At 44.9% G+C, this 72089-nt stretch overlaps 1 long non-coding RNA gene across 1 annotated transcript; it reads left to right on the forward strand.

Annotated features, from left to right (window-relative positions):
• Positions 1 to 16978: 16978 nt before the first annotated feature.
• LOC129710293 (uncharacterized) lies at positions 16979 to 45837 on the forward strand. Its single transcript, XR_008725655.1, has 2 exons — positions 16979 to 19001; positions 45765 to 45837. It is a non-coding gene; the product is annotated as an uncharacterized LOC129710293 (long non-coding RNA).
• The last annotated feature ends 26252 nt before the right edge of the window (positions 45838 to 72089 follow it).

The raw sequence follows: 72089 nt of genomic DNA on the forward strand, positions 1-72089 counted from the left end.
GATACCCTCCCCCTTTCTTCCCCTGCATCTCCCCCTCCCCAACGCAACCCGTTCCCCCAACGCAATATTCCACCACTCACCCATAGTCCCCAATTGCGGAGGCGTGGCTCATTTTCCCTCATCCCCCAGCACTCCCTCCCCCTCTTCTTCACCCTCCCCCTTCTTTCCCTCTCCTCCTCTCCTCCCCTCACCCTCTCCCTCCCTCACCTCTCCCCCCGATCCATTCCCCGACCCTCAATCACTCCCTTCCTCCTTCTATAACTCCTCCCCCCTCCCTACCCCCCTCCTCTCCCTCTATCTGTTTCAATAACATTAAACAGCAATCCTGCCACTGCAACTTCAAGTCATTTTTCGCAAAGTGGGAGGTAGACAAAAATGCTGGAGAAAAACTCAGCGGGTGAGGCAGCATCTATGGGAAGAAGAATGGAAGAGGCAGACTGACGGTAGACTGTGGGAGAGCTGGGAAGGGGAGGGGAAGGAGGGAGAAAGCAAGGACTACCTGAAATTGGAGAAGTCAATGTTCATACTGCTGGGGTGTAAACTGCCGAAGCGAAATATGAGGTGCTGCTCCTCCAATTTGCGATGGGACTCACTCTGGCCATGGAGGAGGCCCAGGACAGAAAAGTCGGATTCAGAATGAAAGGGGGAGTTGAAGTGCTGAGCCACCGGGAGATCAGGTTGGTTAGTGCGAACCGAGCGTAGGTGTTGGACAAAGTGATCGCCAAACCTACGCTTGGTCTCACCGATGTAGAGCAGCTGACACCTAGAGCAGCGGATGCAATAGATGAGGTTGGAGGAGATGCAGGTGAACCTCTGCCTCACCTGGAAACATGGCTTGGGTCCGTGAATGGAGTCAAGGGGGGAGGTAAAGCAACGTGCAGCATTTCCTGCTGTTGCAAGGGAAAGTACCAGGGAAGGGGTGGGAAGGACGAATTGACCAAGGAGTTACGGAAGGAGTGGTCCCTGCAAAAAGCAGAAAGGGGAGGAGATGGGAAGATGTGGCCAGTGATGGGCTCCCGTTGGAGGTGGCGGAAATGTCGGAGGATATTCTGTTTTATGTGATGGCTGGTGGTGTGGAAGGTGAGGACAAGGGGGACTCTGTCCTTGTTACGAGTGCGGGGATGGGGGGTGAGAGCGGAGCTATGGGACATAGAGGAGACCCTGGTGAGAGCCTCATCTATAGTTGAAGAGGGGAACCCGCGTTCCCTAAAGAATGAGGACATCTCCAATGCCCTGGTTTGGAACCTGGTTTGGTTTCTTAAAGTGGGGTTTTGTAAAGTTGAAAATGTGAATAACTAGTAAAATATAACATCAATCTGAACGCAACTTGATACACCAGACCACAGGACAATTGTGAGTAAGGTGGTCCAAAAATTGTAGTGCTATTGTGTACCGTTTTGTTATAGTTCCGGGATCAAATGGGCAGGCACACACACACACACACACACACACACACACACACACACACACACACACACACACACACACACACACACACACACACACACACACACACACACACACACACACACACACACACACACACACACACACACACACACACACACACACACAGAAACACACTAGACCACACACACACAATATTCCACAATTATTCCACACACACACTCCCCTGCCTCCCTCAATTGCACCTCCCCTGCCTGCTGCAGCAGTGAAAAGTTCAGTGTTCCTGTCTTGCAACTTTGTTTCGAGTAGAAAACAAACAAGATGAGAGTTTTAGTAATATATAGATAGATAGATAAATAGATGTTTGTACCACATGTACATTGGAAACTACCTATGTAAATGTTTCACCTCAGCTTGGTTGTAACGCTAATGCATCAAAAGGCTTCAGTGCAGCACAGAATCATTCTCACCAGAAGAGATATTGTAGTTAAAATATTTCTGCCAAAATTCCCAAACTGACCCTGAGTCCTTGCAACACTTTAGTTTTTGCTCAAGCTTCCATCACCTGCAGTTTTATTTTAAGAGATGCAGCATGAAAACAGGCCCTTTGACCCACTGAGTCCCTGCTGACCATCGAGTCAACGGTCACCAGTCTCTTGAGTCTCAAATAGCTTCAGTTAATGATGTTTGATCTAACTTTTACATGTAACGAGGGACAGATTCTAAATTCTTGGTTTAGTGGTAATGGATGCCCTGATGAATGGTGTACAATTATTTCACTGCAGCCCATCTGAAACCAGTAGGAATTGATCGATACATAACCACTATAAAGTTCTCTGTCACTTAATCAAGAAGATAGCTAAAGACATAAAATACATTAACCCACGCATTAGGATCTCAGAAATAAAGATGCTGCTAAATTGGAAATGATTACAAATTTGATAAGTCTTGGCCATTTGTTTCATAATATAAAGCAATTATGTGCACTTTTATTGCCCACACTAAAATTGGCCATGCAATGATCTAATTAGTGTTTGTTATTTGCATATATAATTGAAAATTAATCCTTAATTGTTTTGTGGACTGGAAATGCAGCTTTTTACCTGTTATTAAATTGCATTGTGTGGTTTGTTGACCAATAAATATGGCTATTCTCTTTTCATTATTTTTTGGATCTCTCCACAATGTACACCCCACCGACTTTCAACTGAGGGTGGGGGGGGGGGGGGGGGGGGGGGGGGGGGGGGGGTGGGGGGTGTACAAGCCTCTTGTTTACCACAATTCACTGCAACAAGTTACTCCAGTTGCACTCGCACCCACCTCCTGCTTCAGCTTGTGACTACATGAAGAAATTGAAAGAACAATGTTGTGCTTCGACATGAAAGAAAGAAGAACTAGCATGAATAAAGTTTACTCATGATGATGGCAGAACTGAGAGTCAAGGAGACTCGCACCGTAGACACAATGTCTACCCTCATTCCTGCTTCCAGTTACAAGCCTGCTGGTTGACGGATGGGTGGCACGGTGGCGCAGTGGTAGAGCTGTTGTCTTACAGCGCCAGAGACCCAGGTTCGATCCTGACTATGAAACAGAGTTTGTACGTTCTCCCTGTGACATGCGTTTTCTCCGGGTGCTCCGGTTTCTTCCCACACTCTAGACGGTGCAGTGTTTTAAAGTGGAAACACCAACAGTGCAATATCACCACAGAGGTATCAGTCCAGAGTTTAGGGTCAAGTCAATGGAGTAGGTTTGGCTTATAGTTTTTCATTTAGTTTAGAGATACAGTGCGTAAACAGGCCCTTCGGCCCACCGAGTCCTCGCCGACCAGCAACCCCCACAAACTAACGTTATCCTGCAGACTTGAGATAATTTACAATGATACCAAGCCAATTAATCTACAAACTTGTATGTCTTCAGAATGTGGAAGGAAACTGGAGATCCCAGGGAAACCCCATGCAGGTCACGGGGAGAATGTACAAATTCCGTACAGACAGCACGCATAGTCGGGATTGAACCCGGGGCTGAGGTGCTGTGAGGCAGCAACTCTACCGCTGCGCCACCGTGCGTTAAGAAGGCCTGGTTCTTCTGTCACAGTACCACCAACTAAGCTGTATCTGCCCCCCTCTAGATATAGTTACATCAAATGCAGAGTGAAAATCAAGTTGCTGGATGCTGGATGGTACAGGGAGCTAAACACACAACTTCTCAGGATTGGCAGCTGAGTTCAAAATCACATTAGGCTGATGGGTTTAAAATTGGCTTTAGGGTTTTCTGTGAAATGAGCTTGGACAGTTTCAATCTAATTCTTTTCAAATATACAAAGTGCGTCCAATATCTGTCAGAGAGGCGAGTGTGGGAAATAGATGTCCAACAGAAGGTCTTTATTCCGAGTCAAGAACTGTCTTAATGTGTGTCTTTGCTCGCAGTAACTGACCTTCGTCCTGTGTTTTATTCAACACTGTTGTTTGTCCTTAAACTGAAGCTTTATTAATAAGTATAGAAATATTCATATATTTCAAGACAAATTGAAATTGCCAGATCTCTTCACGTTCCGCTCTTCAGTATCCTGTGTCTTACTACATTTGTATGAAGAATCTTATTAGACGCACATCAATTATTCATGGTTTCATTGTTCCAGATGCCAGCCTTATTTTGCATATTTGTCACTTTTCAGAAAACGTAATCCTAAATGTTTACTCGGATAAAGACAGCATTCACACTTCGAGGCCGAATAAGCTAAGGTACAAATATATTATTTAATTTGAAAATCAGAACTGTTCGAAAATCTTGATCCATACAATTTGATTGTAATAAATCTGTCACGTTGCCACAGCTGTGAAATATATTCATTATTTCTGTCAGAGTTACACAAGAACATGAAGTATATTCACTCACTGTCTCTCTCCCGCTGTCTTTCCCTCCCTCTTTCTCTGCCATATACTGAAACACATACATAAACTCACATACATACAAAACACACACACACATCCACATCCACCCACACGCACACCCCACACATATGTGCGTGGACACACGTACACACATAAAGCCCACACATCCACACACTGCTCTGCATTCAACACCATTGTGCCAGAGCTACTACACTCCAAAATCTCCCAGTTGACTGTGCCTGAACCCCTCTGTCAGTGGATCACCAACTTCCTGACAGACAGGAAGCAGCATGTAAATATCTATATATCAAGGAGGTGCTGCCTCAAAATGGTAGCTAATATCATCATAGACCCACACCGCCCTAGCCACACTCCCAATTTGCTCCTACCATCAGGAAGAAGGTACAGGAGCCTGAAAAATGTGACCTCCAGATTCAAGAATAGTTTCTTTTTGGTGACAATTGTGAACACTGTGCAATACTAACCTCAGCAACTGCAGCCTATTATGGTCTGTGTCTTTGGTTGCACTACAACCTTTGGTTTTGTACTATTATGGTTACCTAATATTACTGATTATGAATTTATTGTACTATCGATTATTTTATATTTACTTGTGTTTTTTTTGTGTATATAAGCTGCAGCAAGTAAGAATTTCACTGCTGGTACGAATGAATCTGGCGCTCAGATAAAATTCTGTGCAGCACATCGAAGCAGTATATTATCAGGTACATGGATCCTGAGTATTTTAAAGCTCCCTTTATTAAAATTAGTTTAAACATTTTTAAAAATAAGGAAATCATTTACTGACAGTAAAGTTGGAATTACATCAATATATTAGCTAACCAGATCACATTTGTTGATTAATTAATTATGTACTTAGTGGACTTAGGCTTTCTGATATGATGAAAGGTAAATGAATGCTGAAAGAATGGCAACACAAACTCTGGCAACACACTGGAGCAGATTGGTAACTAAAGCAACAAAGAATCCCCCTTCCCTTTGTTTCATAAATACACTGGGGGGAACCAAGGTGGTCTGGTTGACTGAAATATGAGAACAAACACTGTGTGGGATTGAAGCTGATCTTTTTATGATACAATATAATTGAGTTGTGACGTTTGGCTTGGTACCAGAAATCTGATTATTGAAACCTTCACAAATAGAATTACCATCCTTGCTCTATTAGCACCTAAATCCATGTTATTTGAAGTGGATGAAAGCATTGTTAAGCCTGTTTGCTTTAGAATTATGCAGGGCATAATGGACCCGGGTTTTCCTTATTGGGGTAATATGATGAAAAGAAAAGGTTTAGAATTAGACAGTGCATCTGTGCAAATAATTGAAAGCGTAAGAGATCACATTGTGAAGAAAGACTGGATAGACTCGGCTTGTACTCGCTAGATTTTAGAAGATTGAGGGGGGATCTCATTGAAACTTAAGGGGTTGGACAGGCTAGATGCAGGAAGAATGTTCCCGATGTTGGGGAAGTCCAGAACGAGGGGTCACACAGTTTAAGGATAAGGGGGAAATCTTTTAGGACCGAGATGAGACAAACATTTTTCACACAGAGAGTGGTGAATCTGTGGAATTCTCTGCCACAGAAGATAGTTGAGGCCAGTTCAATGACTATATTTAAGAGGGAGTTAGATGTGGCCCTTGTGGCTAAAGGGATCAGGGGGTAAGGAGAGAAGGCAGGTACAGGATACTGAGTTGGATGATCAGCCAATGATCATATTGAATGGCGGTGCAGGCTCAAAGGACCAAATGGCCTACTCCTGCACCTATTTTCTATGTTTATATGATCTATGCTTCCTATTCAGATGGTCATGATGGAGCATACTGGGATAAGTTAGTAGTTTGGTGCTGACATACCAACTGAATTGGAAACATTTCCAATGTGTTGATTTAAAGAGGACGTCACTTTTAATATGACATACAGTAACTGTTCATAGGGATAGGGCTTATTGTAGATGCCACCTGTTGTGCCCCAAACCTTTCCATTATGTCAAATGCTCCTTGATAATTGATCTGCAGTGTGTAGGAAGGAACTGCAGAGGCTGCTTTAAACCAAATATAGACACAAAAAGCTGGAGTAACTCAGCGGGTCAGACAGCATCTCTGGAGAAAAGGAATAGGTAACATTTTGGGTCAACATCCTTGGTGGTCTGAACAAGGGTCTCGACCCAAAACGTCACCTATTTCTTTTCTCCAGAGGTGCTGTCTGACCCGCTGAGTTACTCCAGCTTTTTGTGCCTAACTAACCCACTGATTGATTCGGAAGGTAAGATGATCACCCACCGTAGTGTGAATGAGCATTGAGGTGACAGCAATCAGATAATAATCGCTGGGCCGAGCCAAACTGAATGTGATTGCACTGAGCAAAAGCACAGAGTTTAAAGGCTTTTGGTTAAATCCATCCAGCAACCTATCTATCAAGATGACATAAGAAAACAGTTAAGGTTGAAGAAAGTCTTTGATCAAGAGTGCAGGCACATGAAACTGCAGATGCTGATGTAGAAAGTGCTGGAGTAACTCAGCGGATCTGGCAGCATCTCTGGGGAACATAGATAGGTGACGTTTTGGGTCGGGGCACAATGAGGATGTTGGGAGAAGTCAAAATTGAAGAAGGGTCCTGACTCAAAAGGTCGCCTTCCCTGTTCTCCAGTGATGCTGCCTGACCGCTGAGTTACTCCAGCACTTGGTGTATTTATATGATTCAAGTGTGTTTCATTTTCATATGTACCGGCAATGGAACAATGACATTTGCTGCAGCTTAACAGGCCCATAAACACAATGACACTCAGATAAATATTCTGGTTAGTTTAATGCCCCTATCATTTAGTTACCAGTTAGACTAACATTGGTAGTGGGGAAACTGCTAGAGTCAGTTATTAAAGACTCTAGCACATTTGGAAAGTGGTGAAATCATTGGACAAAGTCAGCATGGATTTACGAAAGGTAAATCATGTCTGACGAATCTTATAGAATTTTTCGAGGATGTAACTAGTAGCGTGGATAGGGGAGAACCAGTGGATGTGGTGTATCTGGACTTCCAGAAGGCTTTTGACAAGGTCCCGCATAAGAGATTAGTATACAAACTTAAAGCACATGGCATTGGGGGTTCAGTATTGATGTGGATAGAGAACTGGCTGGCAAACAGGAAGCAAAGAGTAGGAGTAAACGGGTCCTTTTCACAATGGCAGGCAGTGACTAGTGGGGTACCGCAAGGCTCAGTGCTGGGACCCCAGCCATTTACAATATATATTAATGATCTGGATGAGGGAATTGAAGGCAATATCTCCAAGTTTGCAGATGACACTAAGCTGGGGGGCAGTGTTAGCTGTGAGGAGGATGCTAGGAGACTGCAAGGTGACTTGGATAGGCTGGGTGAGTGGGTAAATGTTTTGGCAGATGCAGTATAATGTGGATAAAAATGTGAGGTTATCCATTTTGGTGGCAAAAAACGGGAAAGCAGACTATTATCTAAATGGTGGCCGATTGGGAAAGGGGGAGATGCAGCGAGACCTGGGTGTCATGGTACACCAGTCATTGAAGGTAGGCATGCAGGTGCAGCAGGCAGTAAAGAAAGCGAATGGTGTGTTAGCTTTCATTGCAAAAGGATTTGAGTATAGGAGCAGGGAAGTTCTACTGCAGTTGTACAGGGTCTTGGTGAGACCACACCTGGAGTATTGCGTACAGTTTTGGTCTCCAAATCTGAGGAAGGACATTATTGCCATAGAGGGAGTGCAGAGAAGGTTCACCAGACTGATTCCTGGGATGTCAGGACTGTCTTATGAAGAAAGACTGGATTGACTTGGTTTATACTCTCTGGAATTTAGGAGATTGAGAGGGGATCTTATAGAAACTTACAAAATTCTTAAGGGGTTGGACAGGCTAGATGCAGGAAGATTGTTCCTGATGTTAGGGAAGTCCAGGACAAGGGGTCACAGCTTAAGGATAAGGGGGAAATCCTTTAAAACCGAGATGAGAAGAACTTTTTTCACACAGACAGTGGTGAATCTCTGGAACTCTCTGTCACAGAGGGTAGTTGAGGCCAGTTCATTGGCTATATTTAAGAGGGAGTTAGATGTGCCCTTGTGGCTAAGGGGATCAGGGGGTATGGAGAGAAGGCAGGTACGGGATACTGAGTTGGATGATCAGCCATGATCATATTGAATGGCGGTGCAGGCTCGAAGGGCCGAAGGGCCTACTCCTGCACCTAATTTCTATGTTTCTATGTTTCTATTTCCTGATTCAGATTATGATTTATCATCTCTTTGACAATTAAAGACTGGCTTTACTTCGAGAAAACCTAATCTGAGAAACATCCCTCTCTCTTCTGCTTGTCTCCAACCTTACTAATACTGCTAGGTGTTCCCATGAACATTGCGGTGTTATTATCCTGACCTAAAAGATGGCTTTTCGTTTCACTTCTCCTTTCCTCTCCTTGTCTGACATCCACACAGTCACAGACAGGGAGAATGCACAAACTCCGTACAGGCAGCACCCATCGAACCCGGATCTCTGGCACTGTAGGGCAGCATCTCTGCCGCTGCGCCACAGTGCTGCCCCCTCTTCTTCTTACAATCTTGAGCTTGCCGTTATCTGATCTTTACTTTGCCTATTTTCTGTTAATTTTAACCTTGATGGTGGCCTCATTCGCATTCAGCTCTTCACCGTGGCTGTGTAAGAGTAAGTAAACAGATAAAGGTGCATCGACATCTATACAACTGCATAATGAATGCCAATGTCTTGTCCTGCATGGTGCTGCTGTAAACCATGTCTTTACCAAGGTAATGTCAAGTTTCGTACACTGAGGAATTGATTGTTCCTTTGCTGTCACGTCCTTTGTGAGCTATGCCAGATCAATATCTGCCTGTTCTCTGATTAAAGAGATTAAGGTGGTGACATTTTATTTCCAAACATGCCCTGTTCTTTGTTATTTGATCCTCAATGTAATTAATACAAGAGAAAGGCGGCACTGAGGCGCAGCTGGTCGAGCCGCTGCCTCACAGCTCCAGAGGCCCAGGTTTGATCCTGACCTTGGGTGCTGTCTGCGCGGAGTTGGCACGTTCCCCCGGTGACTGCGTGGGTTTCCTCTGGGTGCTTCGGTTTCTTTCCACATCCCAAAGACATGTTGGGTTTGCCGGTTAGTTGGCCACTGTAAACCCCCCCTAGTGTGTTGGGAGTGGATGAGAAAGTGGGATAGCAGAACTAGTGTGAATGGGTGATTGGTGGTCAGCATAGACTTGGTGGGCCGAAGGGCCTAGTTTTATGCTGTATCTCTGAAAAAAGGAAAGAAGCACTTTCGACACTTGAAAAGAGAGAAGTAAGAAAATGTTACAATCCAATTTCACAGAGGTGGGAAGCACAAGTTAACCATAACCATTCCCCTTAAGTTTCATATATGAAAACACAAGAAACTGGAAGAACTGCACCTCATATTCCACATTGGTAGCTGACTACCACACTGAGTAAACACTGAATTCTCCAATTTCAGTAATACGCTCCTACCCACTCACTCTCTTTCTCTCTCTCTCTCCCCTGCCCCCATACACCCTGGTGTGCACCATTTTCTCCCACCATGCAGTCACCCTGTTCCTTTCCCCTCCTCCATACACTTATCTCCCGTCCCTGAGTCCCATATTTCCCATTTATTTCCCCCCCTCCCTTCCTCCATCCCCTTCCACCCTTCCATATCCTTCCCTCCTGCTTTACATGTCACTCCTTCTCTTCTCGCCTTATCTGACATACTTTCCTCTCCTTTTTAGCTCTCGCCTCTGTCAGTCACTCCACCCACCTGCCAATCACCCACTCCCCTCCCCTGTATCCACCCAGCACTTGATCACTTTGCCCCCTCTCCAGCCTCCTTTTTCCAGCCTTCTCACTCCCCCCCACCCCCCCTCCCCCCGCCCCTTCTACTGCATCAGTCTGAAGAAAAGTCCCGACCAGAAACGTTGCCTGTTCATCTCCCTCCACAGATGCTGCCTGACCTCCTGAGCCCCTCCAGCATTTCGCTTTTGATAGGCTGTAGTGGGGGTCTGAAGAAGGCTCGACCCGAAACGTCACCTATTCCTTTTCTCCAGAGATGCTGCCCGACCCGCTGAGTTACTCCAGCATTCTGTGTCTATGTGGGGTTAACACTTTGGCCATGCTTACACTGAGATCAGGATGATCATTTCTGACTGAAGCCGATGATTGCCAATCTGAGGTAAACCGATTTTTTTTTTTTTTTTGTTAACAAATTGTAATCACTACTTTAATTATTTGCTCCCCACAGTTTGTCAGCAAATCGTCCATATCCTGGAGATCGCTGACATGAATGTGCTGCTGTAATAACGTGCTGTCAAGCATTCATATCCTCCCTCTGCATGGTGCATTGCTATCACATGTCAACACAGTGCTCCACACTCACTGATGAGCTGCACTTCATTCTCGTAACCCAGTCCCCGTGGCAGGTTTACATTCATACAAAACCATCGCTGAAATGTTGTGGCACGCTGACAGTCTCATTTCGATGGCTGCATAAAAGGAACGCCTTCCATGTCACTGCATGTGAGAGGCGTAGATAGGGCAGACAAACCAAACCTTTTTACCGCGGTGGAATTGTCAGAGACTGGAGCTTTAAGGTGAGAGGGGCAAAGTTTAATGGAGGTGTTGACTTTAGTTTATTGTCACGTGTACCGAGGTACAGTGTGGTCATGGTATCACAGCGGTAGAGTTGATGCCTTGCAGCGAATGCAGCGCTGGAGACCCAGGTTCGATCCCGACTACGGGTGCTGTCTGTACAGAGTTTGAACGTTCTCCCCGTGATCTGCATGGGTTTTCTCCGAGATCTTTGCCTTCCTCCCACACTCCAAAGACGTGCAGGTTTGTAGATTAATTGGCTTGGTAAATGTACCTAGTGGGTGTAGGATAGTGTTAATGTGCGGGGATCGCTGGTCGGTGCGGACCCGGTGGGCCGAAGGGTCTGTTTCTGCTCTGTATCTCTAAACTAAACTAAACTACAGTGAAAAGCTATTGTTGCGTGCTAACCAGATGTGCTGCTATCCCATCTTTAATAACTGACTCTAGCATTTTTGCCACTACCGATGTTAGACTAACTGGTCTGTAATTCCCCGTTTTCTCTCTCCCTCCCTTTTTAAAAAGCGGGGTTACATTAGCTACCCTCCAATCCTCAACAAGATTGTGTGGACAGACACAAATTGCTGGAGTAACTCAGTGGGATAGTCATGATTAACCGGGATGTGCGGTGAAGGTTTTATACACAGAGGGTGGTGGGTGCCCTGAATGCATTGCCAGGGGTGGTGGTGGTGGAGGCAGATATGAAAGTGGTATTTAAGAGACTTTTATATAGGTAGGTGGATATGTAGGGAGTGCAGGCACATGGATCACGTGCAGGCAGAGGAGATTAGTTTATTTTGCCATCACGTTTAGCATAGACATTGTGGGCTGAAGGGCCTGACCTGTGCTGTACTGTTCTATCTAGCATGTTGATAGGTGTGGGCAAGTTTGGCCGAAGGGTCTGTTTTCACGCTACATGACCCTATGACTCTGTACAAAGGAGGACAAAGGCATTCCCGATTCGAGGGGTTAAACTGTTCCTTGGTGACATTTTATAGTTCAGTGTGACAAGATTATGCAAAGTCCTTCAACAAATGCTGGAGCACGCCTGGCCTTTGCCAACAACAGACTTTAATTGATTTGGATTCCCTGCTACATATTCAGAAGGGATGGAGTATTTACATGAGACAGGCAGAAGCATGTTGAGGTCATGAAAGTATTCCCCAAGTCACCTTGACCTCATCATTCAGGGCTGATAAAGTAATGACCATGCAATGCTGACAGTATTTGAGGCAATTATGGAATAACATTGAGCCTCTCATTTAAAGCAAGTTCACTTCAGACACAAAGCAGAATGTCATGTATGAGATGCGACCGGACAGAAGACCATGAACACACTAACATCATCTCAGGTCGAGTTTGCAGCAAAGGACCAGACTTCGGCACAGAAACAAACATCACTTTCCAGCAGAACTGTACAGGGATCTAACTTGGACATCATTATTTTAAATGTGTTGAAATGATTAGGGGCGGCACAGTGGCTGAGCACTGGAGATGCTGCCCTATAGCGCCAGAGACCTGGTTCGATCCTGACTACGGGTGCTGTCTGTATGGAGTTTGTACGTTCCCCCCCGTGACCTCCGTGGATTTTCTCCGGGTGCTCCGGTTTCATCCCACACTCCAAAGACGTACAGATTTGTAGGTTAATTGGATTCGGTAAATTGTAAAATTGTCCCTAGTGTGTGTAGGTTGGTGTAGGGGTGATTGCTGGTTGGCGTGGACTCGTCGGGCCGAAGGGCCTATTTCCGCGGTGTATCTCGAAAGTCTAAAGTAAAGTCTAAAGATCTTTGGAACATGTGGTGGCTAAAATGTTGAGTTTGCTCAATTTGTTATGGATAGACACAAATGACAGTTCGTACTGAGTCAAGTAGTCTTAGTTTAGTTTAGATTAGAGATACAGCATGGAAACAAGACCTTCGGCCCACTGATTTCCCACCGGCCAGTGATCCCCGCACATCAACATACACTAGGGATAATTGACATTTATACCTTGCCAATTCATCTGTACACCAGTATGTCTTTGGAATGTGTGGGAGGAAACCGAAGATTTCGGAGAAAACCTTACAAACTTTCCCCTCTCGCCCCTTCCAACTTATAACCTCCCATTTACATTACACTCCTCCTCGTCTCTCCTTAAATGACACCCTTATGTCCCCTCTTCACTTTTAGCTTTTGTCACAATCTCTACCCCTGAAAATCAGCCCCACCCCCCTCACCTACATGCACCTACTACTTGCCAGGCTTTGCCCCATCCTCCCCTCTCTTTTCCACCTTTCTCCCCACATGCTTCATCAGTCTAAAGAAGGGTCCAGACCCACAATGTCACATGTCCATTCCTTGCTCCCATTGAGATCCTCCAGCTTTGTGGACAAAGGATGACATATTTTGTCCATGATTTGACCGTGGGCCTGCCAAGTGAAATACCAGTCATTACTGAAGGGAAGTTCTGGGGATGGAGAGAGAGAATGTTGGGAGATTGGGATTTTAACGTAAACCATGCAACAGCAAGCCAACGGAATTAGTGCAACAAAGGGTTTGCAACCCACCGAGACCCAGTTACTTTCCACTGAAGTCATTGTCATTGAACACAATGGGCAGGTGTTGTGCAAAGCTAGCTTTCCATTTTCTAATGTATGTAGTGTTGAGACGTACTCCGTTAAGAATTGTACCATGTAACTAATTGCCCTTTGCTGTAAAGTAGAACTTGCTAGAAAGACTGGAGCCACAAGGAGCTGCAGATGCTGGAACCTGGAGCAATGGCCTGGAGATGCTGGAGTTGTCGACTTTCTGATATATTCCACAGGTGCTGTGTGACCCTTTGCGTTCCTCCAATACATTGTCTGTTGCTAGAAAGTCTGCCTGCCTGCCTGCCTCTGTAGAGATATACATTGTAAGTAGCTCTGCTTTACACAATAGAGGTTATTTTCATAAACAAAGTATCAGCAAAATAATATTTCTCCGCTTGAATTATTGATTTATTATTAGTTTTAAATAATTTTAGAATTAGAAATACAGTGAGGGTTTCAGGCCCTTCGTCCCACCGAGTCCACGCCAACCAGCAATCACCCGTACACCAGTTTTATCCTACACGCCGTGGACAATTAACCTACAAACCTGCACATCTTTGGAATGTGGGGGGAAACCGGAGCACCCTGAGAGAACCCACGCAGCCACGTACAAACTCCAGCAGCTGTAGTCAGTCTCTGGCGCGGTAAGGCAGCAACTCTACCGCTGCCCCACTGTGCCACCCCATATTTCTTCGGTCATGTTTGTCCCCATCATTGTCATGTGTACCGAGATACAGTGAGAAGCTTTTGTTTGCGCGCTATCCAGTCAAAGTGTACTTTGTGCGGGTGAAGTGTGCAGAGACAGTGACAGACTCTGCTCGTGATGTGCCCCGTGAATATTGGTGACAACCCACACTGTTCTTCCCTTTCTATGCATGGAGTGCCCTATCAATTATAATTGTCAGTCACCCAGGTGGCAAAACCTAGAGGCCTCATTTCCTTTAAATTCCTATTGTGGAGTTAAATATTTTCTATTCCATCAAGATAATAAAATATCACTCATCCCTGTTCTGGTGAGAAGACAGTTCAATGATACGGTGATGCCAATTATATCACCTCAATGTTAGTGTGAAGAAATAAGGAAGATGCACCAAACTGCTTTTCTTTTCCTTTGTAAATTAAATTGTTTGTGTTTTAAGTTTCGACTCCGAAAGTGAATGCTCATTGGAACTGTTGCCCTTTTGAGGGTCGTTGACCCACTTAAATCTGTAGCCTTGTCCTGTGTTGACCACTTCTTACTAACCCTTGTCTAGTTGAACCGCTGGCAAATGTTTGCTGTCAGAACTGTCACAATATAAGGCCGCCATTAATATGGAATCACTCCCATTTAATTGGTCTAATTATCGCTGATGACGGAGATTCATCGCTGAGTGTGAGGAATGTGACAAGATCCAATTAAAATTGTCAGATTTATTTGAATTGCAAGCATCAACGCACTAATTCTCATTCATCATTTCCCACAAGTTCCAGTCTGTTCAATTAGGATCCAGAGATTCCTCACGGATTTAAAGCTTGCAAGCTAAATTATTTTTCTAAAAGAGATCCCACTCTGACAACACATCATTACAACATTAAGGTCCCTTATATAGCTCGGCAGACCAATTTAGTAATCCCGTTTAATTCCGTTTTTGATTCCTAATTGTTTTCAGCCGAACCTCAGCACATTGTACCCGGACAGAATCACAGCTTGGGACAGACCTGCAGCTAACGCTCACACATGGAGGGTCTGCATTTAATGAATATTCACACAAGCAAGTGAGACAATGTAATGCTGATAGATGGATGGATGCAAAAAATAAATTAGCTATTAACTTTAGAAAAAATCTAGCCTGGTTCAATTCAGCTCGCTGTAGGCAGCGACCTACAGGCTAAAGCTGTACAATTTAGCAATAATTGGTATTAATAGCCTTAATTTTCCCATTGTTATTTTTAACAGGGTTTAATGGTTTAGTGTGAATTCTTCTCTGCACTATTTTAGTGCTGGCAGTCCTTTGCTTAAAAACCTGTGTATTTAACCATTTAGAGTTACACACGAAGGTCTCTGCAAAAACCAGTATTTTAAATAACATGCAGGAAGGAATTGCAGATGCTGGTTTACACCGAAGATAGACACAAAATGCTGGAGTAACTCAGCGGGACAGGCAGCGTCTCTGGAGAGAAGGAATGCGTGACATTTCGGGTCGAGACCCTTCTTCAAACTGAGAGTCAGGGGAGAGGGAAACTAGAGATATGGAAGGTTACGAAGAGAATGTAAGGTGTGAAAAGGACAGATCAAAGCAAACGATGATCAAGGAAATGTACAATGGTTTATTGAAGGCTGAGGGGAAGGTGACAACGAGGCATACAAACAGTAAAATTAATCAGGAGGATAGTGAAACGTGTTATAGAGCCATAGAGAGTTACAGTGTGGAAGCAAGCCCTCCGGCCCAACTAGCCCACACCAGCTAACATGTCCCAGCTACACTAGTCACACCTGCCTGAACTTGGTCCATATCCTTCCAAACCTGTCCTATCCATGTACTTGTATAACTGTTTCTTAAACATCGGGATAGTCCCAGCCTCAACTACCTCATCTAGCAGCTTGTTCCATCCACCCACCACCCTATGTGTGAAAAGGTTACCCCTCAGATTCCTATTAAATCTTTTCCCCTTCACCTTAAACCTATGTCCTCTGATTCTCGATTCCCCTACTTTAGGCAAGAGACTCTGTGCATCTACCCGATCTATTCCTCTCATCATTTTATACACCTCTATAAGATCACCCCTGTGCTCCAAGGAATAGAGACCCATAACATTTTGCCCAGAACTGAACACAATATCCTAAATGCGGTCTCACCAACGTCTTATACAACTGCAACATGACCTCCCAACTCCTATACTCAATACTCTGACTGCTGAAGGCCAATGGGCCAAATGTTTATTTGACAACCTTATCTACCTGCGACTCGACCTTCAAGGAACCATGCACCTGTACTCCTAGATCCCTCTGCTCTACAACACTTCCCAGAGGCCTACCCTTTACTGTGTAGGTCCTGCCCTTGTTATACATCCCAAAATGCAGCACCTCACACTTCTCTGTATTAAATTCCATCAACCATTCCTCAGCCCGCCTGGTCAATCGATCCAGATCCTGCTGCAATCTTTCACAACCATCTTCACTATCTGCAAAACCACCCACATTTGTATCATCAGCAAACTTGCTAATCTTGCCCTGTATGTTCTCATCCAAATCATTGATGTAGATGATAAACAGATGTGGAGAACAAGGTTGGAGGAGGGATGGAATGAGGGAAAACAAAGTTACTTGAAGTTAGAGAAATCAATATTCATACCGTTGGGTTGTAAGCTGCTCGAGCTGAATATGCCTCCAACAAATAAAAGTGGTTTGGGGAATATCAGGTGGGGAAATGGGAATATTTTTATTACTTCAAAAGTGAACTTTATTCATAAGAAAAATATATATACAAAACATAAAACAGTGCGATATGTTCTTTGTGCATCTCTACAATCAATATTAGCTTGTAAGCTAAATTATTCTTTTTTAAAGAAACTTCACTATAACACTTCATGAAGACATGAAGGAGGTGAGAAGGTGAGAAGAACTTCTTTAGTCAGAGGGTAGTTAATCTGTGGAACTCGTTGCCACAGAGGGCTGTGAAGGCCAAGTCAGTGGATATTTTTAAGGCAATTTCTTGATTAGAACCAGGTTCAAGGGTTATGGGGAGAAGGCAGGAAAATGGGATTAGGAGGCAGCGATCAGCCATGATTGAATGGCAGGGTAGACTTGATGGGCCAAATGACCTAATTCTACTCCTATAACTTGTGAACTTGTGAAGTTGAGAATTTTTGTTTTTCAACTAATTGTTTGTTGTGTTCTGAAATGCACCAATTGAAAAACAAAGTGCTGGAGGAACTCAGTGGGCCGGGCAGCAAATCTGAAAGAAATGGACAAACGACATTTTAGGTCGGGTCTCATCTTCGGACTGGTGAAGCATCCTGACCCAAAGCATCGTCTGGCCATTCCTCCGCGGATGCTGCCTGACCAGCTGAGTTTCCCCAGCACTTTGCCTTTTGCCCAAGGTTCCAGACTTGGCAGTTTCTTGTGCCTTGTGCTATTTGGAAGTCTGGTGCCAGCAGATTCAATAGCAACTTTCAAATGGACAAAAGTGCCGGAGAAACTCAGCGGGTGCAGCAGCATCTATGGAGCGAAGGAAATAGGCAACGTTTCGTTCCGAAACGTTGCCTCTTTCCTTCGCTCCATAGATACTGCTTCACCCGCTGAGTTTCTCCAGCACTTTTGTCTACCTTCGATTTTCCAGCATCTGCAGTTCCTTCTTAAAAACTTTCAAATGGAAATTGGTTATTGCCTGAAAAGGGGAAAATAAGCAAAGCTACAGAAACAAAGCAGAGCGATGGGACAAAGGGCTGATTGGCCTCCTTCAGTGCAGTAAGACTACAATTAGAGCAATAGGGTCAAGTGTGGCAAATCCTCACTGTAATTTGATTATTAAATAGCTCATACCTAAGAGAAAACATTCAGAGCTCGTTACTCTTGGTCACACTCAGACGCGTTGGTTAAATGCAGCTAATTAAATAGGTTGATGAGCATGTCGTAAATAGAGCATGACTTTGTGTTCTTTTTATATTCTCACAGGTCAGGCAGAGACAGATGGGAAAGATCGCAAACTGTGCTACAGAATGGAAAAAGAATGCATTCTCAAAATAACGCATTGCTTTAATTCACACAGCTCCACAGTGCAGCAGGGAGCGTCTTGCTGACTTCTCTAATACATTACCTATGTTTAGCCCTCAGGCTAAATTACATGGAGGAACTGCTTGTAAATCACGCTGTGTTGCTGTTGTATCGGACACACTTGGCTGCCTTACTTAATTCTTTAACATACTGCGTCCGGCTTCATCTGCGGGAGCTGAAATCAACTGAAACAGCCTGTTAATGCACGATTCAGACGTGGTGCCTGGCTCGCTTACACTGCCCTTCTCAAACCATCTCTGGCCTTGCCTCTGCCCATTCCATTGCAAGCTGGTTCAGGGGCAGGATCTCTGAGCTCTCACCGCACACGGCTGGCTGCATTCTGTGGTCAGAACAGAATCCCAATAGGACAGTCTTGAATAACACCGAGTCTTCAGAGTTGCCGCAGTCCTGGTTTCCCACTTGCGGCTTGTATGTCTGCTGGGAGCTAATTTCCCCAATCCTTTCCTTTAGACTTGACAGATTGTCAGTTATCATAGTAGTGATCAAGGGCAAGAGCTGATATGAAGCTGAGTAACAGGCAACCTGCCAATTGGACAGAATATGATAGGAGTTACAGTCCCAATACTTCAGGAAAGTCACTTCAGGCATTGCATCACAGGAACCTCTATAATGGTTTCATTTCTGCCGACACAAGGAATTACTGCAGGTGCTGGATAATACACAAATGGACACAAAATGCTGCAGTAACTCAGCGGGTCACACAACATCTCTGTGGAACATGAATAGATGATGTTTCAGGTGAGTGTTTGATGGCACTGGACCTCTACTCGGTGGAGTTTAGAAGGATGAGTGGGTACCTCATTGAAACTTATTGAATAGTGAAAGGCTTGGATAGAATGGATGTGGAGAGGATGATTCCACTAGTGGGAGAGTCTAGGACCAGAGGTCATAGCCTCATAACCCTTTAGTAAAGGAGGCGATGAGCAAACTATTTACTCAGGGGGTGGTGAATCTGTGGAATTCATTGCCACAGAAGGCTATGTAGGCCAAGTCAATGGATATTTTTTAAGGCAGAGACAGATCGATTCTTGATTAGTATGGTGTTGGGTGTTATGGGGAAAAGGCAGGACAATGGGGTTGAGAGGGAAAGATAGACCAGCCATGGTTGAATGGCAGAGTAGACTTGATGAGGAGGGGAAGGATAAAGTTTGAAAGGCAACATGGCGAAACCAGGAACTGCAGATGATGGTTAACACTAAAGATAGACACAAAGTGGTGGAATAACTCAGTGGGTCAGGCAGCCTCTCTGGAAACTCTGGTCTGGACGGAAGAAGGCTTCTGACCCATCCTCTTCCTCCAGAGATGCTGCCTGACCTGCTGAGTTATTCCAGCACTTTGTGTCTATCCTTGGTAGGTAATCGGTTGACACAGGTGAGCAAGATTTTTGACAAGCAGATGGTGGACAAAGGCCCGAGATGACAAGACAGAAGGTGTGAAGCAAGAGGGTTGAAGAATTGTGTATTGTGAAGCTAGAGGAAAGATTATAGGTGGGCGGGGAGGAGGCACCTTGGTCATCAGACCAACCAATTAGCAGGTAAAGCTCTGACACAGGAACTGCAGATGTTGGAATCCAGAGCTAAACACAAAGTGCTGGAGGAACTCAGCAGATCAGGCAGCATCTGCGGAGGGAATGGAGCCTGATGGTTGATGGGAAGATGCTGTTCTTTATGGTTTTCAGGCTCCTGTGCCTTCTTGCTGATGGCAATAGTGGGATGAGAGCGTGGCCAGGGTGTTGTGGGGTTTTAATAATATTAACTGCCTTTTTGTGGCAATGGCTCATCTAAATCCCTTCGATAGTACAGAGGTCAGGTAAGGTGCTGTCCCTGTCGTATTCTCTGGATCGTCGGGAAAGGTCAGGTAGCTTCAGGGGAAAAAATGGTCCTCTGCTATTAAGTTGGAGTGTGGTGCCATTAAAGTCCGATATCTTGCACTCCTTCACACATTCCTCCCACATGCCGTAGACGTGCAAGTGTGCAGGTTAATTGGCTTCTGTAAATTATCCTCAGCGTGTAGGATACAACTAGTGTATGGGTGATTGCTGGTCGGTGCGGACTCAGTGGGCTGAAGGGCATTGTTTCCACGCTGTATCTCTAAACTAAACTAAACTAAACTAAACTAAACTAAACTAAACTAAACTAAACAATCCTCTCACCTCTGCCAATGCAGCTTGTCTTTATATCATGCTGCTCCAGAAGAGAATTAATGTATACTTATGTATCGCCTGATTTGCCTGGTCAGCAGGCAGAACAAGTATTTCTATACATGTAGTAAGTAAGCTAAATATAAAGCAGCGATGTTATTGTTGAACAAGGGGAAGCGGAGAGGGCAGCCAGACTGTTGAAATTCCGGAGGAGGCCACACTGCATGCGGTAGATATTTCTGTTCACAAGTGGTTACTGCAACACAATCAGCTGCTACTGACTTAAACGGATGACAGAATCACTGACCCCCCTCCATTTACCGATGTCTCTCATGCAGATCCAAAAACAAACTCCTCCCGGGTAATTTATAAAACAAAGAATTAAGCCGGGGTGCGTTGGCCATTGTGTGCACTCAGCAGTCCACACAGGCTCTCGCTCATACAGTTTCTACCTTCTGGTCATTAGATCATCCACCTGTTCTCAGCTGTAACCCGCTGTTCTGTGCTGGTAATGTCTTTAAAAATATGATCAGAAGGAGGTTAAATCTGGTAGATTCATTCCAGAAGAATGCTTTCTGCGAAATGTTCACATGGCAGGCACAATGCTCTGAGATAATCCGGGGTTGTTTGGGCACTCGTACTTTAGCATCCATGATAGGCATCCATTTCCTATTTGTGATCATTTTTCTGCAAAATATTACCATCCCACATCATGCCTTGCCTCATTTTAAACTGTACACTTGCTCTTAAACCTTCAGTACTGTACTTTAGTACTTTAGAGATAAAGCCTGGAAGCAGGGCCCTTCGGCCTACCGAGTCCACGCCGACCAGCGATCACCCCGTACACTAGCGCTATGCCTCACAGCAGGGACAATTGACCATTTTACCGAAGGCAATGGACCTACAAACCTGTGTGTCTTTGGAGTGCTTGCAGATCTGTAATACTGCTGTAAATAGAAATCTCATGGTTCTATTTTCAGTACTTATGACAATTAAACACTCTTGACACTTGACAGTTCAGACTTTGAGATATTAGCTCCGTCTTGTTCCTTTTGGTGACCTTCTCACTAAATGAATATTTAAAGACCATCCATCCCAGCAGACGAAATGCAGATGCTGGTTTAAACCGAAGTTGGACACAAAAATCTGGAGTAACTCAGTGGGCCAGGCAGCATCTCTGGACAGTAGGAATGGGTAACGTTTCGGGTCGAGACCAAAGAAGGATCTCGACTCGAAACGTCACCCATTCCTTCTCTCCAGAGATGCTGCCTGGCCCACTGAGTTACTCCAGCTTTTTGTGTCTATCTTCCCAGCAGGCACATGTGCCGGTTGCTTTCTCCAACAATCAATATGATTTTTACTTGATCGCAAGGTAAAATCTTTGGATTTGAAGAGAAAGTCACAATATGCTGGAGCAACTTAATGGGTCAGGCAGCATCCCTGGAGAATGTAGATGGGTGACGTTTCGGGTTGGAACTCCTCTTTGGTCTGACCCTGCCCTTTGAGTTACTCCAGCACTGTGTGTCTTTCTTTGGTAAACCAGCATCTGCAGTTCCTTGTTTCTGCATGATTTTCAGATTCATCAGTTAGTGGGAAGGAACTAATAGTGCCGTATAGAGTGGCAAGGAACTGCAGATGCTGGAATCTTGAGCAAAACACAGAGTGATGGAGGAACTCAGCAGGTCAGGCAATGTCTGTGGAGGGAATGGAGGGATGATGTTTCTGGTCAGAACCCTTCTTCAAACGTGTTGTGTCGAATGCCTGCCTGTAGCGCAGAAAATGCTCATTCAGCCCACACAGGGGTATGTGTCCCTGCCCACCCCCACACCAGTCCCACAAGTGTTCACCCTCCATTCCTCTCCCCGCCTTCCCACCCATCCACCCCATCTAATTTCCCACCTACCTTGTCCGTCCTTCTCACGTGACCCTTGATTATACTGTACATGATTAAATATTTGTATCAGATTTGTTTAAAAATATTAATGGATCATTAATACTGGTACTGTGACTTTCTGTTCTTTCTGAAACAACATCCCCACCCCCCCACCATGTCCACCACAACATTCTCTTTTGCAGCAATTATGAACTGCAGACTCTTGTCAATTTTGAATAAATCTCTTCATTAGAAATGAACATTTCCTCCAGATCTTTCAATCACGCAGTAACATTGTTCTATCAGACTAGAAAACAATTATTCTGACCGAGCGCAGTAATTAGTCTGGAATCCTTCGCGTGGATCAATAAGTCGATCGTGTGTGCTTGGTGAGCTGATATCAATCATATACAGAGATTTCTTCCTGGTTTGAATCAATAGATGAGGTGTTAGAAGGTTAGATTTCCCCTTTATTGAAGGATAGTGCTTACAGGCAATGAATAATTGTTTCATCTATACACCAGCGCTTGGGGAACCTTTAGATGGAGCTGACAGTTATTGATGAGCTGAAGTCGTCGAGGTCCACATTTATTTGCAACTTTTGTAAAAAAATAACTAGCTGAATAAAGGTTCATACCTATTTCCAAAGTGGAGTCCATTTTTTTTTCTCTCTGTCCATTGTGAATAGTTGTACCAATGCTGACATAATTTTGTCCCTGTTTCTATTTTCACACCTGTTTAGTTCTTGCTCCCTTTCAATAGACAATAGACAATAGGTGCAGGAGTAGGCCATTCGGCCCTTCGAGCCAGCACCGCCATTCCATGTGATCATGGCTGATCATCCCCAATCAGTACCCCAATCCTGCCTTCTCCCCATATCCCCTGACTCCGCTATTTTTAAGCCCTATCTAGCTCTCTCTTGACAGCATCTAGAGAACCTGCCTCCACCGCCCTCTGAGGCAGAGAATTCCACAGACTCACCACTCTCTGTGAGAAAAAGTGTTTCCTCGTCTCCGTTCTAAATGCCTTACTCCTTATTCTTAAATTGTGGCCCCTGGTTCTGGACTCCCCCAACATCGGGAACATGGTTCCTGCCTCTAGCGTGTCCAAACCCTTAACAATCCTTTCCAAAGTTGATTTTATCAGAGAAGTTGCAATGCAAACAGTCTCAGACTGCCCACTTCCACTCTCCTCCTGCAAGGGTCAGCTGTAGAGCAGCCTCTCGAGTAGAGAGCTTCGAGTAGAGTAGAGAGTCGAGTGCTTTGATTTTCTTTCTGGTTTAGTTTCTGGTAGGTGAGTGCTTCCTTTAAGCGCCATCGCTGGGTTTTTCACTTCTTTCAGCCAGAAGGCTGGTAGGAAATGTTTGCAAAAGCTTGCCGATAACATTTGGGTGGCATGATCACATGCCCGCACTTATTTTATTTTAGTTTTGTTTTAATTTAGGGCAGAGATACAGCATAGAAACAGCCGCTTTGGCCAACCGAGCCCACGCCGGCCATCGACCACCCGTACACTAGCACTATCCTACACACTAGGGAGAATTTATAGAAGCCAATTAGCCTACAAACTTCCACGTCTTTGGAATGTGGGAGGAAACCGGAGCATCCAGAGAAAACCCACGTGGTCCCAGGGAGAACATACAGACTCCGTACAGAAAGCTCCTCTGCCTGCACATGAGACATATCACCGCATTGCCTGCCATATCCAAGTAACAAATGCAGTTTTCTCCTTCCAATCACCCAGTATTTAATCAGGAATTACTGGGCAATGAAGGAAAGAAGAATCTCAAAAATGTTGCTTTCCATGTGTTGTCGGACAGTTCCTGCAGTGCGGGATTGATTGCAGGAACAACATAATGGCAAAAGGAACATTGAAAAGAAAGAAAGGTATATTTATAGCATGTTGCACTAAAATTGTTTTCAGTTCAGTTTTCAGTTTAGTTTGTTGTCACGTGCACCGAGGTACAGTTAAAAGCTTTTGTTGCGTGCTAACCAGTCAGCGGAAAGACAATACATGATTACAATCGTCATTTACAGTGTATTTCAAAGGGTGATTGTGAAGATAGCGCAGGATCATGAAACGCATTTTGTCAGCATCGTCCAAATTATCTGTTTTTTTAAATAATTTTCAGCAAGGGATAAGTATTGATCAGGACTCTCCTTAAAACAGTGCCCTAGGATCCTCTATGTCTTCCAAAGAGTGTCTTGCTTTAAAGCAGCATCTGAATGATGGCACTCATGAGAGTGTAGAACTCAATCTACTGTCGTGAGTGCCCAGAACAGTAAAGTTTGCCCAGGCGTTTGGTTCATAAATGCACATGGTGGTTGTGGATGGGGATTTAGGTCTCCCCCATTCCACACAGTTTCTCAGTGACTTTTTTGGGATCTATGATTCAAGAATTAAATGTTGGCAAAATTAGACAGATCCTGGCAATGATGTTTAGAAGGGAAAGAGGGGATTGGTGGGAGGAGGGGACACTTCCCAGGAAGTTAGTGGATCAAGGCCCTGTGACGGTGGTGGTGAATATGTTTCAAGTGCGAGCTAGATAGGGCTCTTGAAGATAGCGGAGTCAGGGGATATGGAAAGAAGGCAGGAACAGGGTACTGATTGTGGATGATCAGCCATGATCACATTGAACAGTGGTGCTGGCTTGAAGGGCTGAATGGCCTACTCCTGCACCTATTGTCTATTGTCTATTAAAGTCATTGCCAGGGAAGGCTGTGGAGGCCAAATCAATTGATATTTTTAAGGCAGATATAGATAGATTCTTGATTAGCATGGGTGTCAGGGGTTATGAGGAGAAGGCACGAGAATGGGGTTAGGAGGGAGAGATGGATCAGCCATGATTGAATGGCGGAGTAAACTATATGCAGAATAGCCTAATTCTACTCGTATAACTTATGAACATATGAACTTATAAGATGGTCCCCAGATATCAAAGAATAAATAATTCTCCTACACTTAATATTCAGTTCCAGATCCCATACCTGGCCTCGAAAGTCCTGGAATATGTGACTATCCTTCAGAAAACTGAAGGCACAGCTTTAAACAGACCCTTTGAAAGATGCTGATGACAATATGGCACTACCCTGCACTATTTTTACAACTATCCAATGAAATATTTCAATTGCTGCAAAATACTTTGATACGGCATGAATATATTGTTCTTTCTTCTCAATGTTCCCTTTGCCGTTATGTCTTTCCTGCCTTTAAATCTGTACACATTGCTGCACCAGTCTCCAAATTTAGTTTAGTTTAGTTTAGAGATATAGCGCGGAAACAGGCCCTTCGGCCCACCGCGTCTGCACCGACCTACAAACCTGTACGTCTTTGGAATGTGGGACAAAACCGAAAATCTCAGAGAAAGCCCACGCAGGTCATGGGGAGAACGCACAAACTCCGTAAAGACAGTGCTCGTAGTCAGGGTCGAACCCGGGACCCTGGTGCTGTAAGGCAGCAACTATCGTTGCGCCATGCACGCAAGAGAATGCGTAGAGTGTCTCCTTTTGACATCAGTTCTCACCTTCACTAGTCCTCAGGGGCGGCTGCACTAACCCCCAAACAAGTCCACTGCAGTCACCAATGTCAACGTGGACATTCCCTGACATCTCCCATTCCCATGCCTTCCCATTCCACCACCCCTGGAATATTTTCAACGAATGCATAACAAGGAACTGCAGATGCTGGTTTAAACCGAAAAAGGGTCTCGACCCTAAACGTCACCCATTCCTTCTCTCCAGAGATGCTGCCTGTCCCGCTGAGTGACTCCAGCTTTTTGTGTCTATCTTCATATTTTCAATGAACGTTGCATGAGAGCAGGCATGGGTCAGGATACCACGCGGACATTCCTGCCTCTTTAGATACAAGAAACTGATGATGCTGGGTTACAAAATAAGACACAAAGTGCTGGAGTAACACAACGGTCCAGGCAGCATTTCCAGAGAACATGCATAGGTGACGTTTTAGGTCAGGAGTCCCAACCCTAAAAGTCATCTATCCATGTTCTCTGGAGATGCTGCCTGACCCGCTGTGTTACCCCAGTACTTTGTGTCTTATTCCTGACTCTTTGATGTTTAACATCCAGTTTTAGAGGTGGGCGTGCATCTGAGTTTAACACTGAAACCAGAAGTGAAGAAATCTTTTTAGCTGTCATTGTCCAGACGTAACAAGAGGAATTGTTACTGCCGTGTTTAACTTGCAGGTTAAATTAATTCAACTGATGGTTACGGCTGTTGGGATGGATGCATATGTCTTTTGTTGGGTGGTTAGACATGTGCGTGAATCATCGCTTATCTTGTTGCAGCACGTGGAACTAATGTATGATCACACACTACCTACAATAAAAGCTTGTCTTGAAAGAACAGGCAGCCAATCTAGTTTCCACGGCTTGCTGCTGACAAACAGTTTTATAACCCGCTGACCTGCCTCTATCCCACTGGGAATCTGTTTATCCTTCCCTTTTAATGGGAAAAGATAAGCTTAATGGAAAGCCCTGTCGGGATGGACATGACCTGGCATTTTCTCCATCATCTCGACTCCTCGCTATTGGCGGCAGGGCATCTTAGAAGACCGAGTCCTTTATGCATTTACTATTAAAGCATGTTCTCAAATACAAGAAGTAATGCAGCTTCAAGAATTAGTAGGCAAAAGTGTGGTGTATGTTCCATTTTCATTCAAAAAAATCTATGTGGAGCATTTTATTTTATCTTTCATGGTTAATATGCACATCTCCTTGGAGCACAATACAAACCAACGAAGGTGGAAGAGTGAAGCACAGGAACAAGCCCTACAGTCCACAATGTCTGTGCCAGACATAATGCCAACACAAATTAACTTCATCTGTCTGCTAATCATTCACATCTCCCTGCACATTCAGATGTCTGTCTAAAAGTCGCTTACACATCACTATTGTGTCTGCCTCCACCACCACCATCACCCCAGGCAGTGGGGTCCAGGCACCCATCACCCTCTGTGTAGAAAAAACTTGCACCGCACATCTCCTTTAAACTTTACCCCCCTCTCACCTTAAAGCTATTCCCTCGAGTCTTTGACATTTCCACCCTGGGAAAACGGTCCAGAGTGTCTACAGAGCCCTTTATGTGGGGAAAGGTGGTGATACAAAACAGAACGCAAAGGTTGAATGATGGGGACAGTGAGCAAGGCCAACGGGGACGTTTTTGGACCAAGTCTGAAGTAAGACAAAGGGATGAGAATATGGAATTGCTTTTTCACAAGGAACTGAATGACAGATCTCATATTTGATGCAATATTTAGGATCAGCCTGGGAGAGTGAAGGAATCAAAGGCTTTTGACCTCAAGGACAGGACTAGCTGGAAGGGTTCGGGGGATTTTCATCATTCTTGCCTTTGAAGGATTACAATGAGTATTTCAAAGCTTGTCATCTAACATCAGGGCTCAGGTGACAACATAAATAACACAAGCAAAGTTTGAGTAGACTTACTTGTTATCTGAACCGTGGCTTTTGATTAAAACCTTGAAATTGTCCTTCCATTTATCATTATCATTAATTTCTTTTGTCCAACCTGGTAACTTTTCCCATCTTCAGCTGCGGTCCTGTGGCAAGTTTCACTGACCTTTATGTGACCCAGTAGGATAATGTATGTACATGTTTATCCGAAGTTTCAAGAGTTAAAGGGGTTTTAAGTTGTCATATACACTGACAACTGTGAAATTTGTACCCGCTGCAGCCGAGCAGGTCTATAAATGCAAGAGCACACAGACAAATATAGAACAATTAATAATACAATAAATTAATAAGAGTAAAACTAGAAAGATAGAGTGTTGAGAACATTTGTGAGGATGTCGCCAGGACTAGAGGGTGTGAGCTATAGAGAGAGGTTGAGTAGGCTGGGTCTCTATTCCATTGAGCACAGGAGGATAAGGGGAGATCTTATAGAGGTATACAATTTCATGAGCGGAATAGATCGGCTAGATGCACAGAGTCTTTTACCCAGAGTAGGGGAATCGAGGACCAGAGGACATAGGTTCAAGGTGAAGGGGAAAAGATTTAATAGGAGTCTGAGGGGCAACTTTTTCACACAGAAGGTGGTGGGTGTATGGAATAAGCTGCCAGAGGAGGTAGTTGAGGCTGGGACTATCCCATCGTTTAAGAAACAGTTGGACAGGTACATGGATAGGACAGGTTTGGAGGGTTATGGACCAACGCAGACAAGTGGGACTAGGGTAGATGGGGTATTGTTGGCCAGTGTGGGTGAGTTGGGCCGAAGGGCCTGTCTCCACACTGTATCACTCTATGAATCTATGACTCTATGTTGCCAGGACTCAAGGGCCTGAGCAATAGGGAATGGGCAGGATGTGACTTTATTCGTTTGTAGTGAAGGAGGCTGAGGGATATAAAATCCTGAGTTGAATAGAAAGGATGAATGCACAGAGACTTTGTCCCAGAGTAGGGGCATCAAAAACATAAGGGTTTAGGTTTAAGTTGAGAGGATTTAATAGGAATTTGAGTCCCTTTTTCACTCATAGGGTGATGGGTATATGGAACAAGTGACTGAGGCAGGTGCACTAACAACATTTAAAACAACATCTGGAGAGATACCTGAATAGGAAAGGTTTAGAAAGATATGGCCCGAATACAGGCTAATGGGACTACCTCAGATTGGATTGATGTTGTGATTGGGTCACCGTGATTGGATTGATGTTGGGCCGCAGGGCCTGTTTCGATTCCATGACTCTGTGACCATGACTTCAGTCATAATTGTGAGTGTTGTAATATTACTGGCTGCAGTTGACACGTTAAACTTGGTCGCTCTCAGACCTTTCACCGGCACGTAAATGATTCCATGGCACCAGAGTAGGGGGGGGTCTCCCTTGTGGCCATGGCTCACATGAAACTCTCAACGTTACCAGCTCATTATCATATTGATCTTTCTGGGATCTTGCTGTGTGCAAATTAGCGGCAATATTTCCTATAGAACAGGCAGCATCTCTGGAGAGTAGGAATGGGTGACGTTTCGGGTCGAGACACTTCCTTCGTCTGAAGAAAGGTCTCAACCCGAAATGTTATCCATTCCTTCTCGCCAGAGATGCTACCTGTCCTGCTGCATTTTGTGTCTATCTTCAGTGTAAACCACCATCTGCAGTTCCGTCCTACATATTTCCTACCGGTATTAGTGTTATAATTGTAAGGCGGCGCCTAGCGTCAGCGGCCCCTGCAGTCCGTCTGCCCTTTTTTAAATTTTTGTCCCGTTTGCTGCGGTTTTTATATTGTTTTTAACTGTGTATATGTTGGGGAGCAGGTGGGGGGGGGGGGGCTGGGGGAAACTTTTAAATCTCTTCCTTGCACGGGAAACCCGACCTTTTCCCTGTCGGGTATCCGTTGTCGTTGGGCCCTAACACCGTGGAGCGGCCTCCAGTTGGAACGACCTAGGGGCTCCAGTCGCGGAGCCTGCGGACTTACCATTGTGGGGCTGGTCAGCCTCGGAGCGTGGAGAGCTGTGATGGTGCGCGGCTGCGACCAGACTTCGGGGCTTTGGAGGCTCCAGCTGCAGGCCTGTGGACGTTGACATCGGGAGTTTGCGGGTCCCTGGAGGGAGACCGCTTTTCCGAGCTCCCGCGGCGGCAGCTTCTCCCGCCCGAGTTGCGGGGCTGAAAACGACCCGGAGTGGGGCCTGACATTGCCCGGCGCGGCTTTAACGGACGCGGGACTCGCCATAGCCTGCCGAGGGCTCCCACATTAAGACCCGGAGCAGGGCCTTACATCGCTGAACGACCCGGAGCAGTGCCTGACATCGGCCGGCGCGGCTTTAACGGCCACGGGACTTACCATCGCCCGCCGAGGGCTTTAACATCGGGAGAGGATGGAGAGCAGGGGAGAGACAAGACTTTGCCTTCCATCACAGTGAGGAGGAGATTCACTGCCTGTGTGAATTGAGTTGGTTGTGTGTCTTGTAATATTGTTTCTTTTTGTTGTATGGCTGCAGAAACCAAAGATCCTAGCGAATAAGTTCATTGAATTGAATTGAATTGAATTGAGTGTTAATACACTTCAAAGTTCAGTGAATGCATGCAGTATCGGCTGGCACTGTTGCTGGTTGCATGGGACCCATGCATTAGGAGTCAATAGTGTAGAAAGGCAGTTGTATGAAGAACTCAGTCTGGTCTTGTGTGGCTGGGCTAATGTGACACACTAGATTCTTATCTGCTAGTCTCCAGTCCCCAGTTACCGTGAAACAACTTCAGCTCTTTGCAGATGGTCGCGCTAGAGTGCGTGGAGGCTAATTTAGAATTCATGAAACCGATCTGAAACAATCATTTATTGTCGATTCCCAGGGAAGGATGATGCAGTATTTTTTCTTCAGCCATGACTAATTGAACTGTCTGATATTGAAAAGGCAAAATTCCACAGGTCATTAAACTTTTACAGCGATTCACCTTGAAGCGCTGTGAGTCACTCACTCATCTTTGAATTCTTAAAAGCAGTGCTGTGCACGGGAATAGAGTACTCATGCAGAACGCCGGAGACATTTCCCCAAGGAGATAAAATAGTTAGGCACAGGAGTGCTTCACGTCTATGATTCCCTACAAATTGTTCATATGCGAATGTTGAAACATGCCACTGGAATGAATATACCTGTGACTTTGTGCTGTGCACTGGTCCTGTCTGACTGACTTGGTGAGTTCAATCAATATATTTGAAGTGCAAATTAACAAGCAAGAGATTCAATAACTTTCTAAAATAAATGAGGTTATGGTCAAATATGCCACACACCCCGCACGTACACACACGCACACATGAACACGCGTGCACACACAGACACACACCATGAACTCACTGTGTTTTTGTATCTCAGTCTTCGTCATCTGCAGAAATTTGCATCTGTGGCACACACAAACACGTGTGCACACCACACGCACTGCGCATACACACACACATGTGCACACCGCAGGCACTGCACGTGCACATGCATTGCACATGCACAACACGCACGCACATGCACAATACGTGCAGACAACACACACTCACACCACATCTGCGTACACATCACACCACACACCACACACACAAACGCATGCACACACTACATACTCACACCATACACACACACATGTACTCACACCACACACACACACACGCGCGCACGCACGCACGCACACGCACACACACACATACACACACACACGCACACACGCACACACGCACACACACACACACACACACACACACACACACACACACACACACACACACACAACACACACACACACACACACACACGCACATCTTTACCATTTAAGGAACATAGATGCCAAGAGCTGAAGAACTCCTGCTTCTGCCCCTGGTTCAAAGCAAACTCCAGGCATCTGTCAGATCAGATGAAGAAGGGTCCCAACCTGAATATTGACTGTCCATTGCCTCCACAGATGCTGTCTGACACATTAACTTCCTGCAGCTCTTTGTGTTTTGCTCAAGATTCCAGCATCTGCAGTGTCTCCAGGTATCTGATATAATGGGGATTAAAGTTGCTAGGGTGAAACATGGACTCTCACCACAAATACTGCCTGATATGCTGAGCATTTTCACACGTTTAAAAATATTTCAGTCTTCATTATCTGCAACATTTAGCTCTTGTAACCTTGATACACTCCAGGTTCACAGGTAATTTCTTTGTGGAAAATTTTCCCAGTGAGGGATATCCTTCAGAAGTACAGAGGGTTCTTTTCAAAGGTAGAGTCATAGTCATAGAATCACACAGCAGTGAAACAACCCTTCGGCCCAGCTTGCCTGGACTGCCCTGTCTCCACTAATTCCACCTACCAGTGTTTGACCCATATCCTTCTAAACCATCTGTCTAAATGTCTTTTAAATGTTGTGATAATACCTGCCTCAACTACCTCCACTGTCAGCTTGTTCCATTTACCCACCACCCTCTGTGTGAAGAGGTTGCCCCTCAGGTTCCTATGACATTTTTCTCCTCTCACCTTAAATCTATGTCCACTGGGTGAAAGACCATGCACATGGATTCTATCTATTCCCCTCATGGTCTTATGCACCTTTGTATGATTGCTCCTGAAACTTGCACCTAAGTTAACAATTCTTTCAGTTTGTAATTTCCACAACACTGTACGATTGCTCAAGTTTACTTTGGGAACAAGCCAGCAATGGCAGTGGTGCTTACCCAGAAGGCTGCGGGCCGTGGAAAGTGCCCTAGTGGTGAGATGGAACTCAAGCCAGCAATGGCGGTGGGAATACCGGTGGATGCAGCCGAACGCCACTGAGACAGTTAATGCTCTGGTGGACACAAAGTCCTGGAGAAACTCAGCGGCTCAGGCAGCATCTCTGGAGAAGATGGGCAGGCGACATTTTGAGTCCAGACCCTCCTTCGGGCCAGGGATGGGGATGGTGATTGTGATTCAAACTTACATAAAAACCTGTCTTACATAAGGGTTCATGGATCGTACCCTTTGCGTAAGTTGGGGAGTGCCTCTATAGTGTGTTAAATGGACAAACCTAATTCATTTCTCTCTGCTTCCCATGGTTTGCCACTTTGAGAAAATAATCCACTACAATACAATAATACTTTATGAGCCAAGTAAGCTTTTCAACATACAAGGAATTTCATTTGCCAAGTCCGTCATACAACTAAAAAAGCAACAGAACACACAAAAAAACATTTTAACATAAACATCCACCACAGTGACTCCTCCACATTCCTCACTGTGATGGACAGCGGAAAAAAAATTCAATTTCTTCCCTTCTTTGTCCTCCCGCAGTCGGGGGCCTCAAGCCTTCCGTTGAAGGGATGATCTTACTCCTATAGCCAGCGGCATTCGGGCCCTCCGCATTGGGGCTATAACTCCTGCATCGGGGGGGAAATCTCAGCTCCCCCGCGCTGAGCAATTGGACCCGGGTAGGGGCTTGTCAAACCTTCTGTGTCGTTGGAGATCCCGACATCCATGGTCTCTCCCGAGACTGCGAGCTCTCGATGGTAAAGCCCGCAGGCCGCTGTTGGAGCATCAATCCCAGGCTCCGATGGTAGGTCCGCGCCCCGCGGTGGGGCTCAAAGTCAGTCCCGAGCGAGGCCTCCAAGATGTTCGGTCGCAGAGGGACTGGAGATCAGATCCAGAAAGTAATCGCATCTCCAGCAGGGTAATAGATTGAAACAAAAAGTTTCCCCCGACCCTCTCCACGTAAACCAAAACAGAGAACATTAAAACAAACTTTCAAAACACACTAAAAATAACAAAAAAAAAAAGAACAAACAGACAGACTGTTGGCGAGGCTGCCAATCGTACGGCGCCCCTGGTGGAATGCTCGAACCATATCTTGGTCCCAAATCACTGAATGTTCAGTGATCTTTGTGAATGACCAGAGGTAACCCACACTTCAACTTTTCCATTCATCGAAAAATATCTCTGCTGTTGGATTGGGTCTAGTGGCTATTTAGACAACCTTTATACATTGAGCAGAGAATTTCTATATTTCTACTCGTGTTTTTAAATTCAATCTATAAAATATGAGCATGCTCTCACACTATTAAAGTCTAATCTGTGTATTTCTTCTTTTTGATTTCAACCTTTTCTCTACATCTTTATTGACTTCTTCAATTATTTAAATGGCCAAATTAAGAAGCACAGGTTTCCAATTTTAATGATATTAAAAATCCATTAATTATTAACCTATTGGTCTCATGGCTGGTATCTGCTCATTTCACATTCCTCTCAGCCACACAACTGCCAATTTATGTTAATGCTCAAGATCAAAATACTGTCCAGATTATATATCAGTTGTTTTACTCTCTCCCAGTTTTATCTACTTTATTCCCCAGCTTGGTGTCCATGTTTGGGAAGATGACCGAAAAGCCATTAATTGTAAGATTAAACGAGAATTTACCAGTTCAAAGTTTGATCTGTATTTTATGAGGAGTTACGATGAGGGATTACGTGAAGAATCCATCCAGCACGCATGCGCGACATACTTCAAAGCAGCGGTGTGGAATCACAGAAGACACAATAATTGAAATAAACATAGTAAAGAAAAGGAGAACTTAAATACCAGTTGATCTCTATAATTGAGGGTGGGAGCGGAGGGCACGTAATCCCTCATCGTAACTCCTCATAAAATACAGATCAAACTTCGAACTGGTAAGTTCTCGTTTAATCTTACTATTTTACTTCGGAGTCACGTGAGTGACTACGTGAAGATTTTAAAGCTCTGTGATTTCAAACCGTGTAACAGTTCATACTTCACTCGCTGCCGAAGTCATTCGAGGGAGGAAGTATGTTATCGTAATCAACCATGAATCTGTTTGTAAAACAATAATGGTGTTATTAACAATAACAAGACCAAAATGCTCCCCCGGGCTTAAATTATATATTTGCAGATTCTAATACTTTTTCTGCAAACGATACAGGTTCTGCCAGCGGCTTGTTATAAAAAGTTTGGAACGTATACTCCCTAGACCACCCCGCTGTAGCCAGGATGTGGTCCATAGGCACGTCCATCCTCTTAGTCACCGATGTGGATGCTGCCCTGGTGGAGTAAGATTTATACACGTTAGTATTTACTCCAGCAGCTCCCAGTACCTGCTTGAGCCACTTGAGATAGTTTGGCTCGTCACCCGACCATGAGGTTTCTTGTGGCTGACCCATAAAGCTTTTTCTCTCCCTCGGGGATTTCTTATTGTGTCGATGTAGTTCAATAAGTGGGTCATGACACATAACCGTGGTTCAGGTGGGTATGCCCGGAATTCCATGACTGGACCTGATGTTCCTGGTCTGCTCTGTTTGACCAGTCCCTGAATGGTAAATGTGACACGGTCTGGTGTTATAACCATATTGTCCAATTGAAGTAGATGGAGGAACTGGACTCTTTGTGATGAGGCAAGTGCCATCAGCATGACCGTCTTCAGGGTAGGCTGTTCCAGGGTGAGAGACCTGGCTGGTGACCATCCCCTAAGGTATGTCAGGACCACACTGACATCCCAGATTTGGGTGTACCTAGGTCTGGGGATTAGAGTTGAATATACCTCTCCTGAGTTTGATCACCAGTGGGTGGTACCCTATGGCCTGTTGTCCTGGTCCTCAGTTAAATAGGCTGACAGAGCACTTCTGGCTGTTTTAATGGCGCTGTAGCTGAGTCCTTCATTGTGGTGAAGACCTGCCAGGAACTCCAGTACAGGTTTTGTTGTAGTTGAATATGTAGTTCCTGAATTTGACCAGTATCTTCCCATTTCTTGATGTTCGCCAAGTATGTTCCCTTGTGGATATGCGATGGGATGCTGTCATCGTGTCGATAGTGCTGTCTGACAAATCCAGGCCCAGCGGTGGTCTTTCCAATTCTGCAACCCAGGCCCAGCAGTGGTCTTTTCAAAATCTGCAACCCAGTAGTTTAATTTATCGTGGCATGGGTGGCTTATGCCTGATACTGGGTGAGTTAATAAGTCTGGAATCCTTTGCCACAGAAGGACATGGAAACCAAGCCATTGGATATTTTTAAGGCAGAGACAGATAGATTCTTGATTTGTACGGGTGCCAGGGATTATGGGAGAAGGCAGGGAAATTGGCATGGAGTTAGAAGTGAGATTGAATGGCGGAATAGACTTGATGGGGCCGAATGGCCTAATTTTTCTTATGACCTTGAATTGTCTTTAGACTTTAGAAATACAGCGTGGAAACAGGCCACTCGTAGACTCTTTGGAATTGTGCCCAAACAATTCTCAGATGGATGTAACATACTAGATGACATACTGGTGATTATTGCTGACATCTTTTCGTGCAGTTTGGTCTATTCAAATCAGCACAGTTGAAGTGGATGAGGGGGATTTTGAAAGCCACATTTGATGACACAACTTGTATCGCTGTGATTTAAAAATTCAAATGGCTCTTTTTTTTTAATATGTCTTTCTGTATATCTGGGTCCTTCCACTTATTTATAATGACAGATCAGGAGAGATTACATGCAACGTTGTGTGTCTGCAAATGTGCTTCTTAAATTGCATATGCTAATGGGGCGGGCAGAGATTTGTTTAAGCTGGTTCTTGCTCTCAGCTAGCCTGCGGCAGACCTGTCCGATGTGAGTCAAGGTTGTACAATTTCCCGGCCGAGGACAGGCTGACAGGCGGCGGGGCTTAAAACCAAGCGAACCGGTCCCCTTTGGGCACTGCAACATGACTGCAGGTGAAAACCTCAATTATGCAGCAGGACATCGATTCTCTCATTAAAATCTATAACTCGAAGATGAATTCCAGTCGCGCTTTGCCCATGGCTGCGATTCTCACATGTTGATAATTCTCTCAAATTGGATAACACTCCATTGAAAGCAGCCGCTGCCGCCTGCTGAATAATTCATTGTACACACACAGCTGAGGCCACTGCACAAAAGCTCTCTCGCCAGATGGACCAGGTTTGCTGCATGCAAATTCTTGTTGTGCCTAGAACAAAAGAGGTCCTGGTGAATGCAAAAAGGAGTTTGTATCAAACTCTTTATTTAATTTGTACTATTAAATTGGGAAATTATAGATGCAATGGAAGGGAGATAACATCTGGTTAGTAATAACTGCACCAAATCATCCTCTTATCAGCCAATCCCACCTTGAGGGGATGTGACACTGCTTGACAACGTTTATCTGTGATAAATAGCTGAAGTTTAGACTGCTCACTGATAATGAATATTTTATTCAGGCAGTTAGTAACACTAATATTTTTTGTGTCATTGTAAGTACATCTTAACTTTAGAAGGGCTTTTTAATGCATCTGACTAGAAGGTGTTGCACTGTTCTATTGTACTGTTTGATATAAAGTGATTACTCCAAACCAGACATTTGATGCACTCTTGTCAATTTGACTGCATTTTCAATGCATTTGGTGCCTCCTCTGCTTGTGTCACCTGGAGTCACCTAGCTCAGATGACCTAACTATGGAGACACAAAGGTTGTGATCATGCCTGCCCATCTACCTCCTCCGGCAGCTTGTTCCATATACCCACCACCCTTTGTGTAAAAAAGCCACCCATCAGGTTCCTATTAAATCTCTTCCCCCTCACCTGAAACATGTCCTCTGGTTCTCAATTTCCCTACTCTGGGCAAGAGACTGTGCATTTACCCAACCTATTCATATCCTGATTTTGTCCACCTCTATAAGATCACCCCTCATCCTCCTGCGCTCCAAGGAAAAGAGTCCTAGCCTGCTCAACCTCTCCCTATAGCACAGGCCTTCGAGTTATGGCAACATCCTCGTAGATCTGCTCAGCTTGTCAACACCTTTCCTAAAACTTGGTGTCCAGAACTGAACACGATACTACTCTAAATGGGGCCTCACCACAAGATGATGGAACCTTGTGTAGAACACAACATGCTGGAATAACTCAGCGGGTCAGGCAACACCTCTGGAGAACATGGACAGGTGACATTTCAGATCCGGCCCCTTCATCAGACTGATTGCAGCAGGAGGGAGAAAGCTGGAAAAGAATGGTGGGGGACAAGGCAAAACATGGCAAGTGATATGTGGAGATACAAGGAACTGCAGATCCTGCCTCACAAGAAAAGACACCAAGTGCTGGAGGAAGTCAGTGGATCAGGCAGCATTTGCTGGAGAACACGGACAGGTGACGTTTCAGGTCAGTATCCTTATTCAGTGGTGGTGATAGGTGGAAGCAGGTGAGGGGTTTTTGATTGGCAAATGGGTGAACAAAGGCTGGAGATGAAAAGGAGACAAAGTGACAATGAAATCTAAAGCAAGAGGGAGGGATACAAGTGGAAGGGGATGGGAGGGAAAGGGGGGATAATGGGACAATGGGTAAAGGGGCACGGGGAAAAAGAGTGGAAAAGGGGGAGTGGGCATTAACTAAAATTGGGTCATTCAATGTTCCTACTATTGGGTTGTAAGCTGCTGAAGTGGAATATGAGGCACTGTTCCTCCAGTTTGCATGTGGTCACACTCTGACAATGGAGGAGGCTCAGGACAGTAAGGTCGGTATGGGAATGGGAAGGGAAGTTGGTTACATGGTTAGTAACCAGGAGATCCAGCATCCTTGTGTATGGAGACTGGTGTGTACTATGTTAAGCAAGTTCTACAAAATGGAAGAAACTGTAGGAAGGATCTGCAGATGCTGGTTTACACCAAAGACAGACACAAAATGCTGGAGTAACTCAGTGAGTCAGGCAGCATCGCTGGAGAGAAAGAATAGGTGACCTTTCGTGTTGACACTCTTCTTCAGACTGAGAGTCAGGGGAGAGGGAAACTAGAGGCATGAAAAGATACAGAGCCATGAGAGAGGATGCTGCGGAATCCTGTCGGAGAGAAGAAGGAGAACTTCTTCAAAGCCCACCTTGAGGAGATTTCGCAGTGGAGCAGACAAAATGTGCAGGAAGGAACTGCAGATGCTGGTTTACACCAAAGATTAACATAAAGTGTTGGAGTTCACAATAGTGACAAACAGGGCAATTTGACAGCCTTGAAGAAAAATATGAGGATCGCGACCTACAAAGAACACTTCCACTTCCACTGATCACTCGGCAGGCAGCAGGCTATCTTTGGTCCTCCTGTAGATTCTAATCACTGCAGTTGTCAGCCAGTGTTAACTATGCTGTTGACTGAGATGACACTCCAACAGAGAGCCAACCTTGCAGTTATCACCATTTATATGTGCTCTCTCATGCTGAAATCCAAGCTCTTACTGGAGAAATACACTGTGGTTGGTGCAAGGTCCAATGTCTTTTCACAAGCAAAACCAACCTGAAACAAGAGTGGCAGCATATGGGAGATACCAAGTTGCATGTGAAGTCTTGATGCAGAAATAGGAGAGATATCTTGCATTGGCAGGTTACTGAAAGATTTTCCAAATAGCATGCAAATGCAACAGCCAAGAATGCATACCATTCCCTCTTCTTCCTGCTGAGACCGAGGAGATGCAACATGTCTCCAAGGATTCTTACAAACTTCTACATTTGCACCATAGAATGCATTCTGTCGTGTAGCACTACAGCTTGGTTTGTGACCAGCTCTACCCAAGACTTCAAGAAATTGCCAAGAATTTTAGCAATAGCCCAGTCTATCGCACAGACTTCAGACTTCCCACCACTGACTCCATCTACAGATCACTCTGCCTCTGAAATGTAACCAACATATAATCAAAGACCTTTCCCACCCTGGTCATTCCTTCTTCTCCCTGCTTGCATCAGTGGTGGGCGGCGCGACTCACGTCGCAGCGGCCTCTGCAGTCCGTCTGTCTTTTTATTATTTTTTGTCTCGTTTGAATGTAGTTTTTTTGTTTTTTTTGTGTATGTGTGTGGGTATGTGTGTGGGTATGTGTGTGGGGGGCGGGGGGTGGGGGAAACTTTAAAAAATCTATCCCCTGCACGGAGAACCCGACCTTTTCTCTGTCGTGTCTCCGTTGTCGTTGGGGCCTAGCACCGTGGAGCGGCCTCCAGCAGGAACGACCTGGGGCTCCAGTCACGGAGCTGCGAACCTACTCACCATCGCGGAGCTGGCCGCGTTCGGAGCGGGTGAAGCTGTGGTGGCGCGCTGCTGCGACCCGTCCCCGGGGATTCAGAGGCTTACCGCAGGTCTGGTGGACAGGAACACTGGGAGCCCGCGGGGTCCCTGCTGGGACTTCCGCAACGGCGACTTCACCCCGAGTTGCGGGGTTGAAGAATACCTGGAGCGGGGCCTTACATCACCGCCCCGCGCGGCTTGGAATGGCAGCGGGACTTTGCTAGCGCCCGCCGGGGGCTCCAACAACAAGACCCGGAGCGCGGCCTTGCATCACCCGGCGCGGCGTAAATGGCCGCGGGACAATTACCATCGCCCACCGGGGGCTTTGACTTTGACTGACATCGGGAGGGGAATGGGAAGTGCAGGGGAGAGATAAGTCATTGCCTTCCATCACAGCGAGGAGGAGATGCGCTGTGATGGATGTTTGTGTAAATTGTGTTGTGTCTTGGTTCTTTCTTGTGTGTATGACTGCAGAAACAACATTTCGTTTGAACCACAATGGGGTTCAAATGACAAATAAATTGTATTGTATTGTATGTATTGTATTGTATTGTATTGTAGTAGAAGCAAAAGTCTGAAACCACGCATCAACAGGCTCAGGAGCAGCTTCTTCACCTCTATTTCCGGGCTTCTGAATGGTCCTTCCATGGGCTACAGTACAGTCCGATCTTCCTCTACCTCATTGCGGACTTTGGACTTTGTCTCTGGAACTGTTGCGTGGAGATGCAGAGAGGTATATTGCACTCGATATCTTTCCCTTTGCTCTACATACTGTATTATACCTGAGTTTCTCTTGAGTGTAGTATGTGAAGTATTATCTGACTTGATTGTACACCTTTTCACCGTACAATGGTACACGTGACAATATTGCATCTGAACCTAATTAGGTCGTGAGACCAGAGATCCTTCGCAGTCGATACACATGAGGCATGTTATGCCTGTGAGGGTATGGGCTCCCATTCACTGCCAATCTCTTTCTGTGTTTGGGATTATACCGCTGGGGTATCTGGATTCATATACCTATTGTGTTGCAAATCCTCCTGGGATGTCAGCCAATGCTTGCAACCACTTTCCAAGATTTGAAAGCATTCTTCCATTAAACAAGACAGGATCAAAGACATGTAAATACAATATTTTCCATACGATTTAAATAAAATGTGGCTTTTAAAATGTTGCTCGCAGATGTTTCCTGTTCCCAAGTTAGTCTCTTGTTTGAGGAACCTGTACAATTATTCATCTGCACAAGAACATTACACAAAGCTTATATGGAAGAATATTTCAAACAGGTCGGTGATACATTTGTCTTTTGAGCTACTATGCAGAATCTGACCACCAATAATGACTTATGAAAACATAACAATAATAGGGACAACAGATGTAAAGTCAGCTGTCTTTGAATTGAGTACCTTGGAACTAGTTTATGATGTTTTGCCTGCAGGGGAATTCAGTTAAAGACTTGAATGCTTAACAAAGCTGCCAAGCTTGAGGGAGAATGTGATAATAAAGGATTTAGACATTAAAAATGAATGTAGATACATTTCAAAGACAACATTCAGAACTGTCCATTTGTGTCAATAAGGGACTTGCTATCTGTTGAAGTTCCACAATATAGCCCATAGCTTGTTGACACACTGAAGTCTCCAACCAGAACTGCGAACATGAAATGGTTCTTTATATTTCAAGTCAATAAACTGAATTCCACCGAGAGCAGTTTAGATTTTCCATTATAAAGATGTGAAGAGGGACTGTACTAACCTTATCGGCTCAATGAATTCAAATCTCAATATTTTGCAAATAAATATAATTTGAACCTTATTGTATGGGAGAATTGAGTTTGTTTAGTTTAATTTAGTTTAGTTTAGAGATATAGCCTGGAGACATTTATCATTTAAAAATAAATTGGACAGGTATATGGACAGGAAAGGAATGGAGGGTTATGGTCTGAGTGCAAGTAGATGGGACTAGGGGGGGGGAAAAAGTGTTCAGTACGGACTTGAAGGGCCGAGATGGCCTGTTTACGTGCTGTAATTGTTATATGGTTATATGGTTATATGGAGCCAGACCCTTTGGCCCACAGAGTCCATGCCGACCATCGATCACCTGTTCATTCTAGTTCTATGTTATCCTAATTTTGCATCCTACGTACTAGGGGATATTTACAAAACCTATGAACCTGCATGCCCTTGGAATGTGGGATGAAACCGGAGCATCCAGAGAAAACCCATGCCGTCAGGGAGAACGTACATTTGCCGCACAAGACAGCACCCATAGTCAGGGTTAAACTCGGGACTCTGGTGCCATGAGGTGGCAGCTCTACCGCTGCGCCTCTGTGACGCCCACAAAGGTTTGACACTGGGAATCAGTAAATTAATGTAAAGTGCATCCCATGCTGGTTTGGTCAGGAACATTTTATTATCCAAGGAAGCAATCGGTATTTGAGAAATATTAGTAATATCCCAGTATATTCCAGCGGCACACTGATTTGCTACTCAGAGATGAGTTCAAATTTGCGGGATTTATGTCAAGAAATCTTGCCTTCAAAAAAAAAGATTAACAAATGTGGGGCAAATGTTGTACACGGAGAGTGCTGGGTGCCTGAGATAATGGTGGAGGCAGAGACGGTAGTGGTGTTTAAGAGGCTTTTAAATAGGCAAGTGGATGTGCAGAGAATGGATGGATATGGATCACGTGCAGGCAGAGGAGCTTTGTTCAACTTGGCATCATATTCAGCATGGACATTGTGAGCCAAAGGGCCTATTCCTGTGCTGTACTGTTCTATGTTCTTATAAACATACAGGACGTTTGTGCACAGCAAGGTCCCACCAGCATAGGCGGGCAATGAACAGATGTTTTCATATATTTGCTGTTGACTGATGGATGTAAATCAGCCTAGAAATGTGGATAATCCTCCTGCTCAAACTAACACCTTCATATTTTTTACATTCCCTGCCAGGATAGACGACTTTAACAATGCATCTGAAAGATAGCACTGCAGTCCCACAGTACTACACTCCCAACTGTAATATCTCTGTTTAAGTCTCTTTGTTGAGATTTGAACTCATGTTTTGCCGTATCAGAAGACAGGCACAAAATGCTGGAGTAACTCAGCGGGACCGGCAGCATCCCTGGAGAGAAGGTATGGGTGGCGCTCCAGAGATGCTGCCTGTCCCACTGAGTTACTCTAGCATTTTGTGTCTATCTTCAGTGCAAACCAGCATCCGCAGTTCCTTCCTCCACATTATCCCGTATCAGCCCTGGTTGTGCAATCATTTTAAAAAAAATGACAGTACGATGACAGGAATACGTGTTTGCTTAATTGATAGAATTATAGTGGAATTCATCATCAGTGCTTATATCGTGAGGACTGTGTAGTGAAGTGTCAACATGAATGTTAGGAGAAACAGTCATGGCATTATTAATTCATCAAAGACGATAACCAACTGTGATGGGATCAACCTTGCAATAATAAACACGGCAAGATTGGGTTGGCAAGTGTGTGAGTCTCATTATAGGCAGGCACTGGGCCAACAAATCTTTAACAACATGAAAAATTTACCTTGTTGAACAATCCAAAGGTGATTAAATATTTGTCATCCATTACTCTATGGTGATGTTACATAGATACAGTGAAGTTGTTCATTAATTTGCTGTTAACCTCAATTTAGCTTAGCTTAGTTGAGAGATACAGCGTGGAAACAGGCCCTTCGGCCCACCGGGTCCGCACTGACCAGCTACAGCAGTGATTCCCAAACTGGGGCCATATGGGGGCCATGGCAAATTTCAGGGGGGCCACAGAAAAATTTGGGGATTTAGGGGGCCACAGGCTCAATGAAGGGGGCCACTTTTATTCCGCTAATAATGTCAGGGGGGCCACAGAAAAATTAAAGAGCCCAAGGGGGCCATGAACTACAGCAGACTTTAACACCCTGTATACAGCAGACTTTAACTATAAGTCTGACACAAGCCACGTACAGAAATATTCAGATGATACAGCGATTGTGGCATGTGTAAGGAACGGGCAGGAGGAGGAATACAGGAACTTGACCAGTTCCTTTTGTGCCTGGAGTGAAGAGAACTGTCTCATCCTGAACACAACTAAGACTAAAGAGATGGTGGTTAACTTTGGCAGGTCCAAGCTCCCCCTTCAGCCGGTCAACGCTGCTGGGGCTGACATTGAGGTGGTGCAGACATATAAATACCTTGGAGTGCACCTTGATAACAAACTGGACTGGTCTGTCAACTCTGACTCCCTCTACAAAAAAGGCCAGAGCAGACTCTTTTTCCTCAGAAGGCTCAAATCCTTCAATGTGTGTAATGACATGCTGCACATGTTTTACAACACTGTGGTTGCAAGTGTTATTTTCTACGCTGTTGTCTGCTGGGGCAACAGCATTAGTGCAAAAAACAACAAGAAGCTGGTCAAACTGGTTAAACGAGCTAGCTCAGTGCTGGAGGGGAGAGTAGACTCTGGGATGGATGTGCTTGAGAGGCGTATGAGGCACAAGGTGCAGGTCATCCTGAAAAACCCCGGGCATCCCCTCCATGTAATTCTGGAGAGTCAAAAGAGCACTCGGAACAACAACCGGCTCCTCTCCCTGCCCTGTAGAACGGAGCGGTTCAGGAGATCCTTCACCCCTGCAGCCATTAGATTTTATAATTCAGACCGCTAGGCTGTAGGGGGATGCATTCTTACAATTTTTAATTTTTAATTGTTAATTATTGGTCTTTTTAAGTATTTATTGCTCTCAGGTAGTGTCCACAGTGTATTCTATGTATTTTCTGTCTGTGTTCGTTTTGAATCTGTGGGTTTGTTGGTTGGGAATTTCCCTGAGGGGATCAATAAAGTATTTATTATTATTATTAACTAAAAAAGGTTGGGAACCACTGAGCTACAGGAGCCTGAAATCTGGTACATTTGTGAAAGTTTGTTTCTTAAAAAGCAGACAGCAACAAACATCGAAGGTAGACCATGGCAATCTTTAATTGATTCGTCAGATGGAACTGGTGGACTCTTCCATCTTCCTCTCATCGTGGGGGTGGGGAATTGGGAGGGGCCTTACAAGTGGAATAGCCTAGGGCCTCTCTTCATCTGAATCTGGCCCTGCTGAAGAGCCATTCTTAACTTTTATTTCTCTGTCATCTTCACTTGATAAATACCTTTCAGAAAGATCACTGGACTCCAATCCATCCACAATTAATTCATTGCTTTGGGCCTGTAGGTCATAACTAACTTCCACACTCTTTAGTGTCCTATTCACATCCAGGTTCATGAACAGCTTCTTCCTCACAGCCATCAGGCTAGTAAACTTGGTGTTATGTGCCACCCACGATATACACATACAAATATAAAGGGTAATGCTCCCAATGAACTGTGCTTCCAGACCGGATACCATGGATTTGCAGCTGATTTATTTTCTGCACACATTAAATGAAGATTCTATTAGGAGAGACAGTTATGGCATTATTAATTCAATGAAGCGGAATTACAAATTGACCATTTCACTACCAAATTGTATTGATAGGAATTTGACGCACTTTATTTTTCACCTATAGAAGTGCTTACAGTTAAGACTTTTTAAAGGCATTTGGACAATTATATGTTTAAGAAGGAACTGCAGATGCTGGAAAATCGAAGGTACACAAAAATGCTGGAGACACTCAGCGGGTGCAGCAGCATCTATGGAGCGAAGGAAATAGGCAACGTTTCTGGCCGAAACCCTTCTTCAGACACTGAAGAAGGGTTTCGGCATGAAAATTGCCTATTTCCTTTCGCTCCATAGATGCTGCTGCACCCGCTGGGTTTCTCCAGCATTTTTGTGTACCTTGGACAATTATATGGATAGGAAGGGTTTAGAGGGCAATGGGCTAGTGCAGGTAAATGGGACTAGCCAAGTATGCTAACTTGATCAGCATGGATAAGGTGGCCCAAATGGCCTGTTCTGTGCTTTACAGCTCTATGATCCCATGACTCTAGTTCAGAAAGTTAATCGACAAAATGTTTCTCTTTTCACAGATGTTGCCTGACCTGCAGAGTACAGTAAAACTCCGAGAATCCGCTAACTATTTGGAAATTCTGACCGATCAGATCTGGCTCACCAGGTGATATTTGCCATGCTACCTTTCAGCTCATTGGGATCCTGGTTCCCGCTCTCCCTTCCGGCTCGCTGGAACGTTGGTTCACCTGCTCACTTTCTAGTCCCCGGGATCTTGTTTCCCTCAAAATCTTCCCACTCACCTGGGCTCCAGTGCCAGCACTCACTCTCCATTCACTAGAGCCCTGATTTCTGTACTCACTTCCCATTCACCCGGTTCTCTGGATAAGTAATTATAGCACTGTGTGACATCTTTTAAAAAAAAAGTAAGTCTTCCAAGGATTGTTGGAGTTTGGCTGTATTTCCAACATTTTCTGTTTTATTTCAGACATCAGACCTGATGTATTAGCATCTAATGGGTCCCTTCCGAAGGGCTTGTGGCCCCGTCACATGTATTGTTTTGAAGTAAATGACACTAAATAGCAAGTGTCAGGTTAATGGCGACACAAGGAGCCGCAGATGTTGGTTTACAAAAAAAAAGACACAATGTGCTGGAGTAACTCAGTTGGTCAGGCAGCATCGCTGGAGAAACTTAGACGTCATTTTAGGTCGGCACTGAAGAAGAGTCTTGACCTGAAACGTCACTGATCCATGTTCTCCAGAGACACTACCTGACCCACTGAGTTACTCCGGCACTTAGTGTCAGGTTAAAGTTTTATCTGCCCTTTACTATCTGGTCTCGGCCAAGACAGTTGCTTTGTGTCCAAGAGTTTGAGAGGAGAGAGCAATGTGGACAGCAATGGAGGGCAGGAATCAACAGTGCTGCCATGAACTCAGCTTGTTGCTGCTCATGCATTATCGTTGCATGTACAGGAGATGCTGCAACACTGCAGACCAAGGTAGGAGAGGTCATCGGTTGGTGAGCCATGAAATTAAAGAAATTCAGCGAAGATGAATATAAATGAATCCATACGGATGTGCTGATATCTTCTGCACTTCCTTGGCCTGTGCTTACAATGAACATAAAATTATCATACTAGGTTGTATACGTTTCACCTGTACAGAGGTTCAATAGTCAAGAATGTTTAATTGTCATATGCAGCAGGAGTGGAACAAAGAAATTCTTATTTGCGGCAGCTTCATAGTCACATTCACGCCATAACACAACAAATAAATATACAGTAATTAATAAAACAATAAATAACCATAATACTAGGTAACCAGACCATAATGGTGTAAACTGAATTCTGTAGTGCAAGCAAAAGGAAGTGCACAGTAGATTGGTGCTGAGGTAGGGTTGTGGATATTGTTGTACGATGTTATTCACTAGCCTGATAATTGATGGGAAGATGCTGTTCTTGAACTTGGTGGTCATGGTTTTCAGGCTCCTGGTACCCCCATCTTCCCGATGCTAAAAGGGAGATGGGAGCGTGGCTGGGGTGGTGTGTGTCGATAATGATGTCACCTGAGACATGTTTTGAGACGGCGCCTGCCGTAGATCGAGAGGGTTGCGAGGGCAAGATAAATCATTCGTGATTGAACAGCAGAGTAGACTTGATGGGTTAAATGGCCAAATTCTGCTCCTATACCTTTTGAAGTTATGAAGTTATGATCCCATCAATGGTGGGGAGGTCTGTACCTGTGATGGACTGGGTGAAGCTGACCACTCTCTGTAGCCTCCTTCGTTCATGGGCTTTCGAGCTACTGAACTGGGTCATGATGCAAGCAGTCAGTGTTCTCTCTACTGTACACCTGTGGAAGTACAACATGGTATTCAGTGTAGAAATGCAATATAGCATTCAGATATCTACCGAATATTCTCAATCGTCTGAGGAAGTAGAGGTGCCAAATAGTTTTCTTTGTGATTGCTTTTTTATGACGGGCCCATGCCAGATCTTCAAAGTTATGTATGCTCAGGAACTCGAAGCTTTGACTCCCTCTAACACCGTCCCATCTGGTTTCACAGTGTTGGGTGAAGTGAGAGCAGGAGAGAGCCTTACCTCTCAGAAATCTGGCTCAGATTTACCATCTACATTGGACATCCTTTAGAAGATAGTTGCTTAATTGATAATTGGGATTGTTAGTTATCAAGCAAGTTTTCATTTTTTTTGTACCATCTTGCAAGTGCCGTTACAGGTAGACAGGATGGTGATGAAGGTGTTTGGCTTCCATCAATCAGGGCATTGAATACAATATTGGAATGCTCTGCTTCAGTTTTGCGAGACATTGGTGAAGCCGCACGCGGTGAATTCTGTTCAGTTTTGGTTACCATGCTACAGGAGCGACGACATTAAGCTGCAAAGAAGAGTTACACGAATGTTGCCAGGACGTGAGGGCCTGAGCTTTAGGAAGAGGTTAGAAAGGCTAAGACATTATTCCTTGGAGCACAGGAGGTTAAGTAGCCAATCTTATAGAAGAGTATAAAATCGTGACAGGCGTAAATAAAGTGAATGCACAGCCCATCTCCCAGGGAAGGGAAATCAAATACTAGAGAGCATAGGTTTCCAGAGAAAGGGGAAAAGATTTAATAGGAACCTGAGTGGAAACTTCTTCACACAGTGGTTGGTGGGTATCTGGAAGGAGCTGCCAGAGAAAGTAGCTTAGGCAGATACAATAACAACCTTTAAAATACATTTGGACAAGGACATGGATAGGAAAGTTTAGAGGGATATGGGACAGGCAGGTGCAAATGGAACTAGGTCAGATGGGGCACCGTGGTCGGCTGGGCCAATGGGCTAGTTTCTGGGTTATATGACTACTGCGTTAGTATGAGGTCTACCCCATTCCCGCTTGCTCTTTTCAAGGTGATTATGTACCTCCAGAATGTCATTGAGGTGGGAGTAATATTTATTACTTGAGGAATGCTAAGGGCCAAAGGGAATTTGATTCGCTTTTCCACTTTACAGGTATTATTTTAATTAGAGGCTGGATCATTTAAAGTAGAAGATTAATGGCAAAATGGACAGCATTAAAAAACAGTGCAAGATGGAAGACTTATCCTTCTGACAATCATCCTCCCCACTCTCATTGAAAGGAAAAATAATTTTATATTTACCATTGATGATGTTTTTTCACCAAGTTGATAAATAGCCCTAAATTACACGCATTTTAAAAGCATCTTTGCAGCGTATTTCAATATCATTCAAAACGGCAAATTTGCATTCCAATCATTTCGGAAATTTAATATTTCACAACAGCGGATAAAATGGCTTAAAGAGCTTTCGAAGCTTTGCTAACAATTTGACCTGAAGTGAGCTTTGCTCTAATGAAATGCTGCCATGGCATTCAGTGTGGCTAAAGATCAAGGATGCTTGTAAATGTTACTCTCGCCACATGGAGCGATCTCTCACACAGTGGCCAAAATAGAAAACCATGGAAAACTTGGCCTTGTGGCTGAAAATTCCTTATCTGTAATGAGACAACAAACCACATAAAGGCTAGCATTGACATCTTAGTCAGATTAGTGCCGATAAAGTCCATTTTCCACATTCTCATTGTTTGCGGAAGAAACGATAGGCTGTTGTTTGTCGACACAGTTTGTACAGCAGATGGTTGCAACAGAAGGGTTGGGGATTAGTGTGACATTCAATTGCAAAGCAACAGACACTCATTTCCAATCCTTTCAGAGCATAAGTAATTTTACTGTACAAGTGGCGGAGACTCAGTTCCAATAAATGGGTTTGTTTACAATATGGAAGAGGAAGTGGGGGAGGTAGTGAAAGAGTGAAATTTCTCCATTCCCCAAATCTATTCAAAAGTGGATGTGAAAAGATTGATTTGTTCATCCGTAGCCCATTGACACCGTCAGAAACGAATTCAGAGAACCTTAGCAAGATATTAGCAGATAAGTAGTTGGAACAAGACACAGTGATGAAGGAACTCACCAGGCCAGACAACTGTGAAGGGAATGAGGGAATGTACAGACAACGTTTTGGGTCGGGATCCTTCTTCAGACGTCGGGGGTGGGGGGGGGGGAGTAAGCTGGAAAAGAGCGGTGGACAAGTGATAGATGGATAGACATTAAAAAACTGGAGTAACTCAGCGGGTGAGGCAGCATCTCTGGAGAAAAGGAATAGGTGACGCTGCAGATTCCAACACCACGTTTTTATGAGTGTCTGAAGAAGGTCTCGACCTGAAACGTCACCTATTCCTTCTCTCCAGAGATGCTGCCTGACCCGTTGAGTTACTCCAGCTTTTTGTGTCTGTCTTCGGTGTAAACCAGCATCTACAGTTCCTTCCTACACAAGTGATAGGTGGATACAGGTGAAATAGGGGGGAATACAAGTGAAATGGGGGGGGATACGAGGAAAATTAGGGGCTTGGGAATGGGAGATGAGTGTACGCAGAAGGGGAAAGGAGCAGGGTAACTGGATTGTGGGGGCTTGGGGGTGGGGGTGGTTGTTATTACTTGAAGATGGACAACTGGATGTTCATACCATTAGGAGAGGTTTCAAAACATGGTCGCAGTTGGCAGGAAGACAGGTTGGGGAGTTGGATGCAATTATGAGTGTCGCCACATTGTAGTGGAGCCCATTTCCCAACCACTTACTTCAAAGGCCAGCAAATCAGGACCACTTCAAATCAGATGTATTCATTTATACACTCAATACACTTTCCTTTTAAGCCACAGCTCGCAGTAGGAGCAGAGGTTTTTAAAATGTATGCTCGTTAAGGTCCCATTAAAGATCTTGATGAAACAATCATTCCTGAATGCATTACTTCAGGCAGCCAAAGCAGAACGTGCCTATTCTAATGCTACCCAGAACTGAGCTGTACAACCAGAATACAGGTTATAATGTCAAATTATTTTTCTATTCCAATAGGAGTGTTTGGGGACAGTGTCAGAGTGACATTGCTTGGAGCTGTCAACTAAACCATCTACTGTAAATTATATATCCAGCTTCTAATTAAAACAACACTTCTCCTTTCATAAATGTAATAAATAGGTGAACATTGCCTGATTTACTTTCACTTCTTCCTCCAAATGCTGCCCCACGTGTGTTGGGAGTGGATGAGAAGGTGAGATAATATAGAATTAGTGTGAGCGGGTGATCGATGGTCGGCATGGACAGGTGGGCTGAAGGCCCTGCTTCCACGCTGTATCTCTAGACTCAATAAATAAAGATTTACACAAAGTGGCTCCTCTCATGAGGAATCCATGCCCATCTCTCTCATCTGTAACACTTTCTCCACCACATAGTATTTTCCCAGATACTTATGCAAATTTAGATGATTTAATGGCATTTTTGAGATTCATAAAACTAACTACTATCACTGAGTTAGATGTGGGAAATTTAGACATTGAGGTACCTTATTATCCACGCTATATTCCATTTTGATTAACCAATCATAAATTAAATTTGCGACTTTATCAATCTGCTGCTTTAGCCAGGAAGTGTAGCGTCTTTATTTTTATTATGAAGAAGGGTCCCGACCCAAAGCGTTGTCTGTCCATTCCCTCTCCACAGATGCTGCCTGACCCACTGAGTTCCTCCAGCACTTTGTGTTTTGCTCAAGTCTCTAGCAACTGCAGTTTCTTATGTCTCCAAGTCTATTTTTTTATCTGTTATGAGGGTATGTAGCAAAAGCTTTCTGAAGATCATAATTTTAATCATAGTCAGAAAATCATGGTCTCAGGGGATGCAATTTCCTCACGCTCGCTCTAACACATATTCAAGGATAAAATGTCTCTCTTACCATCACGTGCTAATTCCACTTTATCCTCACCTGGCTATCCATCGGGGCAGAGCTTCACTTGGATAAGAATATGCCTGAGTTCAAGCCGTGAGTTAAGCAGCAAATAGAAGAACTATACCTTTTCCACAATCTGCAGTCTTGACTGAGGAGGTCGATTTTTATCACTCTGAATTTTAGCAGAATTTTTCAGTTTAGAACAACAGGATTAGGACGCTTTGTCCTTGAGAATGTGGCATCAATTAATTAGACTTGTACCTCAACTGCATTTGCATACTATTTTCTATACACCTTAACACACTGACCTCACAAAAATCTATCAGTATCAATCCTGAAGGCCCAGTATTAAAAGTCTCTTGAGAGAAAAATATCCCTGATTTCTATTACACTTTCAGTGAAAGAAATGTTCCAAGTTTCACCTCTAAATTGATAGCTTGATTTTGAAACTGCCTCATTGTCTAGATTACCTCACCAAGAGCAATCATTATTCTGGGTCTATCACACTGAACTATTTTGTCATTGTGTGTTGGAAATATTGTCATATAAGATCTATATATATAAATCTTGCCTACTATGCAAAGGGGCTAAAATAAATAAGGCCTTTAGATTTTAATAGTTTTTTATTTTCTAAAGTCGATCTCACCAAACATGCTTCAGCAATGCAGGCATTTGCATTTCCATTCTATTTGTATTCCTTTAAGTATCCCTGGACATATTGCATTTCTTTCTGATGGATTTTATATTGCTTAATGAGATTCGGTATGTGGCCAAATAGTCCCTTGAATTTCTACAGGTGTACAGTAGAGAGCATATTGACTGGTTACATGAAAGGTAGATACAAAATGCTGGAGTAACTCAGCGGGACAGGCAGCACCTCCGGAGAGAAGGAATGGGTGACGTTTCGGGTCGAGACTCTACTTCAGACTGGTTGCATCGCGGCCTGGTTCAGCAACTCGAATGCCCAGGAATGAAGTTGATTGCAAAGAGTGATGGACACTGCCCGGTCCATCACAGGTATTGACCTCCCCACCATCAAATGTATCTATAGGAGATGCTGCCTCATGAAGGCAGCCAGCATCATCAAGGATCCACACCACCTTGGCCACACTCTCATTTCTGGAAGAAGCTATAGGAGTCAGTAAACCATGACCTCTAGGTTCAAGAACAGCTTCTTCCCAATAATCATCAGGCTCTTGAACACCACAAAACACAAATTAAATTGTGTAGTGGTTGTGGAACCGTGGAGTAACCGAGGCCGGAGCCCTTGTGGGCCGGAGCCCATGGCTGACGGAGCTTGGGTTGGTGGAGCCCGCAGCCTTGGTTAGAGCCCGCAGCCTAGGTTAGAGACCGCGGCCTAGGTTAGAGACCGCGGCCTAGGTTAGAGCCCGCGGCTGGCGGAGCCTGTGTCGCTGGAGCCCGCGGCCAAAGTTGGAGCCCGTGCACCGTGAGACGACAGAGTCCGTGGCTGGGGCCTGGATCAGCGCCATGTGGGGCGTCCGAAGAGAACCCGACAGCATTAGTGGAGAGGTCGGTGCGGCGGTCAATGGGAGGGGAAGGAACAAAGGAGGACCCTGCGCTGGGGAGCGCCATGAGGGAGAGGGAAGATCAAAGGGAGACTTGGAGCAGATACTGTGTGTATGTTGTAACTTTGTCATCGACCTTATGTGGGGACTTTGCAAACCTGGGGTATACAAGCAAAGAAGTTCACTGTGACCTGTCACATGTGACAATAAAGTATTCATTCATTCGCGTGTGGACTGACTTGGTTTCACGAAGGACTTCAGGCTTTTATGCAGTAGTATTGGGGTTGTTAATTTATTGATTTTATTTATTGATTTTTCTGTTTATTAAACTATGTTAGCTATGAGTATTGTGTTTGCAGACATGCTATGCTGCTGTAAGTTTGAATTTAATTAAGACGATGAAACATTCTTGGCTCTTTCATTGTGCAGGAAGCCTGCATGGGACATCGCCTCTTTCAGTAGCCCTGGGTGGGAATGATAGACCAATACATGTGAGAATAATCTCCCCTGGATGGGCGTCTTCATGGGAGTGTTAATATCCACACAGACAGCACCTGATGTCAGGATTGAACCTGGGTTTTGGGATCAGCAGAACTAACTCCACTAGTCTGGGACACAGGACATAAACTTCTCGTGCGGCTGGGCTTGTATACTCCGGAATTTAGAGGGGATCGTTCCCGATGTTGGTGGAGTCCAGAACCAGGGGCCACATTTTAAGAATAAGGGGTAAGGCATTTAGAACAGAGATGAGGAATCACTTTTTCACACAGAGAGTTGTGAATCTGTGGAATTCTTTGCCTCAGAGAGCGGTGGAGGCGGGTTCTCTGGATACTTTCAAGAGAGAGCTTGATAGGGCTCTTAAAAATAGTGGATATGGGGAGAAGGCAGGAACGGGGTACTGATTGTGGATGATCAGCCATGATCACATTGAATGGCGCTGCTGGCTCGAAGGGTCGAATGGCCTACTCCTGCACCTATTGTCTATTGTCTATTGAGATGAAAATTGGCTCCCCTCTCTTCCTGCCTGTGAGTTAAATCTGACCCGCTTAGATTTTCAGATTTCATGAATTTAACAGTGCATCTTGACAAACATTCAAAGAAATGTTGGAACAAAACCTGTTATGCAGAATTACAGCAGCACAATATTAGTTGGATGAGTCGATGCTGCCCAAACTGGGTTCTGAATTGTATCCCAGATCATACAATAAACATCGCCAACAGTAGGAGTCAATTTGTATGTCGAGAGAAATTCTCACAGCTTACATTGCGAGGTAACACTCTGCTTCCAGGAAGAAATTAGTAATTTGGATAACGTAACTGAAATATTACTATGTGCTACAGACTAAAAACTCTCTTCACTTGTTAATTAAAACTGTACGCAGGTCTTAAATCCAATAACATTTAACGATTTTTACACAAATTAATTCCTGCTTCCATACATCTCAGTCCATAACTTGAACATCAAGGTTAGTTTAGTTTGGTTTAGTTTATTGTCACGTGGACTGAGGTGCAGTGAAAAGCTTTTGTTGTGTGCTAACCAGTCAGCGGAAAGACAATACATGATTGCAATTGAGCCATCCACAGTGTACAGATACATGATAAAGGGAATATTGTCTAGTGCAAATTAAAGTCCAGCAAAGCCCTATTAAAGATAATCCAGGGTCTCCAATAAATTGGATAGTAGGTCAGGACTGCTCTCTAATTGTTGATAGGATGGTTCTATCACTGGAGACACAAGAAATAACAATTAACCTACAAACATGTACGTCTTTAGAGTGTGGGAGGAAAGCAGAGCACCCGGAGAAAACCCACACAAGTCACAGTGAGAAGGTACAAACTCCGTACAGACAGCACACACAGCCAGTCTGAAGAAGGGTCTTGACCTGAAACATCACCCATTCCTTTTCTCCAGAGATGGTGCCTGTCCCGCTGAGTTACTCCGGCATTTTGTGTCGACCCGTAGCCAGGATTGAAATCGAGTCTCTGGCACTGTAAGGCAGCAACTCTACCACTGCACCACCGTGCTGCCCTTCTCCAGACGGTTTTCAGTAACTCAAATGACCAGGAAGAAAGGAAGCTGCAGAAAGCGGTGGACATTTCCCAGCCCATCTCCAGTACTGACCTCCCTCAGCTCCTCCCTCACTTCCATCCAGGAACTTCAGCTGTCCTTCCAGGTGAGGCAGATGTTTACATGCACTTTCTCTAACCTCATCCACTCATCCGGGGTTCCTGATGAGGTCTCCCTTTGTATACTTGGCGACTACCTCACCGAACACTTGCGCTCAGTCCACCTAGGCCTACTGGAACTCCGGGTTGCAAACCATTTTAACCCCCCTTCCCATTCCCATACTGACCTTTCTGTCCTGGGCCTCCTCCATTGATAGAATGGCACCACACACAAATTGCAAGAACCGCACCTTATATTCTGCTTGGGTAGCACACAACCCAATGGTATGAACATTGGATTCTCCAATTTTAGGTAACTAAGCCAAACCCCCCCCCCCCCCCTTACCCACTTATCCCCTTCCTTTTTACCTACATTCCTTCCTCTCTGGCTTCACAGTTCATCTATTCTTATCTCACACTTTTTGCCTATTTATCTCTGGCCTTTGTCCAACCTTCCCCCCCTCTCCCGTATCCACGTACCATTTGCCAAGCTTTGTCCAGTGTCTTCTCTCTTCCAGCTTGCTTCCCCCACCCCCCCACAATTAGTCTGAAGAAGGGTCCCAACCAGAAACATCATGGACCTATGTTCTGCTGCAGTCTTTGTTTTTGGATGCACTATGTACTTTGGTTTTGCATGTTTATGGTCTGGTTACAAAGTGCTCTTCTTCGCCCCCTCCTTGTCCTCCTGTCCCTACTTTCTCTTCTCCTCCTCCTCTATTTTTGTCAAGGGTTTGGTCTGGCTGTAAAAAGTGACAAGACAAGGGGCACTAAATAAGCTGCATGAATGTGGCCCTTAATCCCTTCCCGTCCATATTTCTGTCCAAATGTCATAAGGTCATAAGGAATAGGAGTAGAATTAGGTCATTCAGTCCATCAGTCATTCAATCATGGCTGATCTATCTCTCCCTCCTAACCCCATTCTCCTGCCTTCTCTCCATATCTTTTGACACCCATACTAATCAAGAATCTATTCTTAAAAATGTCTACTGACTTGGCCTCTACAGCCTTCTGTAGCAAAGAATTCCACAGATTCACCACCCTCTGACTAAAGAAATTCCTCCTCATCTCCTTGCTAAAGGAACATCCTTTAATTCTGAGGCTATGACCTTTAGTTCTAGACTCTCCCACTAATGGAAACATCCTCTCCACATCCACTCTGTTTATGAAAAGTTGTAATTGTATCTGTTTCTATAGCTTCCTCTGGTGGCTCGTTTCAGATATGGGTTACCCTCTGGGTGCAAAGGTTGCCTCTGAGGTCCCACTTAAATCTCTCCCCTCTCACCTTAAGCCTTTGCCCTCTAGTCTCAGTATTGTCTATCATGGGGGAAAATACTATGAGCATTCACTTTATCTGTGCCCCTCATGATTTTTGTATACCTTAATAACCAGCTGCAGGAAAATCAGCAGGGAGCTATGGCGATGTGCACTTTTTTCTCCTTATATGGTGCTGTTTAGAAAAATCAACAGACTTGTGCCCAGGTCACAATCTACTGGCCCGAGTTGAACTGGCACGGGCACAGTGTACACTGATGGCTTATACTCCAAACATGGAGTAATGTATTACTAGGCAGGCAAACATGTGCTTTGTTTGCAAATCAAAAGGACACAATAACAAGGGGAAATTGGAAGCTGAGCTTTTACACACCGCTTGATACTGAAAGAAGTGATTGCAGTTTTCAACAGCAAAATGGAAAAGAAGCAATTAGCAATAGAGAAAGGATCCATCCAAAGGGAGATTTTGACAATAGGAAAAGCCTTCTAAACATTTCCAAATGTGCTAGTTATCAAAGTACTTTCAAAGTGCAGCTACTGCTGTAACATAAGAGACACAGCAGCCTAATTCCACAACGCATGTCACAATGAATGCAGGAATTAAATCAACATCTCCCTGAACACAAATTAAAATATAGATCTGACATTTGCCTCCGTGTTACAGTGAAGCGTTCCATGTTAAAGCTGGTGAGACCATGAAGTAGGTGCGGGTGATTTTGACATTTAAATCACTTGACAGGTTAGTAACGTGACTTCCACATTATGAGCTATGCACTTAAGAGTTTTAGATGCAGCGTAGAACAGCTGAGCTCTCTCCTTCACTATCATTTCCATGACAACAAACACCAGTAATAATCAAAAGGGTTTTTCTTTATTGTCTAAACCCACTCGAGATGGATTCTATTTTTATTGCTAATTATTTCTTTTCTGCTTTTCTGTCGAAAACCACAATCATTACCGCTACTCTTTCAGTTCCAGTCGGTGGCGGTGCATGGAAGTAACCTTCTGATTCCCCCCTTATTATTGTTTGGCAAACAAAGAGCATATTTGGCTGTTACACAACTGCAGTGAAAAAGTGCAAAAACATTTCAATATAGCCGCTGAAATGAAAGAAGTATTCTTTTTCCAGTGGAGTCACCATTTTGTTAGCTGAGGCGCATTATCACACCATGATAAAATGCACACATGTGGATATGTGGGAAGGAACTACCGATGCTGGTTTAAACCAAAGAGAGACACAAAAAGCTGGAGTGACTCAGTGGGTCAGACAGCATCTCTGGAGAAAAGGAATAGGTGACATTTCGGTTCTGAAGAAGGAAGAAGGGTCCCGACCCGAAAAGGCTCCTATTACTTTTCTCCAGAGATACTGACTGACCCACTGAGTTGCTCCAGCTTTTTGAGTCTATCTTGAGACTTGAGTAGAGACATACCAGCAGATTTTCCTTGCTATTTCTCCCATTAATCCAGTCAATTGGTCCCATTAACTTTTAGACAATGGACAATAGGTGCAGGAGTAGGCCTTTCGGCCCTTCGAGCCAGCACCGCCATTCAATGTGATCACGGCTGATCATCCCCAATCAGTACCCCGTTCCTACCTTCTCCCCATATCCCCTGACTCTGCTATCTTTAAGAGCCCTATCTAGCTCTCTCTTGAAAATATCCAGAGAACCGGCCTCCACCACCCTCTGAAGCAAAGAATTCCACAGATTCACAACTCTCTGTGTGACAAAGTGTTTCCTAGTCTCCGTTCTAAATGGCTTCCACCCCTTATTCTTAAACTGTGGCCCATGGTTTTGGACTCCCCCAACATTGGGAACATGTTTCCTGCCTCTAGCATGTTGAAACCCTTAGTAATCTTTTGTTTCAGTTTTTCACCTGTTGTAAAATGCAGGTCCCACCACCGATTTTCCGGCACCCTTTGTTCCAGAGCCTTTCTGGATTATCCGTTTTGCTGGTCCAACAGAGGTCATGGCCTCCGAGAGGAGTCCGCCTAGGCCACTGAGGGACTGGGACACATGTGACCTCGGAAGTCTGCTATTGGAACGGATCTGCCATCTCCGGCCGGGCTGGAGTTCCAGAGGCCCGGCTGCAGGGGACAAATTTGAGTCACCGATCGGCATGGAAGTCCCAATGACGTTGGGATTGGTTGCCTTAGCAGACCTAGGCACCACATATTCGGGGGGATTTCCAGGGGGGATTTCAGGTGCGCTCTCGTAATTTTGTCCGATTATGGAGGTGCCGGACCACCAGTTGCCGGAAAATTGGTGGTGAACCTGTAATAGATTTTCCAATGAACCTAGTGAGTTTAAAATGAGAAAGAAATGTACAAGCACTCTGGGCCCCGGCTCCAGCCATAACATTTGTTCCCCTTCTTATTCTGGACTTTACCTCTAACCCTCCCTGCACATCTGCTCACAACACTGGCCCACCTCTTTGATGATACCTCAGACTCTCACTCGCTTAACGAACTAACGAGTGAGCCAAACACTGGAGCAGCAGAATTTCCCAGCAGTCGGACGATGGCTTATCTGATTTTTATTCCATAACCACAACTATCTGGAGACATGAACGAAACACAAAGTGCTGGAGGATCTCGATGGGTCAGGCAGTATTTGGGAGTGGGGGGGGGGGGAGGAGAGTGTGGGGGGGGTTTATGCCCCTGTCCCACTTCGGAAACCTGAACGGAAACTCTGGAGACTTTGTGCCCCACCCAAGGTTTCCGTGCGGTTCCCGGAGGTTTTTGTCAGTCTCCCTACCTGCTTCCACTACCTGCAACCTCCGGCAACCACCTGCAACCTCCGGGAACCGCACGGAAACCTTAGGTGGGGCGCAAAGTCTCCAGAGGTTTCCGGTCAGGTTTCCTAAGTGGGACAGGGGCATTAGATGCTGCCCGATCTGCTGAATTCCGCCAGCACATTGTGTTTTGCTCAAGATTCCTGCAACTGCAGTCTATTGAGTCTCCATACCTCAGCGCTGCCAACTCTCACGCTTTGAGCGTGAGAATCACGCCCTCAAGCAAACTCTCACGCCCTCACGCTGATCAGAAATTTCTCACGCTCTGTGGTGAGAATTTCTGTGATCAACGAAACTTTCAAAACTCGGATAAACTGCATGGGCCGCGGGTGTTGGAGAGCCGGGGCTGAGGGAGGGATGGGAGCAGAACCAGCGGCGGGAACAGATGCGGGGAGACGGGACTGGCGAGTGTTTGCGGGGCTGCGAGTGTTTTGCGGGGCTGGCGAGTCGCTCGCTGCAGCTCTGGCCATGGAGCAGGCAAGTTCCGGGCCGTCGGAAGCCTTGCGTCGCTGCCGCGAGAGTCTCTGTGCCGAAGGGACAGACTCTCAAAGGGAGGTGGAGAGAGAGAGAGAGAGGGGAAGGAGACAGGGAGGCAGTGGGGAGAGAGAGGGGGGGGTGAGAGGAGAGAGAGGGGAGAGGCAGAGGGGGAGTGAATGGAGAGAGAGAAGAGGGAGAGGGGAGGGAGAGAGAGGGGAGAGAGGTAAGGGAGGAGATAGAGGTGGGAGAGGAGGGAAGAGAGAGAGGGAGTGAGAGGGAGGGAAGGGGGAAGAGAGAGGGTGGAGAGGGAGGAGAGAATGGGAGAGAGAGGGGAAGAGAGAGGGGTAGTAAAAGAGAGAGGGTGGAGAGGGAGAGGGGGAGAGAGAGAGATGGGGGGGGGCAAGAGAGAGAGAGAGAGAGAGAGAGGAGAAAGAGAGAGGGGAGAGAGCCAGGGGGAGAGTGAGGTGAGAGGGAGAAAGAAATGGGGGAGAGAGAGGGAGAGAGAGAGGGGAAAGGGAGAGAGATGGAGGTGAGAGGAGAGAGAGAGAGAGAGGGGGCAGAAAGAGAGAAAGGGAAAGAGGGAGACAGGAGAGAGAGAGAGAGAGGGAGAGAGAGAGAGAGAGAGAGACAGAGAGAGAGAGAGAGAGGGGAGAGAGAGGGGGAGAGAGAGGGGGAGAGAGAGAAGAAAGAGATTGAGAGAGAGAGAGGAGGAGAGAGAGTTAGGGGAAAGAGGGGAGAGAGTTAGGGGAAAGAGGGGAGAGAGGGGGGAGAGAGAAGAGGGAGGAAAGGGGAGAGAGTGAGAGGGGGAGACAGGGGAGAGAGAGGGAGAGAGAGGAGAGACAGAGAGGGAGAAAGGGGGAGAGGGAGAGTGGGAGAGAGAGAGAGAGAGGTGGAGAGAGAGTATGGGGGAGAGAGAGAGAGGGGGAGAGAGAAAGGGGTTGAGAGGAGAAAGAGCGGAAAAGAAAGGGGGGAGAGAGAGAGAGAGAGTCTCTGTGTCGAATTCGCCCATGTGCGGCATGGATCAGGCTGCGGTTCGGTACATCCTGGAGGACAACCAGTGGCTGCTGGAAGTAAGTACCAAGCACTGGGTAGAAACGGTGGAAGATTGTGGACTTCAAATGGGGGTGGTTGGTGAAGGCATCCTGCTTGCCTGCTAGATTTTCACTTACTGTAACTGCAGGAAAAAATTTCCCGATTTTTGGGGCGTTCAGAACCATGGGTCACAGTTTAAGAATAAAGGGGGGGGGGGCAGTTAGGACTGAGATGAGAACAAACTTTCTTCACGCAGAGAGTTGTGAATCTGTGGAATTCTCTGCCACAGAATGCAGTGCAGGCCAATTCACTGGATGTTTTCAAGAGGAAGTTACATTTAGTTCTTGGGGTTAACGACATCAAGGGCTTTGGGGAAAAAACAGGAAAGAGGTACTGATTTTAGATGAATAGTCATGATCATATTGAATGGCAGTGCTGGCTCAAAGGGCCGATGGCCTATTTTTGCACCTATTTTCTATGTTTCTATGCTTGAGTATATGGCAATAAAACTCGCTCACTTGATTTTGTAGCATTCATGCATGGTGGAGGTATAATGTAGTCATAGAATGATACAGTGTGAAAACAGGCCCTTCGGCGCAACTTGCCCACACCCGCCAACATGTCCCAGCTACGCCACCTGCTTTTGGTCCATACCTCCAAACTTGTCCTATCCATGTATCAGTCTAACCTTTTCTTAAATGTTGGGATGGTCCCTGCCTCAACTACCTCCTCTGGCAGCTTGTTCCATACACCCATCACCCTTTGTGTGGATAAAGTTACCGCTTAAAAAGTTACCTCTTAAAAATACTTCATACAAAAAACATTGAATTCATACTTCTACAGTGCACTAAAACATGATTTTAATACATAAAATTTCAAAACGTTCCTACCCTGGGAGGGGGGGACACCCTTCTTCCACACCCTCTCCCCACTCAGTTGCTCCACTCCCTCACCGGGTACCCCCAAGGCCGGTGATCAGTGATCGCAAAGCCTTCCCCCGTTCAAAAATGCTCCATCCAATTTAAAGCATATATATTACATTCAAGTGTAAGTTAAAAGACTTGCTACAGTATACACCATATTGCACAATTTCAAGTTGAAAAATCCAAACGTTCCGTACCCCCCTCCCAGTCGCTATACTCCCTCGGGCTTGGTCTATCGCAATTTCTCACTCCCAACTCTCACCCAATGTTGGCAGCCCTGATAACTTGAGATTAAATGTTTCCCTTCTCACCGTAAACAAGTGCCTCCCTGGTTCTTGATTCCCCTCCCATGGGATGTGTCCATTCTATCTATCCCCCCCTCATGATCTTATATACTTCTGTGCAAACACCTCTCAGCCTCTTGCATTCCAAATAGTAACGTCCTAGCCTGCCCGACCTCACCCTGTAGCTCAGGCCCTCACATCCTGGCAATATCCTTGTCAATCATCTCGATCCAGTTGCCCGAAAGCAGGTGATGAAGGGCTGAACAAAATGCTCCAGGTGCGGCCTCACCAACGATTGTTCCCTCAGTTGTGCGTTCTCTTCAACCTGTGGCAACCTTCTCTGCTTCTCCTCTGCCTAACACGTTTTTATTTACTTTTACCTTATAAATATTCAAAGGCTTTGCTTCTACTGCTTCTTGAGGAAGAGTGTTCCAAAGAGTAAATTATTATCTGAGTGAAAACATTTTGTCTAATCTGCCTTATAATGAAAGACACTTTATTTTTAAACATTGATCCCTTGTTCTAGATGCTTGTTCAAGAGAAAATGTCCTCTCCACATTCACCCTGTCAATATCTCCCCAAATTCCACCAGGTTTCATTCACATTGCTTCTTGCTCTTCTAAGTTCCAGTGGATCCGAGCCTAACTTATCCAACCTGTCATCGTAGGATTATAGCCCTTTCATTCCAGGTAAATCTTCCCTAAACCGTTTCCAAGCATCAACATCTTTCTTTAAATCGGTAGGCTAAAGCTATCCACAGTGCTCCAGATGTGATCTCATCAACATCCTATCTCACTGAACCATAATCTCCCTGGCCTTGCAATCAATTATCCATATGGTAGAAAATAATGTCCATTTCCCGAACCATTCAAGGCCCCTTGCTGGGATTACAACCCACCTCTACAACTGGATGGTCCAGGGAAAGAAGGGATTCATTTTGTGCTTTCCCTGATCAGGGGCAGCACAGAGTATCCCTTTGCCAGGGGCATCTTAAGCAAATACTTAATGAAGTCTGAAGAGCTCAGGACCTCAGTTTGTAGATTCATTGCTCCACCAATTTGAGGTTAAAGTCAACGGTCTCTCTGTTAAACTCTTGACCTGATGAAGATTCACAAGCTCTCTATCCCCAGCCTCTCGACTGACGACTGTAAGTGGAGCCACAAGCAAATATATTATTACTAATTGCTGATTTCTGCAACGTCTCTGCACATTTGCATTCGAGTTTTTAAAACGATGGCATCATTCTCTCTCTGAAAGGCGCACACAGTAACTGCATTAAAAAAAAGAAATAGAATAAAGATGTTACACTTGAGGGAGCTTTGTGATCATAAGCTGCAATGGTGGTAACATTAGATTGTTTGCTACTCATTGCAATCAGCATTTGAGCGCCACAGATCAAATATGGGCCTATTTCAGGAAGGCGAAACCCCTCTCTGCGACTCTCCAACAAATCTTCACAGATACCAGCTTTAAAAGGGTACTTGCATCTGCAGTTAGTGTGACATTTCTATTTCCCACAACAGCTCTCATCATGACCTCAATTTAGCGACTGTCAATTTAGTGTGAAATGATATGCAGTTTTATAATGTGAACTTCCACCCACCCACTGCTTTCAGATTTCCCAAACTCATTTGGCTCAGGCTCGTAACAGCCCACGGGGACGAGAGGAGATTTTCGCAGCATTAATTCGGTTAGGATATGAATACAGGCCCCGAGGTGACAAGACAATGTTTTAATGTGCAGCCTCCCTCAGCCTCCAGAGAGAGATTTGTTGTGGTCTTCAATCATGGTCGGAGTGACTGCCTGTTGTACCCCTGATCATAAATTGTTGCTTTTCCCAACAACCGTTCTGAAGGTTTATCCAGAGACTGAAATGTCCCCACATTGTAACAAAAGCAGAAGTAACTGATTATTTTGAGTGCAAATTGGCTTAGTGTAGTTTAGTCCAGTTCAGTTGAGAGGTCATTGGTCACTGATCATTGGTCAGTTGAGAGACCTTCTTCTGAAGAAGGGCCTCTACCCGAAACGTCACCCATTCCTTCTCTCCAGAGATGCTGCCTGTCTCGCTGAGTTACTCCAGCTTTTTTGTGTCTATCTTCGGTTTAAACCAGCATCCGCAGTGTCTTCCTACACATTGAATACGATGAACTGGGTTAGTGGCAATATTGGAAAATGCAAAGATTTTATAATTAAAGTGGATGTTAATGATCAATATGTCAATGTGAACCTGTCGATTGTGTGATAATGAGGAGAAATATGAACAGCAGAGATTTTAGCAAAGTGCTATTATTAAAAACAACACTGAATATGAAAACAGGTGAGATATTGAAAGCCTTCGGTCAGATGTAAGGTGTAATTTTTCATAATGGTGAGAGAGCAGCTGTCAATCATATATCTGACCAGACAGAGCAAAATTATATTGAAATGTTAGTTCAAAGGCTTGAGAATAGATTGAAAGAATGTATTCACTATAACTGCATCTACTGAAAATACCTGAATGTTCAAAAATTCCTACTGCTTCACTAAGGGGCAAGAGGTTCACGCATACAATATTCCAACAGCCAACTCAATTTAGTGCATAGAACATATAACAAGAAGGAACTGCAGATGCTGTTTTACACCAAAGATAGACGCAAAATGCTGGAATAACTCTATGGGTTAGACAGCATCTCTTGAAGAAAGGAATAGGTCTCGGCCTGAAACGTAAATCCAGAGATGCTGCCCGACCCGCTGAGATGCTGCCCACACTGTCTGCGCTGAATATGATGCAAAGTTAAAATAATCTCCTTGTGCGTGATGCATATTCGTTCAATACATATCCATGTGACTTTCTAAAAGCCTCTTAAACACTACCATCCCATCTGCCACCTTCACCATTCCTCGCAGGGCGTTCCAAGCACCCATTCATCTCTGCATAAAAAAAATAGCCCCACACATCTCCTTTAAACGTTGTCTCTCTCACCTTAAAGCTATGCCCTCTAGTCTTTGACATTTCCACCCGAGAAAAATGTTTCTGTTTCCATTTATTGCAGGCCTGGAGCAGCACGGAATATGCAGAAAGCTCTGTGCTTTGGAGGAGAAAGTGGGGAGTGAAGGAGGGATGGATGTGTACGTGTTGAGAGAAGTGATGGTGGCATCTATGAACAAGGTGCTTCATCACAAGTTTGTCACCAAGTTGGAACAAAAGGTGTAGGAATAGCACAAATAGAAAATCAGCTAGGTAATGGGAAACAGTGTACGGGTAGAAGTTTGTTTGTAGACAGGAGGGAAGTGTACAATGAAATTGTCGGGTTCAGAGCTAAGACTAATGCTTAATACATATTTATAATTTAGACGATGGTGCGTGTGGCACAATTAGCAAATTTGCAGTTGACACAAAATGTGAAGGTCTTGAAAACTGAGAGGAGGATAATAATAAACTCTGAGGATATAGAGAGAGATACGCAAGCGGGCGACTGATGAAATTTAATGCTAGTGATTGAAGTGCTGCTTTTGGCATGAAGAAAGAAAAATGGCAATAGAAACCAGAGGGCACAAGTCTAAACTGAGAGGTCAGGTTGGATCAATGCAGTTTGCTCAAAGTGGTGGGAAAGGTTGTGAAAGTTCTTTAAAAATAGAGGAAATAGCTACACGAAGAAGGATGTCATGATGAACTTTAATAAAAGGTTGGCTCAACATTGATTGGAATATTATTTATAAAAACACCAAGTGCAGGAGTAACCCAGGCAATCAGGCAGCATCTCAGGAGGATATGAATGAATAGGTAATGTTTCAAATCGGGATTCTTCTTCAGACTGCTTGTATAAGGGATCAGAAAGCTGGACAAAAGGTGGGGGCAGGAGAAAGCCTTTTAAGGTGGAAACAGATGGTGGATTTGATTGGCAGATGGGTGGACAAAGGTCAAAGATAAAAAGGAGACAAAATGGTGTAAGATGGGAGAAGAGAAGTGAAATGTGAGACCAGAAGGAGGAATATAGGGAGAGAGGGATGTTACCTAAAATTGAAGAATTCAATGTTCATATTGTTTGTACAGACGCAGAGTATGAAACACAAGGTGGAATATTGTGTTCATTATGAAAAGGGGAAATAAATATCAGTTCTAGAAGGAGTGGTCAATGACTCACTTGAGTATTTCTAAGGATGAGGGAGTTATGTGGATATGTAGAAATAAGGAACTGCAGACGGTGGTTAATGCACAAAAGAAGACAAAGTGCTGGAGTAACTCAGCAGCATCTGACTATTGATGACACCTGACCTGCTGGGTCACTCCGGCACTTTGGTGTCCTTTCGAGTTATGTGGATATCTTTGAAAAGCAGTGGTTGTTCACTTCAGAACAATACCCTCTGCCCCCCATCTCCCTCCTATGAAGGGATCGGATAAAGGTATGTAGAATCATAGATGGACACAAAATGCTGGAGCAACTCAACAGGTCAGGCAGCATCTCTGAAGAAAATGGATAGTTGGCGTTCCGGGGTTGGGATCTTTCTTCAGACTGATTGTAGTTGGGGGCGGGAGGGGAGGGAATGCTGCCTGAACGGCTATTACTCCTGCATTTTGTGTGTATCTTAGGTCTAAACCAGCATCTGCAATTCCTTATTATTACATAGTATTTAAAATAATGTAGGTGGAGAGGGTTGCAGAGGGTCCAATAGCTAAAGCACATAGGATACAATTACTGGCAAAACAAACAAAACAATGCGAGAAAGGCCCAGAATTCAGATAACAGGCTCCGAGAAATCATGCCAAATGTGGAAGTGGAATAAAAGGCCATTCTAGTTTGTCCACACAGACCGTTTGAGAAAAAGGTGCATAGGTTGATGGTGTTGCTAGATAGCCACTCAAAATGGATTGAGGCAAGCTGTGTAGGGTCATGCATCATCATTAAATGCAATTTAGAAGGACCAGGATCCATTTTCATGTTGCAGGCTTTCCCGAGGCAATTGTATCAGTTCAAATTCCATGACTTCAAGCATTTCTATTTGAACAGTTCTGTGAACTGAAATGGGATGAAACGTGGCTTCACATCCTCTTATCGTCCAGCCTCAAATGGCGAAGCTGAGAGATGTATGTGTATTCTGAAAGAGGCACCAAAGAGGCAAGCAAGCTGGAGATCCGGTTTCATTGTGAAACACTGACTTACAGGTCATGATTAATCTTGTCATGTACTCCATGACATGGTATAGAACACAGGATATAGAGCATGGAAGTACATCATAGAAACGTTCAGCACGGGGACAAGCCTTCCAGCCCACAATGTCCGTGCTGAGCATGATGTCCATATACACTAATCTCCACAGTCTGCACCCAATCCATACCCTTCCATTCCCCACATTTCCTTCTACCTGTGTACATCATCGTCATCATCAGCATCGTTGAAAACATCAACTGGGCACGATGCTACGTACGACAGTGATCGCAACTTCTACTGAAGTGTGGATGGCCGTTGGCTCACTAGGAGCTCATCCGCCCTTTGACAGGTCTTGTTTTTAGTCCTGCTGGGGGTCCACAGCCCCCTCCTCACCTGGCAAACCAGGTGGGGGAGACGGTTTAGCCGCCGACTATCCAACCATGGAGCAGGTAGCATGGGATTACATGGTACCCGTGTCACCTCAAACCTGTCTAAAAGCCTCTTAAATCCCATCATGTTTTTACACACACATTTTACACACTCTGTTGACCCACACATCTTCTTTAACTGTTCAAGAAGGAACTGCAGATGCTGGAAAATCGAAGGTACACAAAAATGCTGAAGAAACTCAGCGGGTGCAGCAGCATCTATGGAGCGAAGGAAATAGGTAACGTTTCGGGCCGAAACCCTTCTTCAGACTGATAGGGGGTGGCGGGGAGAAGGAAGGAAAAAAGGAGGAGGACGTGACCCACCACTCGCCACATCTTCCCATCTCCCCCCATGTCTGCCTTCCGCAAAGACTGCTCCCTCCGCAACTCCCTTGTCAATTCATCCCTTCCCTCCCGTACCACCCCCTCCCCGGGCACTTTCCGTTGCAACCGCAAGAAATGCAACACCTGTCCCTTTACCTCCCCCCTCGACTCCATTCAAGGACCCAAGCAGTCGTTCCAGGTGTGATAGAGGTTCACCTGTATCTCCTCCAACCTCATCTACTGCATTCGCTGCTCTAGATGTCAGCTGATCTACATCGGTGAGACTAAGCGGAGGTTGGGCGATCGTTTCGCCGAACACTTCCGCTCGGTCCGCAAGAACCTACCTGACCTCCCGGTGGCTCAGCACTTCAACTCCCCCTCCCATTCCCAATCCGACCTCTCTGTCCTGGGTCTCCTCCATTGCCACAGTGAGCAAATTGGAGGAACAGCACCTCATATTCCGCTTGGGGAGCCTGCATCCGGCGGGCATGAACATTGAATTCTCCCAATTTTGTTAGCCCTTGCTGTCTCCTCCCCTTCCTTAGCCCTCGAGCTGTCTCCTCCCATCCCCCAGCCTTCGGGCTCCTCCTCCTCCTTTTTTCCTTCCTTCTCCCCGCCACCCCCTATCAGTCTGAAGAAGGGTTTCGGCCCGAAACGTTACCTATTTCCTTCGCTCCATAGATGCTGCTGCACCCGCTGAGTTTCTCCAGCATTTTTGTGTACCATCTTCTTAAAGCCATGGCCTCCAGACTTTGACATTTCTGCGTTTAAAGTTCTGACTGTCTCCCCCATCTATGTCAGCTTACACTCAAGCACTCTCTGCATTAGTATGGTGTGCCATGCCGTATGGCCTCAATCTAAATCACAGGTCAGTGCTGTAGTCCATAAAAGGGATGAAATCCTGATGACTCGGCATGCTTCTGTGTCCGATTCAGCTGAATCTGGAGGGGAAAGTAGAAGAAAGTCAGCTGAAACAATTGTTTCATAAACATTATTTCTTGAAATCTGAGAATTCAATAGTCATCTTGTTAGGTTGTAAGCTACTCGAGTGGAGTATGAGGTGTTGTTTTTTTCAGTCAAGCAAATTGTTGGTCATTCAGTTTAGCCATCCAGCAAGGAGGAAGAATTCTTTCTTGGGAACCCTGTTTGTAGATATTCTGCATTCCCTTGAAATAATACAACATTTTTGCAGGAAAACTGTTACACAGGCCCTCAGTCTTTGGCTTTGAGTAGTAATGAAACTGTAAACTTGCCTAATTTGTGCCTGTCCCACGCAATGGATTAGGTTGGATCCTGTTTCACAAAAGATAGCGTTATAGTGACCTTCTGAGCCATGGGAAGAGTCACAGAAACACTCAAAATTACCTGTAAATCATCATGCACCAGAGGCCACAGCTTTGTCATGGGTTTGGCTGTGAAGTGCAGAGAGCGTGATGAGTCTGACATCGCATATGCAGGTTAGGGTGGCATAATGGCTCGAAGCAAAACACACGAGTATTGATGGGAAGTGTTGTCAATTTGGACCATCAGTAAAATATATTTTCATCAAGTTCATGCCAACATGGGAGGAATACAAATGGCAAATTATCATGCAGCATTAATTAAGACAGATTGCAGAAACGTCTTGCTCGCAAGCTCAAAGGTTTCGCAAAAATGAATGCATGCACAGGCCAAGAAATCAATTCAAGATGTTAATTCTCCGCTGCACATTAGGGATGAAATTTAGCAGAAGGTTGGGTGAAATTATATACGGGGGCCTAAGTTTAATTATCTTTTCATTTACATTGAGTCCTCTCCCCTGTTCCCCTTCTGACACCTCTGCAAAATCCTACATGGCACAAGCCCATGCACTGTACTTTCCTTCCAAACTCTTGAGCAGTGCAAGGCTCTAACGAGGTTCTGTGATGCCAATAAAACCTTGCTGTATCTGGGATCACATGTAAACAAACGCTCCAGATGGGACATGTGCCTAGCACAATTTTTTTCACAACATCAAACAGAAAATAGAAAGTGCCTGCAGTTAAAAAATCAGCTAACCTTTCACCCAACTAAATATCTGGCACTATATCCACAAAGAACCTAACATGAATTATCTATTTAGATTTTAAATTCCATCTGAATGTCCCTTTCCAGTCTATATCACTTAATAGGTCCCAATCCAAAACGTCACCTGTCCAAAACGTCACCAGAGATGCTGACTGACCTCCTGAGTTACTCCAGCACCTTGTGTCATTTTGTCACCTAATACTTCGTTTTGTAACACATGTACTGGTGAGGCTGCATTTGGAACATTGTGTTTAATTTTGGTCATCCTACTAAGGAAAGTTGCCATTAAGCTGTAAGGAGTGCAGCGATGATTTACGAGGACGTTGCTATGACTTGATAGCCTGAGATGTAGGGAGAGGTTGGGCGGGTTAGGATTTGGTGGAGAACTCTCAACTTTGAGGGACTATAGACTATTCAGATCCAGTGTGAGTCGTTGACAGGTTTGAGATCTGAGCCATATCTACTACACTCCGTCATTAGTTAGAAACATAGAAACATAGAAATTAGGTGCAGGAGTAGGCCATTCGGCCCTTCGAGCCTGCACCGCCATTCAATATGATCATGGCTGATCATCCAACTCAGTATCCCGTACCTGCCTTCTCTCCATACCCCCTGATCCCCTTAGCCACAAGGGCCACATCTAACTCCCTCTTAAATATAGCCAATGAACTGGCCTCAACTACCCTCTGTGGCAGAGAGTTCCAGAGATTCACCACTCTCTGTGTGAAAAAAAAGTTCTTCTCATCTCGGTTTTAAAGGATTTCCCCCTTATCCTTAAGCTGTGACCCCTTGTCCTGGACTTCCCTAATATCGGGAACAATCTTCCTGCATCTAGCCTGTCCAACCCCTTAAGAATTTTGTAAGTTTCTATAAGATCCCCTCTCAATCGCCTAAATTCTAGAGAGTATAAACCAAGTCTATCCAGTCTTTCTTCATAAGACAGTCCTGACATCCCAGGAATCAGTCTGGTGAACCGTCTCTGCACTCCCTCTATGGCAATAATGTCCTTCCTCAGATTTGGAGACCAAAACTGTATGCAATACTCCAGGTGTGGTCTCACCAAGACCCTGTACAACTGCAGTAGAACCTCCCTGCTCCTATACTCAAATCCTTTTGCAATGAAAGCTAACATACCATTCGCTTTCTTCACTGCCTGCTGCACCTGCATGCCTACTTTCAATGACTGGTGTACCATGACACCCAGGTCTCGCTGCATCTCCCCTTTCCCAATCGGCCACCATTTAGATAATAGTCTGCTTTCCCGTTTTTGCCACCAAAATGGATAACCTCACATTTATCCACATTATACTGCATTATACTGGAAGTTGATACCTTCGCTCATTTCATACATATGGAATTTTTTTTATCGGGCTCCAACTTCTGACATCATTCAATCTGCTCAATGACCAATCATAGGTGGCACTAGTGACCAGAAGGAAGCTGGATGGACAAGGTCACAGGTCCATGTGAGGACAAGGAAGGATTTTTGATTGTCGGCACTTTAAGCTTCACAACGTCAGGGAAACTGTGTGAGGACAGCCTGGTTCTTTACACAAAACAAGCATTGTGCTCCATCATATCAGTGAGGAGAACATCACACCTGTGATGAGTACTCCAAATGCTGCCTAAGCAAAGTCCTATAAAGCTGCACATCATGTGAATGGTCATCTGTTCTCCCTCAAACAGGTGACCATATACCCGAATCAGAAGCCATGGATGAACAGCGAGGTCAGGCTACTGCTGAAAGCACGGGACACCGCTTTCAGGTCAGGCGATGCTCGAGCCTACAGTTCATCCAGGGCTAACCTGAAGAGGGGCATCAGGAAGGCCAAGCATTGCCATAAGCTCAGGATTGAGGAGCACTTCAACAACAACTCCGACCCCCAACGCATGTGGCAAGGCATCCAGGCCATCACGGACTACAGACCCTCCAACATCACCCCCACATCCAGCGACGCCTCCTTCCTTGAGGAGCTGAATCACTTCTATGGCCGCTTCGACAGGGACAATCTAGAGACAGCCATCAAGGCTGTGCTACCTGCCGATCACCAACCCCTCACACTCACCCCCTACGACGTGTACGTGGCACTGAGTAGGACTAATGCACGTAAGGCTGCTGGCCCTGACAGCATCCCCGGGCGCGTGCTCAGTGCCTGTGCTGCGCAGCTGACAGACGTCTGGACTGACATCTTCAACCTGTCACTTGCCCAAGCAG

Source organism: Leucoraja erinacea, chromosome 27, assembly GCF_028641065.1.
Source record: "Leucoraja erinacea ecotype New England chromosome 27, Leri_hhj_1, whole genome shotgun sequence".
Lineage (NCBI taxonomy): Eukaryota > Metazoa > Chordata > Chondrichthyes > Rajiformes > Rajidae > Leucoraja > Leucoraja erinaceus.